Source organism: Sceloporus occidentalis, unplaced genomic scaffold (genome assembly GCF_023333645.1).
Source record: "Sceloporus occidentalis isolate IW3139 unplaced genomic scaffold, rSceOcc1.0.p SCAF_16, whole genome shotgun sequence".
NCBI lineage: Eukaryota > Metazoa > Chordata > Lepidosauria > Squamata > Phrynosomatidae > Sceloporus > Sceloporus occidentalis.
Window position 1 is genome coordinate 14,276,547 of NW_028316996.1, and position 72,089 is coordinate 14,348,635.

The 72,089-nt window shown below is 38.6% G+C and overlaps 1 protein-coding gene across 1 annotated transcript; it reads left to right on the forward strand.

The window, feature by feature from the left end:
* The first annotated feature begins 8,685 nt into the window (after positions 1 to 8,685).
* Positions 8,686 to 31,607, forward strand: LOC149303056 (hyaluronan and proteoglycan link protein 1-like). Its single transcript, XM_089481792.1, has 5 exons — positions 8,686 to 8,785; positions 10,921 to 10,923; positions 16,301 to 16,669; positions 27,453 to 27,755; positions 31,324 to 31,607. The coding sequence occupies exons 1-5, from the start codon at positions 8,686 to 8,688 to the stop codon at positions 31,605 to 31,607; spliced, it is 1,059 nt and encodes a 352-aa protein (XP_089337918.1).
* The last annotated feature ends 40,482 nt before the right edge of the window (positions 31,608 to 72,089 follow it).

Consider the following 72,089-nt stretch of genomic DNA (forward strand, 5'->3'; position numbering starts at 1 on the left):
ATTAAAGTGGACTTGTTATTTACAAATGCATGCAAATACCAGGGTACACATAAAATACCAACCATTTCTACTATATTCTCTAGCCTTTAATTTTCACAAATAGCACAGCGCTCAGTATTTATAATTTCTGAAAATACGGTTTTTATCTTTTCATGTTCTCTCTTAGCTGAAGCTTCCACTGCTATTTTCCCTTGGAGCTTACCTCCAGAAGTTCATGCCCTTTGACATAAGCCTTAAATTAAGAGTTCTAGGGTAATTTACAGTAACATCTAAAACAGTCCTTTTGCAGCTCTGAGACATCCTGGTTCACTTTCCTCTACTAGAAATCCACTCTGGAGCCCTTCCAGACAATTAAAGCTAACTCTCACCACGGCATTGTTCCCAAAACCTATACCCTGACTTTATGCATCTTCTCTCTACTTTAAGCTGCTAGTGTTTCATAGAATGATGAATTTCCCCTGCAGCATGATTCATGTCTTTCACAGTAACCTAGCAATTGATTCTTCGCTCATCAGAGCCTACCGTTGTAGAAAAAAAATTATATCCATACTTATGTTTTAGAATATATATAAATATATATATATATATATACGGTATATATTTATATGCAATTGTCATTTTACCTTGCCGCAGTAATGTAAAATCCAGTAATAAAGACTCAATAAATCACAATGATCCTTGTTTTACTTTAAACATTGCAGGTGGTATTTTTTTTTAACACACTCTTGAATTTCTGATGGCTGTAGTTACCGTTTGCAATTAGCAACGGTAATTCTTAAAACGCCTAAAAGTTTAGGGTGTATTTTTTTACTTGTACAAACACATATGCAGGTGCAACATGCTTTCTGTCTTCTTTTTATTTATTTAATGTAAGAATCTGTTTTTTTTTTAATTCATTAAATAAACAGTTTAAGAAAATAAATAAATAAATAAATAAATATTATGCTACATTATTTTATTATCATATTTAAATGAGCATCTGCTTTATCCTATACATTGTCAGATCAGACAGATGTGAATATCTATATCCCCCACCTCAAACAGTACACCTATATTGCACATTACTCCAGTGGATTAGGCAAGGTTTTTTCGTGTCAAAACAATGTAAGTCATAGATATTGTCTTTTGAGGGGAACTTAGATGAAGGCAAGGTGTGGGAGGTTTGGAGCAAGGACTGATCTTAAAAAGCGATTTTTTAGAGGTTTCACAAGAGTCAAAGGGAATGGCATTAATTGTGGCCCTACCCACTCCTACCTATTTTTGGCACAATACCACCGTTTAAAATTTACCCATTTTTTGTGATGATGATTGATGAATTTTATTTGTGGAGGAAGTTCTTTAGGCCAATAACATATTGAGTTATTGAGATGTCACCCTGTGTGTATTCTGGCACTATCCTTGAATGGAATAGAGTTATTTTTGAAGAAACAAAAAAGTAGAGTAAAGTGATACCTTTTGTGATCTACAGGCTAACATGGTGCCATTCTTTCTCTCTAAACCCTAAAGTTGTGTCCCATGATTTTGTAAGTATTTATCAATATAGTCAACCAAGGCAACCTTGTTTGGATTTACAATGTTTCGCAGATTGATCTGTACTGCATGAATCCACATATATTTAGAGCTTTATAGCTCATCAGTGACCTTTCCTTAAATTTAAAATGTGTTATTTCAATATTGGTCCAAGAGAAGATGGTCCAAAGAAGTTTGTGATACTGTTTAAAGGACCAAAGTTCATAGAGTACAATGTAGGGTTATAGTAGTACACTAATATACAGATTCTCTCAAATAATCCCATTTCATTGACAACACTTGGGCATTTCCTTTATTACAAACAGGGCCAGCCCGACAATGGAGCCGAGTGGGGCAACTGCTCCAGGCGGCACTTTTGAAGGGGCGGCACTTTGCCGCGCCAAGCCCTTTTTTTTTTTAAAGCCGAGAAGAGAGAGAGAGAGGGCGCCGAGTGGTTTTATCTTAACAAGTTGTCAGTACCCGCTCAACGCCCCTCACTCTCTCCTCTGCGAGCCCTCTACCTCGGTCTCGGTGCCGGCTTGTAATGTTGAGCGTCGGAAGATGACGTCATTTCCGGCGCTCAGCATTACAAGCCGGCACCGAGACCGAGCAGGGAGACTCACCGCAGGACTGCTGAAAGGTAAGTACGGGAGGGGAGAGGAAGGGTAGATAATGGCGGGGGAGCAGGGAGAGGAAGAGTAGATAATGATGGGGGGGGCGGCATTTTAAACTTCGCCCCAGGCAGCATTTTGTCTTGGGCCGGCCCTGATTACAAAGAACCAATCGAACTATTTCAATAAACCTAAATAATAATGTATAATGTAGTAATGTGAGAAGATGATAAACCTTAAATTCTCACTTTACTGTTGCTGCTGTTTTACCAAGAATACAAGAATTGGTGCACCTTGTAGTGTAAAGTACAAAAAAGTCATTGTCATATTTTACTACTGAATTTTATGGTTTAGCTTATTGAAAAGCTGAGCTGATTTGAGTGAATGAACCATGAAAATATTTTCATCAAATAGTTCAGTATAAAAAAAATTCTCATCAGCGCAGAGAAATATGTGAATTGTTTGGTTATGCGAGGGCACGATAAAATTCTGGAGTTGTTTGTTCCATCAAAATTGTGGTCACCTTTGCTCTTATGTGTCATAAAGGAGAAATGTTCAACAGAACTGAAACTCTCCTTGGGAAAGCACGTAGTGCTGCAAAAATGAAATGCTCACAAACTGGAGCACTACATGTGTCACTCGGAAAACAAATGGAAATTGAAAAGCAGTTCGAGCATACAAAGCAAGACTACTATTGCCACAAACTAAGGCATTTATCTTAAGAGGAAATTGTAATGTAATCAGAATGAGGTCTATAATCATACAAAAAGGTCAATTCAATGAAATTTTACAACCACAAAAGAGGAAATGAGAAAATCTTGAGCCAGATTCAGGTTTAAGGTTATAAAATTGTAGGTCCTCTGTGAAGATGTTATTTAGATATTAAATATTTCTTGTGAGCAATTTTAAGAAATAACTATTTTGATTTTAAAGAAAGTAGGTTTTTAGACCACTGTTTTCTTTTACCCCTTAAAAGAATTGTGGATACAGCCATTCAAATTGAAAGGATATTCCAATGTAACAAAAATGAGTGTTACTAACCAGATTGTGAATTAAAACCTAATTTCTTCTTAGCTAATGTTCTTGAATTAACTAAATTAGTTTCAACAACATTACCAATATAAGTCAGCCAATCTAACACAACAGCACTCAATAAACCAAACTCGAACAGCAACTTTTCGCTAAATTTGCTTAAAGTCAAGATGCTTTCCAGTGCAATTTGGTGCTGATGTGGTTGACTACTAAGTATAGGCTCCCTTAAATAAAGCACATGCAGAACTGATACTAAAATCAAGTACACGCAAACCAGCCTGGCAGGATCCTTGAAAAATAACTTACATTTTTTCCTGATGTAAAGACTCGGATATTAATTTGTCCTTGGTCTTGTCTGAGAACCAGGATAGGTTTATGCCTGTCTCATGCATATTTAAATTCCCTCACTGTATTAGCCCCTACCACTTCTGCTTGGAGACTGTTCCACTTATCTTCCATCATTTGCTTACAAAGGGAAATATTCTGGATTGTTCCATATGACAAAAATATAATTGACAAAATATTTAGAAAAAATAATAATTCAATATCCCATGTCCTACTTTCGGCAATATTTATGATCATGGTGCATTACTAGGTAAAGCGCAAACTTGGTAAAGAGAGTTTCTGTTCTACGTCCTATCTGTAACAAAATGCAGCATTATACACATAATACCATTTTTTTTTACCAGGGACATTTTTCTTGTTATGTGACACACAAGTAGACAGTGGTTGTTGCCATATAAACTGTAACTAAACCTTACAAAATATAATTCAACCTTAATAATTAAACCTTAATAATTAAATATAACTTATTCACTTACTATGTAATGTAGCTGAGTAGCTGTTTTGTTGGAGACTGGAGAGGTGCAGCACCTTAAACAGAAGATGCTCACCAACACCTTCATACAGGTCCATTCCTTTGGTCCTGCTACTCAGTGTATTAAGTCTGAGGGCACCATGATCAGTGACACAGGGCAGCAAATTGTCTGCCCCCAGTATGTCATATCCTGGGACCCTACTTCTTAGGAATGCATAGCACTTACATACTAAGAAGGTTGAGCTGGCACATACCTCTATAGAGTAAATTGACCGGTTACAAGGAAAATTTTTGGTCTCCCATATTGGACCATTAACGCCTCTCTAGATATGTTGGTCTATTCCTATGTAGAATATCTGGATTCTCTAACATGGTTACTAAGACACTTAAGACCATAGTCTGTTCTAGAACTGGTTCTTTAGACTGTTTCAGAATGCACTGAATGTAATGCCACACAAATGTCACATTCCTAATTAAATCTCTATGCACACATAATACACCATTTGATTTATTCTTCTGTCTTTTATTTGTCCTTTGATTGCCAGACTGTCTTTGAAATTAATGCATTGCATATAATTCTTTGGTAGAACTCAAAGGGCTTCTCCAAACCTTGACTAGCCGCATTTTACTACCTGGCTGTGATTAACCTTTTTTTTCTACTGCAATTAAATCCCTAATGGAAGTCATACATTTCATATGCTAACTGGTTACAATGCCTCTCAGTTTATCATCAAATATATTTCCAGAATGTTACTGTTCTAGCTTTATTGTCACTTAGGGCAGAGTGCGACAATTTCTTATTTTTATGTTGCAAAATTATCCTCACCTACTCGCTCATTTCTTTTAAATTGCTTTTAATCTTTTATCTTTCTGTTTCCAGTTTATTGTGAAACCTTAGGATATTTTTATTCCACGATCAATTGCTCATTGCAGTCATTTAAAAAAAAAATTAGCCCATAGCTATTCAAAGCAATATACCTCCATGGTGAATGAAATATTATGCATTCAGGTACTCTTACTATACACAACCTGAAAATAGTACCAGTATTGTGGTGCTTACAGGGATTATTTGGAGGGGAATCAAATGAATTGACTCTCCCTTTAAACATCATCGTTGTGTAATAGGCAGTGATGGAGAATATTTTGCAGTTTAGCTCACATCATATCTAGATATCCATAGATAGATAGATAGATAGATAGATATAGCAGTAGGCATGAACTTTTACCCATACTTTAAGTGAAACTATCCACAAGGCAACCAAGGCTTGGGACACCTTGCTGAGATAAGAACGTTTTAACACATCTAGTCAGCCTACTTGAGTTTGAGAGTCATGGTTGCTCCCTGCAGCAACTTTGGTGCTAAAGTTAACATTCAGGTGTCACATTACATTACCCTACTGAGTTCCTGCACCCCAGAGCCATACCTGTGAACTTTCTAAATAAGCTAACCCTTTATTACTGGCATTTAATGGAGTCGCCTGCATTTAAGTAGGGATATCAACCATAGCATACTGGTAGCAAAAGCTACCAACAATAGATAAATAATCACAACAGTGAAGAAAATGGAGGAGTCAGTTCCATACTGTATGACCCCAAGAACCTGCCCCTTCCCCCTGAGATTGGGCTCAGGGTCCAGTCTTTAGAGTTCCTAGGCATGTCCAGAGGACCCAATTTGAACCAGCCTTTCTGGACCCACATGGGGGAAATATTGTGAGCGTTATAAGAATCATATCTGCATCCACCAAAGACATAACCATGGAATTTCTTTAATTTTCCATGATGCATATACAGCATACAGCATGATGTCTACACTGAAATATTGCGCCAACCATCATCAAAAAATGTGTTTCTTTGCCATCTGAAATTGAGAATTCTGAATCAATTGCTTACAAATAATGGACTGTTTGAATTAACATCAAACTCCACATGTTGATGTGTTGATGTGGATGGACGCAAAAATGAGCTGAGTCCGGACATTACATGAATCCACATTGAACTTTGTGAACAAAGCATTGACAGGGGCACAGATGTGTTCCAGATGTCTATAGTGCTTACTTACTATACTTACTTCATATATTACATTATCAAATGATCTGGAGACCAATATCCTGTTAATTGTGAAACACCTTAGAAATTGAAGCTTTTAAAATAATTAATTTGATAATGTATTCTGTATGTAGTCCTAGTGATGATGGAGGGGTGACATCATGTGCCCTGTCTATACTGTTACCTGTTTACAAATGTAATTTATTTGCAATAAGAGTAGCAACTTAATATCAACGTCCTAATAAAATATCAGATTTCAAAAATATGATATCTTGTCTGTACCTTAAAGTTGTACATTTACATATAAATATTGTTTCCAGTTTTCACACTACTGGCATCCCACCAATAGGTGCCTCTGTGTGTTAAAAGTGTTTTTAAACTTCCACTAAATCACTTCATCAGATGATCCATTAGGGACATGCACATAGTATTGGATTTCTTTTATAATGGGCAGTTACACTCCTTATCACAGTTAAGGGAAGTGTTTTAATACTGTTTCAGGTGTTACCGGCCCTCGTAATTCCTAAACTGCCTTGTTTCATCCTTATATTTAGGAACTCTGCTCTTTAAAAAAAGAAAAAAAAGGTTTTCTTGTGCATCAGATTTTAAAAATGGTATATTGGTTGCTTCCTGGCTGCAATAGGTGTCCCAGACTCTGTTAGACATATGGTTATGAGGGAAGAAGAGTTGGGGTGTCGAAAGACCAGTGGTCAGAATTGTTAGCTATTACATGAGTGGTTTCAAAGAGTGTTTCCTACCTGGAACTTAATAAGAAGATACTATTTCAATACAGTCCCAAACATGGGTGGGCAAAGTGTCTGTACTGGCCATTAGTGTCCATAACAAGGCTTGTGGAAATCATTGTTACTTATGGCACATTTAGTCAAATCTCCTTCACAAAGAAGGTTGCTGTCTAACTGTGGTCCCAACCACACCTCAAAAACTATTTTTGCAAGTTTCTAGTACATTTTTAAGTAAATGTGTCTTCATTCACTACGACACATACCTGATGGGCTTGTCCACAGCATAAACAATTTTTGTAGGAAGTAATTGAATAGCATGTTTGAAGAAACAGCTGCTACATTTTAGTAACAATATATTAAAATATGGGACCTGTGGATTTCACACATAGCTGAGATTACCAATCGGTTTTTACTTTAGTCCTCTACAGGTTGGCCAGTTTTATTTATTTTCTTTTTTCTTCTGGAAAAGAGTTGTGTGAAGCTGATTAATCGGGTTTTGTACAGAATTTGGAGGACATTTGACTGAATTACCCTTAGGACTTCCACAAGACTTGTTATGGACAGTGATGTCTGGGTACCGGCATTTTCCCAACCCTGTTTAGGACTGTATACCTTTTTGTATGTAACTTGAGTTCTCCAAAGCATGGTGGACCTGTCCTCATCTCAAATGGTTTGTTTTGTGGTTAACACTTTGTACCTATGAGACAAAGCAGTGACATTCCATATGTTTCTTAATGGCATTCCCATAAACAAATACAGTAATCATTTTAAGATTTTTTTCTAATACGTTAAATATAAAACCGTTCTTCTGATAGGACAAGAAGTATTTAGTTTTTAGACACTGCCCAGTTTTTTTTTTAACTTCTTTATCAATTTTCTCTCTGATTTGCTGAATTAATACTTAGAGACAGAAGTGCTCCGTGACTGCAGTCTGTATTTCTTCTAACTGCAGAGACTCGGCCATGCAATTGAAATAAGTGTGTCAGCATTCTAGGTAAAAATGAATGACGAATCAATCCAGACAACTGCAGAATATAGAACTGCCAAAACTGGGTCTTAATCAGCAGGGCCGGCCCGACAATGGAGCCGAGTGGGGCAACCGCTCCAGGTGGCACTTTTGAAGGGGCGGCAAAGTGCCCCTTTTTTTTTTTTTAAAGCGAAAGAGAGAGAAAGGGGCGCCGAGTGGTTTTCGCTTACCAAGCTGTCAGTACCCGCTCGGCGCCCCTCTCTCTCTCCTCTGCGGCGAGTCTCCCTGTTCGGTCTCGGTGCCGGCTTGTAATGCTGAGTGCCGGAAGATTTCTGGCGCTCAGCATTACAAGCCGGCACCGAGACCGAACAGGGAGACTCGCCGCAGGGCTCCTGAAAGGTAAGTACAAGGGAGGGGGGGGGCAGGGACGGAGGGAGAGGGGTAGATAAGGGGGGGGGCAGGGACGGAGGGAGAGGGGTAGATAAGGGGGTGGCGGCATTTTAACATTCGCCCCAGGCGGCATTTTGCCTTGGGCCGGCCCTGGTCTTAATGCACAATAATACACATTGTAATGTATAGGTAAAAAAAATTGAGACTTGGCTATGCACTGAAAGGTAGCTATTAATTTACTATGACAAACATTTAATCTATACCTATTTAATATAGCTGTAATGTTGCCACATAATTGACCATATAGTTTTTTAACAGTTTATATAATATATAGAAAGTTATTAAAGTTGAGTAAGCATTTTAGTATGTGCTGCGTTTACCTGGTTCCTTGAAGCGGTGACTTCTATTTTAGGCTCACAGCATGCTATGCAATTTTGCAGAGCAGTTTTCCTGGTGATTACTACACTGTAAAAAGTTAGGCAGCTGCAGGGACGTGAAGGTATGTAATTTTCACGAGTCTCCTTGTATGTGATGCTCTTTCAGAGAACAAGATTCATTTGGATCCCGAAGATGAAGAGCCTACTCATCCTGGTGCTAATTTCTCTCTGTGGGGCTGATCACCATGCCAGCAACTCCACAATACATCACGACAGGATTATTCACATCCATGGTAAGAGAACAGCCACCGTATGGAAGTATATGTGCTTAAGGGTAATATAGAGACATATAATAAATGCTCCCATATTCTCTGCACTGTCTCAGATTATACTGCATTGACTTTTCCTTTGGGCTAAGTTTTCTTGCATGCCCCTCAATTTCTTATCCTTCCAATAAATGAAAAGCCTTCTTTATATATATATATATATATATATATATATATATATATATATATATGTACATGGGTAAACCCTGCCTTGGCTGCATGCTGTACAATAACACATTATTTTCTACGTTACTGCAGTGTCCTTCAAGCTCGATAGGTAACACATTATAGCACAAGTAATCTAGAATTACATTTTTTCATAACAAGAATAGGTTTCCTTTAGTTTAGGAATGTGTTTTGAAATTAAGATGAATTTGCAATTTACATGCTGTTTCCAGTAATTACTATATCTGCAGCACAATTTTTCCCTGCAGTAGGTTGCAGCTGTTTTAGTTTTGGCTCAAATAGTTAAAAGTCACAATATAGTGTGCAAATATGCTAAAGGGACACAGATATAAAACACTGATGCAGTTGTGTCATAGCTTCAAATAATCCAAAATTAAATGTATATATTTTTTAAATTACTTTTTAATCTATTTTTATCTGGAAAACAACAGTGTTCTAGGAATACTTTATAAATTTTAATGGAATCACACAAATTGTTCAAGCGTATAAATGGTGAATAAATCATGGAGGCAGTTGTCCATTACTCTTGCATCAAATGGTTAAAGGGTCACAGTGTATTTTTACATTTTAAATACGGTATTTTATTCATGAATGTACTTTAGCATTAAAGAAAATGTGGTTTTATTCCATCTTATTCGAATAAACTTCCTTTATCTGCAGATTTAGAGGTTGCCATTTTTGTCTGTCATGTGATATTTTCGGTGTCATTTCCTGCTCATACACCACACTGAGCTGCACAAACACCACATTCCCTGGCAGGCCCGGACTGGGACAAAAAATAGGCCCGGGCATTTAAGACTGAGCAGCCCATTTTTATTTATTTATTTATTTATTTATAAATGAATCATAACGTCATGCAATTTATAAAGCGCTATATCTTCAATGAAAGATTCCAAACAGTAACTAATCTTTGACCATTTAGTTGGTACTTTAAAAAAACAACTAGTGGCAGTGTGGCACTCCTTGGGCCTTGGCTGGTCAGATCACCCTCACAGACTCACAGCACAGCAGGGAAGAAACTCAGACCTCAGACCACCCCAACTGAATTCCGGCGCTCAGCCAATCTGATAGGCGGAGCAATGTGACTAAAAAAAGTCATCATACACCAGACCCCTGAAGCCACGATTTAGTGTCACTAATCCTTTTTAATAAGATACGCAGGTTGAAATAGAGTAAATAGCACAATACCTTTACTTTTCCTCTCACTGATTTCTGGGCCTAGAATGTTTTGTCCTCTGAAGTGACTAGAAATTCAGGAGGGCGTTTTATCTCTGGATAAGTAAAAATAAATAGTTCAATTTATTCCTACAGAAAGTAAAGGGCCAGAAAACAGATGACTAAATATACACCAGGACAGGCTCTGCCACCCAGACACACACAAGGACAGACTCTGCCACACCGACACCCAAATACACACACCAGGACAGGCTCTACCACCCAGACACACACAACAGGACAGGCTCTGCCACACCGACACCCAAACACACACACCAGGACAGGCTCTGCCACCCGGACACACACATCAGGACAGGCTCTGCCACACCGACACACACACCAGGACAGGCTCTGCAACACCGACATTTCCTTGGGCCCTGCTCCACGCTCCCTAGCATGCACCACTCCCTCCACTACCACACCAAAAAAAGAAAATGCCACACTGACTGCAGATTACAGAAGACTGTGATATAGTCAGTGCAGTCTTCCCCCCTTCTCACTCTGACCATGACTTTGAGAGGTCCTCTCCCCTGAAATCATTCCCAGTCTTTTTGTCCCTCATTCACCAAGCCATACCTCTCCTTTCCTTCCTCCCTGTGAACTATAGATCAAACACATATAAACAGCACTTGCATGTATAGATCACATACAAACCCTATATTTGCAGGTATGCTTAAATGATGTATGGAAACATAGCATAGCGGGTATAAATCAACAGAATCAACACACCAAGCTTTGCAAGTATAGATCAATTGAAAATCACGTTAACTCAGCGTTGAAGGTATAGATCAAATAAACAAAATCAGACATACAAACCCTTTATTTGTAGGTATACAATAATAATGTATGGAAACAGAGCGTACCAGATACAGATCAACAGAATAACACACACCCAGCTTTGCAGGTATAAATCAATTGGAATTCACATATAAACTCAGCATTAAAGGTTGCACCGGTTGCACACCCCAAAGCCAGCCCCTATTGCCCACATAGAACCTGATCAGCACCCAGATTACACACATATTACAGCCCAGCCTGAGCCAACGTGGTCCCCTAACAGCCCAGTGTAAGACATCTTTGTCTGCAAACAGCCAACCCTTCATGTGCCATCTTTGCATTTTCCCAAATCACTTAAACATTCATGACAGACATAAACACTTACACAGTTACTCACTCATTCACACGAATCATTTACACATATTCATTAATGAAGTCTCACAAATCATTCAAGTAATTAATCCACACATTAGTTAAATTCATTCTCGTATGCATTCACACAATTCATCCACACATTTATTCATTCATTTTCGTACACATTCACACTACCCCCTCTCCCCATCTACCCCTGCTCTTCTTAACTGCCCTTCTCACTATGTACCCCCTTCCCCACAATATGTACCCCCTCTCCCCCTTTCTCACTATCTAACCCCTCTCCCCCTTCTCACTGCCTCTTCTCATTATCTACTACCTTTGCCCCATCTCACTGCCCCCCCTCTGCTCCTTCTCACTGCACCCCCCCTGCTACTTCTCACTGCACCCCCCTACTTACCTTGTTGCCGGAGTCCTGCGGTGGGGGCGCGAGGCGTCCGTCTTCCCAATCTGCCACGGTGCGCACTTCACAGCTGAAACGCCGGCACCGCGACGGAGTCACGAAGAGTGAGGGGCGCCAAGCGGTTGCTGAAAACTTCACGAGCGACCACTTGGCGCCCCTGCCCGGGACTTAAATTAAAACATTGGTTTTTTTGTGTGTGGTTTTTTTATAAACTTTATTTAACACGGAGGATGTTATATAAAGTTCTAAACAAACAAACAAAAAACCCCGATGTTTTAATTTAAGTCCTGGGCAGGTGCCCCTGCTGTAGTGGCGCCCTGTGCGGCTGCACATCTTTAAGGCCGGCCCTGGTGGGGGCTGCCCGGCCCCCTTGAATGGCGGGCCCGGTCGCAGTTGCTGCTGCCTAAGGGGCAGTTGCCCCTTTTGCCCTGACTGGGCCTATTTTAATGTAGGGGCCTCGAGCTGCAGCTCCATCAGCCCCTACGTCAATCCAGCCCTGGGCCGCCCGGCCCACTGGGCAAATGCCCGGTGTGCCCGATGGCCAGTCCAGGCCTGTTCCCTGGTATTAGCCTCTACCGCTACTGATGGGATGCTGTTCCATTTATTCATCTCAATAAAAGGTGGTCCTTAGGACATATTAGTGCATCCAGATGCATAAAGATCTTAATGCCTTTGCATAGAGGTCAGGCTGTCTAAAGATAACCTGGACTCTCCTCTGTCAACAGGAACCAGCATTACATGACTGACCCAAACCTCTTAAGCCAGAAGTGTTAACAAACCCAATATAGGGAAATGTATAAGGGATGGATGTGGCCATCTAGAAAATAAAAATAGAATGTGGGATAGTCCTGTAATCTGGGACGTAAATTGGATAGTTTCCAGCAGTGGTACCTACTCTTTAAAAGAAATCCAAAGCAAAATTGCAAAATATCTATTAGTATAGTTTGTTTTACATACTGGCACTAATATTTAGGTTTTATGAGCTTCCATATGTTTTCAAAAGTAAAAAAAAGTCTGGAAATTGGGTAATAAGTGATACATTTTTTGTTGGTAAAGGTATGAAAAATCCTATTTAATGAAGGGGTTAAGTGGAATTATTTTGGGCATTTCCATTTTAAAATATGGGGGTTATTTGATCATTGGGAAAATACAGGTACCAAGGTGGAAGCATTTACTTAAAAGTAGTGCAAACTCTATGAATGGAAAGTTAATATGGCTGGCAACCTATATTTTCTGTACAATAAGTGATGTATTCTAGCCTAGGCTGACTAAGACAGGAGGTCCATGGACAGTGGCAGTTCCTCGCAGCCATTGGGCACAGGCCTCCATAGACTCAGTTGAAAGGCACTGCACATCTTTAAAACACAGCACACCGGGATATGACAACATATTCCAGCGTCCTCTTTGCGGATGGAGAATATGGAGGGTCAGGACCAGGGGGAAAGCCCCACAAAGCCGGGGTTTGGGGCGATCAGGCTGCCTGGTGGGCCTCTGCTTTTTGAGAACAGGCCTCCATTGGTGCGTTTTGTGACGTCACATCTTGGTGCTCTTTTGGAGGATAGAGTGGGTTGCTGAGAGTACTTCCGTGGTTCAGTCCTAAGGCTGGCAGAGCTATACATTTCTGTATACAATATTGTTATAAATGCCATAATATACAGTTGCATTAACACTATTGCATTACATAATATAACATCCAGCATGGTAAAAGTATAGCTCTCCTAATGCAAGGAAAAACACTCTAAACTATTTATCATAAACTCAACCCCACTGTTGTATCCCTAGTAACAACAGTGACAAGTAATGATGGGACTAATGCTTTCTTTAAATGTAATAGTAAATAAGCCCTAAAAGCTCTGATCCAGCATAGCTGACAATCCCCTGGACAGGACAAAATGTTAATGATCTACCTTCTTGTTAGTAGATCATTTCTCCATTTTACCCTGGCCCTGCCATCATAGTCCCGGCCATAGTCCCTCTTTTCATCCCCTTTGCAGCTCTCAGGGTGTTATATTCCATGCCCTTGAAATTTACTCTTAACTTTGGATTCCAATAAATGTTTTTTTGTTATTAGATTGGATTGTTCCCAAAATAACCATATTAAGAATACTGCAAATAACATGTTACAGTTGAATTTACAGCAATTTGGGGGCCTTACATATATTATAAAAGGGCAAAATATAGTTTTGATAGATAAATTAAACTGGACATATTTTCAACCAAGTCCAAATAAAAATAGGAAGGATTTTACTAATTAAAATGGATTTTGCTTGGGTTATGGCCAGTGGTTAGGAGGGCTATCTGTTTTCATTGTTGTTTTACATGGTGTCGCCTGCGCTTATCACTTTCTCTGTGTTCCTGAGATTTGTCCTTGCTGTCCTCAGTTGAGAACTTAATTCTGCATAACATATACACTGTAACTTTTTCAAGGACTCTTAATCAGTCTAGACTCCAGCTTTAACTTATCACTATGTTTACTTAAAACGTGTAGATTCAGTTGTGTTCTGTGAATGTAAGGTGTAGCGCTAATGCTGTTTTTGGCAAGAGCAGTGCTCGGCATTGTAGGTAAGTAGGAGGTCAGATAAACTATACTACAGTTGTCTATTTGGATGCTAGTGGAAAAAGCAAAGGCAATTAGATGTTCTCCAATTTCGTCAGATCTGAGCAGGCTTTGCTACATTGATTCCATGTTTTAAGAAGAATATAAATATTAGAAATCCATAGTTCAGGGATTCACTTTGAAAAAAGTTGACCGTGTCAATGGTTTAGATTTTTAAAAATGCAATTGATTAATGTCTTACACATAGTAACATGTCAGAGACATAACTAAATAAAATGGATGTTGTGTATGGTATTGCTAATTTTCTGTGAGGTCATCATATTCTCATAGAATTACCGATGATAATACATAGAAAATAACTACATGTGGCATCCAAGTGAATTGTCACATCTGAAATCTGTCTTTTATGTTATTATTGTCTTATGTAGGCGGTTATAGCACAGAAGTTATAATTGTTATACAGTCTATATATATAAATATAGATATATATTATGGCAAAGTGGTTAAAAAGGTGATGCAACAGATGGCAGCTCTCATATGAAGCATGACAAAAAAAACAGAGTGTGTTTTTATAATACTTCTTAAGTCTCAAATGTTCTTATATTCGTATAAAATCAGTTAAGATTCCCTAAATCAACATCAATGACAGTCCTTTCCAAGAATAGTATCTTGTAACTCTACAAGCTGATTTCTCAAGTCTTAGGTTGTAAAAATAGCATTGGCTTCATCAAACAGAAACTTTGAGGTTACAACTTGGTGGTGGTATTACTGACTTTATAATATCGTTCCAATAACCACGTTAACCTGGAGGTCTCCTCATTGGCTGTACTAACCTCACCCCTTTCACGCTCCCACTTTCTCATTGCTAAGCTCTGTACTTTCTTATGTTAGCTAGTATTATGCGCTCCCATTAGTTCCTATTTTAAAATATTCTCCAAACCTCTAGTGACCAAATATATGGAATCATAGTATCTGTATGTCTTTATTTTAGAAGACTTAGCAATATTCTTCCTAAATGGTTAGTTAGATTTGAAATGCTAGATTTAGTAATGCTGCACTAATAAAATGTATTTTCATGTGTAATGTGTATTATACCTTATTCTGTAGAAAAGATAATAATAAGCCGTGGCGGTATTACATATATCATTTTAAAATGTGCAGTTCCATACTAACATAAAATATGCATACATTGTTCTGTCATCATAATCAAGAACAATCCTCCAAAGCAGGAACATTTGCTTAAATAAATTTTTAAGCTGTCTAGAAATACATTACACTCTTGGATAATACCAGACAAATCCCAGGACTTGTGACAAGGGAATAGAATGGAGTAGCTGTGTTCGAAATTATTTTGTGCATATAGGATTGGATATGGGGTTTCATAACGGCAGATGTTCAAGCTCAGTGAAAACAAATTATAGGTTGCGAAATCAAGGAAGCAATTTTTACAATTTACCCACACCGTGTGTTAATATGTTGTCACCCCTGATATTGACTTTAGTAATCTATAGAGAAAATTAGGCTAGTGACCAATACCCAGTGGCATAGCCTATCCACCATTGGCTATACTGGAATAATTGTAATTTTCAATGTTTTTTTAATTAAAGTAGTATCCAAAAAAGGTCAATGCTGCCCACTGCTGGGAGATATCCTGACTTTACCATTTAATCTCTTTATCATAATGCAATTCTGTTTGATATACTTCTCTGTTTTACTATGATGGGTACCTCTGCCATGGTTACAAATAAAAATTGTTGGTTCTAGAAAAAAAATAAAATAGACATCTGGCCATTCTAATCATCTAAATCACAAACCAGAATTCATTTATTTTTACTTCAGATGTTAATGTAAACTGCACCCAAGGGTTTGAACTGTATCAAGAGGCCCTCGGGAAAACTCTCAACAATAGTGTCTTGAGTTTCTTATTATCAGTGTTTTAAAACTGACCCATTTCCAATTACATTTTTTACAGAGAACGGACCACATCTGTACGTGGAGGTAGAACAAACAAAAATAATTTCACATCGAGGTGGTAATGCAACACTGCCTTGCAAATTTCAACATGACTCAGTATCTGCTGGCTCACCTTCTCATAAGATTCGAATCAAGTGGACTAAACTAACATCAGATTACCTCAAGGAGGTGGATGTCTTTGTTTCAATGGGGCATCACAAGAGGAGTTATGGCAGCTACCAGGGCAGGGTTTACCTGCAAGGAGCAAGTGAAAATGATGCTTCTCTAGTAATCACTGACGTAACACTGGAAGACTATGGCAGATACAAATGTGAAGTCATTGAAGGACTGGACGATGATACAGCGGTTGTATCTTTGGATTTACAAGGTAAGCAATAGTTTAAAACAATTATTAGTTGTGTGTCCTCTTGCCCCCTCCTTCCAGGAACATATGTACTAGCACACACATGATCACACATTCTAACTTAATATACACATACACACACACTTACACAAACAAACTTTAACACACACATACACTCTAACACTAAAGCATCCTCACTCTATTATTCGGCACTCTTAACATCAAACCTCCACCACATCACACCTCTACAGCTTTACCTTGCCCACAAGTGCAAGTGGCCTATTACCACAGGGTCAGCAAACATTGTGACCCCAAGGTGTTCTTGCCTCCGCCAGTCAGTCCAGTTTAAATTATTTTGAGCTGCCGTTAATAACTAACAAATGACACATGTGGACTATTTATCTCATATAAAGCTGATCATATACTCTGAACATAAAGGTATTTCCAGATACGATGGTCATAAAACAAGGGACGTTTATTTTTGGTTATCCAACTCAACTTTTTTGTACATTATCATTTTGTATTTACTATATATAGTATATATAGTACACTATCTTGTGCACCTCTAGGTATTCCAGTGGGCGTTAAGAGAATTTTAGGTAAAATACACAGGCCGTCAAATTATAGCAGGCCACAGATCAGCTGCCTCTTGCCAGCCCTCCTCTGGATATCCATATCGAGATCATGCTACTATTTATTTAACGAGACAAGTTAGAAGTAAGAATAAATCCCAGCTTTATTTGGTACAGTGTAAATTTTTTAAAATATTGAGGTGCTCATCGCAAGTTAAAAAAGTGATTGAATAGGGAACTTCATATATTTCATTTTATGTTACTAGTTAAATTGTAGGTTTTTGTGACAGCTTCAGTTGTTGGTGACAGACTGTACTATGTAGTTAAATATTTTTTAGCTCTTTTTGCAATGAATAACAGTGACTGACCTTTTGAAACTGTAAAGATTTCAAGCTTTATAAATATTTAAATTTAAATGTCTCAGGCAGTTCTGATGTAATCATTTATTTAAGTTTTACCAACCCTAATAGGAACTAAATTATGGACTATCAGTTAGTTAATGTTTTTATGTCAGTGGCACCATGCAGAGAGGCAGCTTGTAGGTAAGGAAAGATAGCCCTGAGTGATATGAGATTGGAATAAGATTTTTTCTAAATACTACTACTACCGGTACTACTACTACTACTACTAATAATAATAATAATAATATTAGCATTATTATTATTTCTTTTTACCACACCCAGTCATTCTTTTTCCTTTGTAGGGAGGAATCTTATAGATCAAATAGGAATAATAGTCCTTAATGATATCTGATTGGAATTTGAGTTATTTTAAAAAGAGTAAGTCATACAAATTATTTAAATAATGTTAATTCATTGTAAAGAACTTTAACCACTTTAGTACAAGTTTTTTTTTGTATCTCAATTACAGGAGCTATTTTGACATTTTTGCCAAATGTAGGTTGAAGCATTATTCCCCTTTTCTTTTGAATAGTGTACCCACGTAAACTACTCTGTATATTGTTTTTTAAACAAGAGATACAGCTTTCGTTGGATATTACAGTTACATGATTATGTAACTAAGTTGAGTTACTTAATAAAAACATGGGAACAATAGAAAACAAATTGTTCATGTGTTTTCTTCTCTGAAGAAAATATAAATAGTCCCTCGTATAAATAGTTTGAGCTGAACTAAATTCTGATAACAAAAGCTCCAGACATGACTGTTCTCCTTAGTAAAGCCATGAAGAAAGCTATATGTCCCAATTCACCAATGTCTCTAAAGGGTAGGGGAGATAAGCTTCAGCCAAAGTAGGCAATGGCACTTTTCCAGTTCCTTCCCTGAGGGTTTTCAAGCTGCTGCCACAAGAACGGCAGGTTTCCTGTTGATAACTGCAATGCTATTGCCAGTATTTGTGGTATTATATACCTTTACTGTGTCTGGATATTGTACAGATTTGATCACCAGGCCTAAGAGTCAGCCTTTGATCTCCATATGGAGAGGATGATGGAGGATCTACCTCAGCCAGACCTCACTTACATTCATCATATGCTTAACACATTCATGCACGGGTAGCTATAATCCTCTGTATGTGGATGGTGGCGCTACTGCAATCTGATCCATCCTATGATTCCATTTTATACACCGAAGGAGAACTCCAGACGGGCATATCTGCAACATTTATAGATGTCACCATACAAGGGTAACCACATTTCCTAACTGCCATTCACTTACTTCTTTACTTACTTTCAAGAGTGTATTACATCAAAGTTATGTTTGAGATTGCCAAAAAAGTACATTATTCAGTATTTGTGGTGCAACCAATCACTGATATGTTGGACATATCTTACGATAAAGAAAACAAGAACTTTTTATTGTTTTCTCAATGAGAAACTTTTAAAACCATGTATATATTACTAGCCATATTTAATAAGCTGCAAAAAAAATAAAAAAATTACACAAATGTATAAATAACAGATAAAATAGTGTAAATATATTCTTGAAAATAAATATAATACTAACAAGACAGTAAATTATCAATATCTCTCTGAAATATTAATATTATACATCATTATGACAGCTGTCATTACTAAAGTCTACCAAATGACATGCTGTTGAGGGTAACGTTCTGGGAGCTGGTGGCTTAAGATAGAACAAAATTTAGACTGTGCCACCAAAAAACAGGTAATTTGACAGGTATACTAAAAGTAAAATTTGAATCCAAAGTCAGGGTCTTCAATATTTGTCTACTGTTATAAGTGGTATACTGAGACACTTACAGGAATAACACTTTGGCTCACATGGGGCTGATTTAGTGTTGGTGGCTCAGTGCAGCTAATCTGTTCAAACAGTTGGTAAAAACACCTATGGCCACTGAAGCAAACAAAAAAAACACATTACAATCAAGACATTTTTTTCTTACAAAAAATATTTTAAAACGATTGTTTAAAATTATATATTTTAAAGAATCGCTTTAAGATTAGTGCCACCCTTTTAGTCTTTAACAATAGATTGTAGCACTTTCATGTAATTATCTATCAACACTTTTCTTGATTGCTCAAATGTACAGTACTAAAATGCTACAAATTAACATTACATAACCTTCAAAAACGCTAAGAGTTACCACATTTTCTTCTGTTGTTAATTTTTCAGTGTCATGCCCACACTTACAGTGTTAAAAGAAAGTACATTGTGCGTTTATTGCTGTTACAAAATACACTTAATGCTTGCGTGTGCTCATTTGAAATGAACGATCAGATTGCCAGTAAAAAGCCTCCCTTTGGCTTTAATGGATTATCCATTGTAATGTATTCTGATTGTATTGAAAAGACCTTCGTTTTCTAGTTCTGTGCAGATATTCTAACAACCACATGCTGCTTTTGATTTTCTATGAAAAGTGTTTGTAATTAGATATCAGGGTAGAGATTGTAACCACACATTCCATCTTACTATTTAAAAAAGAATACTGATTTGAAAGTCAAATGATAACATACTTTTATACAAGCAAAATAACTCCAGCCTTGGATTGAAAACTGCTTGTACTGGCTGGTGTTGGGTGAGAGGAGGCTACCAAACCAATGTGAACGTCTGTGTCCTTTACTTATGCTTTGTTTTCTGCGGTGTGTAATACATGCGATGACAGCATTGGGTATGTCTGGGATTACAGTATGTAGGGAAATGGTGAAAAGGACTATACGGTTGAGGCATGTAGGAACAATGGACAGGCAGTGAGCAGAAAGGTCAGATGAATTGGAGAGAAATATAGGCTGGACTGGTCCAGGGAAATATACAAGGGGCATCATGGGGGAATGGCAGGGGTATATGGACAAAGGGGAAAGTACAGAGTAAAATTGGGAGCAGATTAATAAACATAATAGTTAGACATAGACTTCTGCAACTGAACCAAAAATGATTTGGACACATTTTTAGTTTCATTTTTGGTCCATTTGTTTTCATTGTCACCCTCATTCACGAGGACAGCCTCTTCCCTGTTCCTCCAATCCAGAGGGTGTGCCCAGAGGCTCCATCCTTTCGCTTAAGTTCATCCATGGAGAAGCAAATTAAGAAAGAAGACACAAGGAGAAGAGGGCAAAGACGTTAGGAGAAAAATCAAGATAAGAAGCAGAGCTGAGGGAAAGGAGACAGGAACACAGAGTTTTTTCCTTTATTTTTGCCTGTTTCATTGGGGATCCCTCATTGTTTTTGAGAATTCACACAAATTGACAAAATTGAAAACTTTTGTTGATTTAAATTTGTATGAATCCAAATGCAAGCGGTTATTACCGTATTTGCTCGATTATAAGACGAGGTTTTTTTCAGAGCAAATGCTCTGAAAAATACCCCTCGTCTTCTAATCGGGGTCGTCTTCTAATCAGACCTCAAATAGAGTCTGATTAGGAGACTAAGATCCAGATCCCCCGCACCGCTGCAGGGGACCTGGATCCTCCTGTCTCACCCCCCCCCCCATCATACACACTTACCGGTGCTTCCTGCTGTATTGCCGGGGCAGCGGGTTGACGTCTACGCGATCCGCGTAGACAACGTCCGCTGCAGCCGGAAGGAGGTGTGGCTAGCAGCGGGGGTTGTCTGCGTCCGTCGCGTAGACCTTCCCCGACTGTCAGAGATCTCTGATCTCTGACAGCCGGGGAAAGTATACGCGACGGACGCATACAAACCCCCGCTGCCAACTCCACCTCCTTCCGGCTGCAGCAGAAGGCGACGTCAACCCGCTGCCCCGGCTGGAAGCACCGGTAAGAGAGGGCTGAGAGGGGAGAGAGGGGAGAGAGGAGAGAGGAGAGGGGAGGGGAGGGGGGGAGAGAGTGTGTGTGTGTGTGTGTTAGTTAAATGGGGGCATAGGGCATTTCTGGAGTGGCGTTAAGGGGGCATTTAATAGAGCACTCTGCCTCCTGAAATGCCTTATACCTCCCTATATGCCACTCTGCCCCATAATATGCCTTTTAACCCCCTAAATGCCAGAGTGGCATATAGGGGTATAAGGCATTTCTGGAGGCAGAGTGCTCTATACAATGCCTTTTAACTCCCTTAATGCCACTCTGCCTCCTGAAATGCCTTATACCTCCCTATATGCCACTCTGCCCCATAATATGCATTTTAACCCCCTAAATGCCAGAATGGGATATAGGGGTATAAGGCATTTCTGGAGGCAGAGTGGCATATAGGGGGTCAAAAGGCATACCATGGGGCACAGTGGCATATAGAGGGTTAAAAGGCATATCATGGGCCACAGTGCCATATTGGTGTGGCAAGCCTGGGGGCAGATGTGCGTAACTGGGGGACAGGCTGGAAAATACAAGAAATAAAAACAAAAAAAATATTTTTCTCAATCATAGCTTTTATTTAAAAAAATAGTTTACATGAATTAACATTTACTGGTAAAACTTTTTTCCTTTAGGGTCGTCTTATATTCAGGCTTTTTCTTTTTTCCTAAGTTAATATTCAGATTTTGGGGGGTCGTCTTATAATCAGGGTCGTCTTATAATCGAGCAAATACGGTAATAAAATATCTACTGCTTCTAGCAACACAATAAACAGCTGAAATCAGCTAGAAATATCTGATCCCAATTACCTTGAATTGTTGATTATATTTATAAATATTAGAACATCGAAACAGCACACGAGAAGATGGCTCACATTTTAAGGCTAATTACATGTTACTATCTTTCTTATTTTCCAGGTATAATTTTCTTTCAATGTTCACACTTTTATTTATGTAATTTGGTTTAGCACAATATGCTTATTTGACTGGAGAGCTATTTAGTGAAAATTGGTCCTTTAGGGTTTAAAAGATTAAAGACGTGATTGGAAATGACAGTTCCATTATTCTTGAAACAACTCAACAGTCTCCTTCCACTCATAAGATAGAAAATAGTAATATGGTTAAAGCACACAACTAGTTTGGGTTAAGCATATTCAGGAATATAGCATATCTAGGTATACCGTGAAAAGCCCATTTCTTGTTAAAATATCTACACTTTGTGTCCAGCTTTACTAAGACTATCTCAGCTTTACTTTAACTCAGATATGGAGCTGTATTTCAGATAGCCCTAGATACAAATAATAGTGTCTCACAAGTGTTTTTTTATATATATATATATATATATATATATATATATATATATATATATATATATATATATATTCAAAAAGAAAGTGGAACTTGGTCCAATGTCATATTAAAATTTCTGACCCTGACCTACAGAGCCCTTAATTCGGCACCCGCTACATTTCTACCCTAAATTTATGTCTTTGAACTGTCCCTACCTGCCCTATTTGTCCCTCTCATGAACTGCGTCTCTTTTCTACTGCAATTACTTCTTCCCACTCCCATATTCAGGATATCACACACTTAAATTACAATTACACTACACTAACCTATACTACACATAGAAAAACAATCCATTAAAGCAGTTTAATGCAAAAAATCATAATATTGTCAGTCAACAGAAAGTGTTATCAGACATGTTTATCGAAATATAACCTTGTTTACGAGGCTTTTTACAGCATTGTTAGTAATTATTAAATGATAAATCTACTAAAATGAATTGCCTAGAAGCTAGAAGTCATTTTAGATGATTGGAATGTGTAATTGTAGGGACTAATATCCTCATATGTTTATTCCTTTACTGCATCAAGGAAAGCTGTTACTTGAAGAAGTGACGTTAGCTGTTTGAAAAACCTGTCCATCAGAATGCTTAAAGTATCAAATGTAACCTTTCCGGAACATAAAAGGAACAGTGTCTCTAATGAGCACTAGAGGAATAAATGAGAACACACACCAGAGAGAACGAAATACAACAGATAATATATGCACGTTAAACCATTATTTAATATAATGTCAATTTATGTCTTTGAACTGTTTCCAAATTAATGCAACTAAATCTGCTTCAAAGTACAGATGAAGCCTCAAAGCTTTTTGATTAAGATATAATTTAGCTTTCTTTGCTCTTCTTAAAATACATTTTGTATAGTTTTTTCTTTCTGAATACCTGATCTACCGTCCTAACTCTAAAAGAAGATTAATCTTTCTTACATCTCTGCAAAATCCTATTAATCAAGTGACAGACCGAACATCAAAGTTTGAATTACGTTACATTAGACTGAGTTTTTTCCCCACAGTGTTTATTGGAAAAATACATCTTAATTTGAGGTGTTTACAAATCAGCTCATTTTTGCCTTGCTCATTTGACACTCCTTAAAATGCAATTATATCCAGAAGAGCTGGTTTGTTGTAAATGTGATGTATTGCATATTGCTTTGGTTCCAGATTACCAGTCCAGAGGTTAATATGCCGTAAATATTGTTTTATGTTTTGCATATACAGAAAAGGACAAGACATTTAGAGAATTAGGTGTGTTGGGGACATACCTCAGTTTGATTTTACTATATGACTCGACCCGCATCATGTAAGCGTCATCACAATATCAGGGTACCAAATTGGGACACTGGGTGCAACGTTCATGGGAAAATATTCCAGGTATATAATTATATAAATTTATACCGATCAGCCATAACATTACGACCGCTGACAGGCGAAGTGGATAACACTGGTAATCTTGTTATCTTGGCAGCTGTCAGTGGGTGGAATATATTAGGCAGCAAGTGAAAATTTCATCCTCAAAGTTGATGTGTTAGAAGCAGGAAAAATGGGCAAGCATAAGGATCTGAGCAACTTTGTCAAGGGCCAAATTGTGATGGCTAGACAACTGGGTCAGAGCATCTCCCAAACTGCAGCTCTTGTTGGGTGGTCTGCAGTGGTCAGTAACTGTCAAAAGTGTTCCAAGGAAGGAAAAGCGGTGAACCGGTGACAAGGTCATGGGCAGCCAAGGCTCATTCATGCACGTGGGCTGTGAAGGCTGGCCCATTTGGTCAAATCCAACAAACAAGTAACTGTTTCTCAATTTGCTGAAAAAGTTAATGCTGATTCTGATAGAAAGGTATCAGAACACACAGTGCATTGCAGTTTGTTGTGTATGGGGCTGCGTGGTCTAGTGGAGTCCATGCCTTGATAGGTCATAGCTGGTGGCAAAAAGGGGACCTACACAATATTTTATGGCTAATTGGTGCGTGGGTATATATATATATTATGGCTTCTGGTAATGGTAGAAATGGAATTAAACCAATATTGGGCTGTTTTGTACCTCCTGCAACCACTGTAAGAGTTGTCTAGTGTAGGGACACAATATGTATATAGGTTGAACTTGATGGACTTTGGTCTTTTTTCAACCTTATGAACTATGTTACTATGTTAGTGAGGGAGCAGTGACACCTGTGCTAACATCAGTGGGTATATATTTTTTTCTGTGGAATTGGCCTATAATTTTGGCTGGAATTTTTAACACTTCTGCACTAAAGAAATCACCATCTATGCTAACTAAATAGTTAGATACTATTAGATACTTGTTACTGATTTGGTCCTCACTAGTGGATCCTTAGCCTCTGCAATGAATTGAGAGATGGGGGTGTCTGTGTCGTTGGCAGTGCCTCCACCGGCTTAGAAACCTAGAATACAGGTTATGCTTTCTGACCAGGACTTTGTGATACAAAAAAACTGGAATTGATGCAAAAATGAATAGTACCCTCATGTATCAAATAATTAAAAAATAATAACATAGTAACAGTAGCTCTGCTAATGATAACATTTAGCGTATACACTATCCGGGGATTCTCAGTACCATGAGATTTCCCTCTAACCAGTCTCCACCCTTCCCCAATAACCTCTGTAGAAATCAGTGGTGCACGTTTTGGGACCTTAGGTTGCATATTTTAGCACAACCCCTTTAAGCACAAGGTACAAGTATCTATGAGTGCTTTGGTGCAGTGCCTGCAATACAGGGGAAATGTCTACTTGCTGTCTCCGGTCTACCAGTCCTGCGTCTTCTACTGTGTTGCAGAAATCATTTTACCATCCGGTAGCATACTGATGGCTTCCTCCTGAATAGATGACCGGATCTTTCTTCTTTCTCAGTAGTCGGCAGGCGGCACTGGGCACAGGACTGTGGGACACAGCATGCACTCCCCAGTTAATGGCATGATATCTAGATCACTGATAGTCTTCAGCTACAGGATGTTGTATAAGGTGCTCACAATTCTGTGAAGTGGGTTTTTCCATCAGGGATATCACTGTTCAGTCTTACAAATTCCTGGGGCATTCTTGGGGCCTTAATAACCTAATAGCCCACTCCTCCTTAATCTTACCAATAGTCTGGAAGATCATTGCTGTTCCCTACAGCACATGCCCCAGCAGCAGGGGGTGATGGGAGGAACAAACCCGTCTTAGGTATACCAAGACCAAATAGAAGTATTAAGGTATGCCATGTATGATGACAGCTCCAGAGAAAGACATATTTTATTATCAATAAAAAATGAAAAATATATTATCAATATAGTTAGCAACCTTGCTGTGAGACTTTAAGTGTTTTTTTTATTCATTGAAATGTATACATTTTTGTTGAAATGAAATGAAAACAGTCCTATCATCAGTTAATTTTGTGTATACTACAGAAATATTGTCTGGTTTTGTATTTTCACACATATGATGGATTTCAGTTGATAATACAATTCAAATATGCACAAAAATATAAGCAAAAATACTGCTTGTTTATTTATTTTTTTAATGTGTTCAGAAAATGCAGCTTGGCTTTTGTTGAATAAACTAAGAAAAGTAAAATGAACGGAGAGAGACACAGATGCCCAAGGCCTACAAAAATAATAAATACATTTATTTACAACACCAGATTTTAAAGTCAACAAATTCAATCACTGAAGATTATTTTTGCCCCCTGAAGTGGAATAGTATTTATTCCAATGCATTTTGTTAACATACTGTTGGCTAATATACAAAGGAAAGAGGAACTTTTATAATGCCAAGGCTATGAATCTGTCAACAGTGCCCCATTGCAAATGTGAATTGTAATTCATTCACAATAACTAGAATATGCTTGTTTATTTTCCAAGACATGTCATTGGTGCTTTTGTCCTGTGAACTGAATAAAAGATTGGGAGTTCATCAGCTAATGCACTACGCAGTACTATATTGCTGTAATATATTAAAATTGATAAGCTAGTGCTTTCCTCTATTAACATTGATTGCTGGGTGGACCATTTATGCATGACCAAACAAACAGCTTGATGATTAGCATTTAAGCTGTCATTTCAAAGGGCCACACAAGGAAACACTATAATTATTGATACCACTGGGCTAAACATACCCTCAAATTGTTTTGTTTTAGTCTCGTAAAACAGGGTGGCCATAAACTAAGTAGCCCACCAGCATATCTGCTTTATGATGTGCTTTGCTGAACTACAGATGTCAGGGCAATATGATCCAAGGCTTTATTGAAAAGCAATCTCTTGACTGCACTTCTTATCTCCTTCTTAGTATTGGACACATTGTCAAACTAATGTAGCTTAAATTGGGAATTTCAATGAATTTCAAACGTTAAAATGCTATATATCTGCCTATCCATCTATATATCTATCACCCTTTCTCTCTGATCTTATCTTTCTTTTCCTCTCTTTCCACGTAACATCTACTTTTAGTCATATAGTCAAAACATCGCTGCTTGACACTACCAGATATATCTTTATTTTAAGTGAACATTAATTTGATACTTTTATTTTAAGTTGGGTCTTGGCTGAATGTGAAAAGATTTTTATTTCTCGAGACCTGCAATTTCCCTTGGCATGGGCTGTGGTAATTCAAGTTGGTCCATTCTGAGACAAATTGAGAACCACTTTTTTTCTTTTCTAAAGTATATCTTTGTTTTTCATTATAGGCATTGTTTTCCCATTCTTTCCTCGAATGGGCCGTTACAACCTGAACTTTCATGAAGCCCAACAAGCCTGTCAAGATCAGGATTCTATCATCGCCTCTTTTGATCAACTCTACGATGCATGGAGGTCAGGACTGGATTGGTGTAATGCTGGCTGGCTCAGTGATGGATCAGTACAATACCCTATAACTAATCCAAGACAACCCTGTGGAGGCAAGAACACTGTTCCTGGAGTTCGGAACTATGGTTTCAGAGACAAAGATAAAGGCAGATATGATGTGTTCTGTTTTACCTCAAACTTCAAAGGTGAGAGAGTGTGCATTAAAATAATGACCTTCAAAATATGGAAAGTGACCATCCGTGTTCATATATTGTAATGTGCATTTTATTTTTTTCTTCTTTCACCTTAAGTATATATGTGAATATTCACAATCCCATAGCACGTTTGTTTACTGTACAGAACTGTAAAATGATGGGATTACAAAAAGTGGTAGATGCACCTTTGTGTATCATACCCTCATACCTAACGTAGCCAGACATGCGGTTTCCGCATGAATAATTTATGTTAACGCATTATAAAAATGTGTGTAATTTATCTCAAAATATATGATACGGAAATTAATTGATAAGATGATGTTATTTCTGGAAGCATTGTTGGAGAACAGATATTTCTGGCAGAAGATGTAAGTGTGAATTTGTGTGTTTCCATGACGACTGTTTGCTTTGCTGTTCTCTTCAGACTTTATTTTAGAGTTGGCTCATTTGAGATTAGGAAGAAACTGAAAAACAAACTTGCACTGAAAATGACATAGTGTGTTTATTGATAACACTGGTAGAGTGTAGAATGCTTTATGTATAATTCTGTAATTGGAAAAGGGACTAGTTGATGACCAACCTTAATAAGCCTCTCCAGCAAAAGAGCTTGGATGGTTTTGTACAATACATAATTTAAGTCTATGAGACGTCTTGAAAGCCAACCATTGAATTAAACTTTGTGTAATGCAAGATCAGCTCAACTCTTCTTGGAGAAAAAAACTCTTAAACTATAATTAAGTTGATACGTTGAAACTTTGGTTTTAGTGAATAATCAATGGTGTAGTTCAGGGGTTACTCATTTACAGCTTTATATTTGTTGTTGAACCAACCAAAACAATGTCCAATGGCTTATTGAACATTACAGAATTTGCAGTTAAGCAATGTACCCACATGTACAAAATTCAAAATAATTGAAAAGAAGTAAAATTATACTTAACATAAGTTAACATACTGAAGTTTTGAAGTCTAGCACTGGAGAGGTTATTTACACACATTGGGGATCTTGCATCAGAGGCTAACCTGCATTCAGGAAATAGTTCAAATGTAGCAGCCACATTGTATCCAGTCTACGGGAGGCTGCCTGTTCTGTAGGGGCACTGTTACCAAATGTCTTTACGTAAGGAGCCAGTTATGTAGCTTCTGCTGTATAAGGGGCAGGGGCGTACCTAGAGTATTTGGCACCAGGGGCGGATCCTGTATGTGGCACCCCCCCCCCACACACTTTAAAACTGCATAGCTTCTACCGTTATATACCGGCGCAGACACTGAAGGTGGTACAGCATAACACTTACTGTTATCATTATATACTGAGGCAGACATTGACGGTGGTACAGCATAACACTTATCACTATATACTGAGGCAGAAATTGACGTGGTACAGCATAACACCTATCACTATATACTGAGGCAGAAATTGACGTGGTACAGCATAACACCTATCACTATATACTGAGGCAGACATTGACGGTTGTACAGCATAACACCTACCACTATATACTGAGGCAGACAATGACGGTGGTACAACATAACACCTATCACTATATACTGAGGCACACATTGACGGTGGTACAGCGTAATCCCTATCACTATACTTTGAGCCAGACATTGACAATAGTGCAGCATAAATCCTATCACTATATACTAAGCCAAACATTGATGTGGTGTAGGCCTACCACTTCATTAGTAGTAGGGATGCACCGAAACGAATTCTGGACTGAAACCGAAAATCCAGCATTTACCTGGCCGAAACCGAATATGGGCCCCCCCACACCATAAAGAAAAATCTAACACTTTTATTTCAAGTAAGTAACACACCAAAATAGGACAAAACAATTAAATAACAATATTAATATATATATATATATATATATATATATATATATATATATATATATATATATATATATATGATTGTTAACAGCAATCACATTTCTATCATGCCCAGGCATACCCAGATTCCAGGATGTACTCGCAGACTTGGCATTATAGGAGTATGATTGCCCTATCTACCCCTTCTCACTCCCTTTTGTCCTACCTACCCCTTCTCACTCCCTTCTCCCTATCTACCCCCTCCTAACTATCTACCCTCTCCCACTTTGAAGTTCACTTACCTTTCAGGAGTCCTGCGGTGGGGGTGCAAGGCCTCTGTCTCCCAGCTCTGCCACTGTATGGAACAGTATAGAGTGATGGGAGTTATGATGTACTAGAGCATAATTATATAATGAAAAATACATTGGAAATGGTACAGCATAACACCCATCACTCTCACACACTTACCAATCCGCACATATACCAATCCACACACACACCAATCCACACATACACCAGTGCAGACATACACCAATCCACACACACACCAATCCACACATACCAATCCACACATATACCAATCCACACATATACCAATCCACATATATACCAATCCACACATATACCAACCCACACGCATACCAACCCACACGCATACCAACCCACACGCATACCAATCCACACACATACCAATCCAGACATATACCAATCCAGACATATACTAATCCACACATACCAATCCACATATATACCAATCCACACATATACCAATCCACACATATACCAATCCACACATATCAATCCACACGTATACTAATCCACACACATACACCAATCCACACACATACCAATCCACACACATACCAATCAACTATCACTCACTGAATGCTTTCCTACCTTTCCTCTTTTCTCCTTACAGCTTCTTTTCCTCCTCTTCTTCAGTTCTTCTGTCTTCTTCCGGGTCAGAGGGCACGGACGGCAGTGGGCGCGGCTTTAACAGACCTCCGGCTCCCTTGAGTGGTTTTCAAGGGTTGAACCCGGCTTAAAATCACTTAAGGGAGCTGGAGGTCTGCTAAAGACCTCCAATACCGCTCCCTTGCGAGCCTGCTCCTCCAGCGGCGGACATTGCTGTCCGTCTCTGGAGGGGTGCCGGGTGCCGGCAAGTTGGCACCCCCCTGATGAGCGGCACTCGGTGCGGACTGCCCCCCCCCGCTAGGTACGCTACTGATAAGGGGTGACCAGGCTATCACAACACGGCCTTCTCCCTGCAAAAAAGCAGCTCTTTCAGTCAGAGTCAGTCAGAGTATTCAACCTACTTGACCTTTAAAAAAAAAAAATAGCGAAGCCAGTCAAATACCGGCCATGACCCCAGCCAGGCCTATAGATAGGTTTGAATCAGTGCAATAAAATTTGAGCCAACAGCTAATTAATGCAAAACAGAGCTGTCATTTTGCCAAATTATACATTTTTTACGGTTTAGGACACCAAATAAACACATGCAATGTTGTAAAAGTTTTGACACGGCTCTCAGCTTCTCTGAAGTAAAAATAGTCCATTACTTTAAAACTGCCTTCAAAACAATTACACTAATGGGAACAAAAAAACTATAGGGATTTAGTTAACTTAGTAAAACTGTAAAAATGATGATGATGTTGCTATAAACGGGAGGTGAGATAAATGCTAGTACATATTCTCTGTTTTATTTCATGTTATTAAGTGGTTAATGTGATTTTTTTTTTTCCCCCACTAGGCCGCTTCTACTACCTAATACACCCAACCAAGTTGACATATGACGAAGCCGTGCAAGCATGTATTAATGACGGTGCCCAAATTGCTAAAGTAGGTCAGATGTATGCGGCTTGGAAACTTCTCAACTATGATCGATGTGATGGTGGATGGTTGGCTGATGGAAGCGTCCGTTACCCAATCTCAAAACCCAGAAGGCACTGCAGTCCCAATGAGGCAGCTGTTCGTTTTGTTGGCTTCCCCGACAAAAAGCACAAGCTATACGGTGTTTATTGTTACAAAGAATAGAACTGTAATATCCAAGGGCACAACAGTATTAAGAAAACAATTAAGAACATGTGAAAGATTTATTTTCAGTATGAACTCATGCAAGCTACAAAAACTGTGATGAAACTTTTTACTTACTGTACAAATTATCATAAATTGTCATTCCTTTTTAATTTTATATATATATCATTATTAGAACAGACCATCCTTATATTAATTGCTCTAATTAAATCTTAATTAGACCAAAACTGTTAAGCTAAAGAACCATACCAAATATATACAGTATTTTATTAAACAGGCATGCCATAGCTTGGTAATAAATGTTTTAATCGAGGAATGTAAGGTTACTCAAAATAGAAGCTTATGAAGCACATTTTTGAAGATAGTTTATATTATTATTATTTTTAATGCACTACGAGAAGAAATAATAAATCAGCAGGGTTGCCATTTTTAATTGTAAGGTAAACAGTAAAGTAGCTTAGAATATTAGCATATAAACTGTATTTACATAGGTCCATGGCTTGTTTTAGTGTATATTATTTGAAAAAAAAACAAAACAAAGAAAAAAATATCAAATTGCCCATTTGTGTTGTAAAAAGCACAGTGAGGATTCTCAACATTTAAACTGTATTTTTATTGTAAATGAAACATTGATGAATGTTTGAATTATTAACTAATGACCCCTACCTTAATTCACATGAATAAAGCCTGAGAAGCATAGAGTTACAGGTACCTTTGAATCGTGTTAATGGGTTATTTAACCTCTTGAGTGCCAACAGCACAGACCAAGCAAAGCCCGTGGCATTCAATAGGCTAAGCTTCCTATCATCTGGATCAGATAAGTTAAGCACTTACTCAGGGCAGTTATATAGGTGAACTGCTGGGCAGAACAAACACAAGATATAACAAATTTATTGTATGTTATTATGTCTTTTTAAAGAAATATTTAATATGTCATTCCTATTTACAAGTAAAAATGTAATTGGATAACCTTATTAAAATATTACAATTATATAACGTATGACCATAATTATTTAAAAGTGGATCTCTATCCATAAAATATCTTAAGTTATCCAACATGCCTAAATGAAATTTTTTGAAAGACCTGGTAAGTATTATAAAAAGTGACAACATAAAGATGGCGTAAATGTACTTTCACATGTTAAGCAAAATTATTTAGAAGTATACATTTCTTACTCATTATTTAGTTTAAGCACATACAAATTAACATTGTTAACAAGAAGCACAATTTGTTGTTTGGTAATATAGGCTCTGGTCTTGTGCCTCATGACTATGGGGTGAAATTAATCTGGACCTGAGAATGTTTAAAAAAGCATGATAAAATAATGATTTCTGTACATGGTTTTGATGTTCAAAGGGGCCAACCTTTCTATTGCTACATTATTTATGAAACAATTATGTTGTGCAAGATAGTAAGAACAGCACTTTTATAGAATAAATATGACAAAATTGGTTTAAAGGCAGATTTGAAGCAATCATCTATGGGTTTTATGTGATTGCTCCTTATTCACATTCTCTTGGGTTACGTGGACCAGTGTTCCACGTTGCTTTATAAAAATTACCCAGTGCATGATGTATGTTCTCAAAACATAAGTGAGAACAATTGCACTAGAATAGACCATATATACAGTAAACCAGAGAGCATTATGTGTGTCTATTTTCTCCTAAAAGTTAGCATTGTTTACATGCAGTCAAATAGGAAGGTATAAGGCTTGAACATAGGGTTGCCATATTAGCTGTGTTTTCAGTGACACATCGCATTTTTACATGCTGCCGATACACACCTATCTAGTGCTTCTCTACAGTATGTATAATGTACGAAGGAAATCAATAACTTAATAAAGATTTTACAGCCCAGTAAAACATGGCTGACATGGTAACTCTTCTTGAACATCAATGAATCTGTGAGAACAGCAACTCACAAACTAAAACAGATACTTGAAGTTATTATGGTCACTAAAAGATCACTAAAAGTCGTTACGTTGTATAACAGTGACTAAATAAAATTTGGCAAATATGAAAACTCAATTTTCTCTCATTTTAATTTTTTTGGGTGTATACAGTATTTACACAAAATTATATTTATAAAATATATCAAATGTGATGAGGCAGAGATAAATCTTGGGTGAGAACGTTTCTGTATTTAAGAGCACAAACTCATTTAGAAGATGAAGTGAATGCTAATAGTCCATTTACTTAGCCTACACCAGCTTGATTACTAGGGAATGGCTGAGATCATCATATGTATTTAGTAGTATTAAGTCATAATACAAACTGGTTAAGATATTCAAATGGCTGCGAAGGATTACAAAAATATCACATTGTATTTAATATTGTTCATAAAGAGTAGCTTGAGGTATGATTCAGCCCAAACATGGATGATAGCAGATCAATAAGCTCCGTCCTTCTGGCTCTCTGGCTGCCTGCTATGACATAGCTCCCCTGGAAGTTAATATACATAATGTAATATATATTAAGTCTATGTATAGACTTAACATATACATAGAATCCTGCAGCTAGATCCTGCGGCCACCATAGGGTGTTTTTTTACAGTACTTTACGACCTGTGCTTTTCACCACATCACTTTATTTTCCCTCTGCGCAAAAAGTGATTTATTAGCTGTGGTGCTTTAGAAAGTTAGCAAAAGGCTTGGCTCCGAGTGGTGTACCAAACACACACCAGATGCCTTGGGGTTTATTTAATAAATCATGGGTTGCAGGTGAGTCGTGCATTTTTAATCCATTGACTTACCTACACATTATAAAAGACATCTGATGGTGAGTTTCATTTCCATGAATGGCTGAACTGATCCAAAAATAAAAAAAAAGGATGACTTCACCGAAGTATCTATGCATTAGACAATGTCAACGCAGCCCTCTGTTAGGAGAAATCCCCCAATGTATGCCTTTATAATGTACAATAAAACCAGTAAGATGAAGTGGCTTTCCTCAGCCTGCCAAGATTTAGTCCCATAATATCTTTAGTTTGGATGACCTTAGCATAGTAGGAATTGATAGAAGCAGTGTAAAGAAGAGCAGTACCAACTAAAATACAGCCTTGTAAAGCATATTTTAATGCATGTCCCCATTTAAAGAATAATAGTCACTTACTAGAATTTTATTTATTATATGACATCATACAAAATGGTTAATGTCAACTTTAGAAAAAACATTGCTCAGTGTTTTTAACTGTTTTTTTTAAGAATTTCAACTTGTGTTTTTATTATAATGATGAGCAAAAGAAGAACAAACCAAAAAAAAGAACCCCTCCTTCCATCTTGAATTATGTAGCAGGTATAAAACAAGAAAGAAACTTTATTGGAGGAAGGCTTCTTAATGTTTTGTTTTCCTTTATAGGGATGGAGAAATCATTTTGTATGCTACTTTTGCCACGTTTGATAAAAAGCTGTGTAATATTAAAAATAACTAGTAAACTGGCAAAGTAATTTAGAATCAAAATTTTTCCATGCTCTATAAGTGTCATGTAAAGGCCACATTGGTGACAGCTTCTCTTTAATGTGAGAATGAGGATGCTCTGTTTTAGTTACTGAAAAATCCTTTTACAGGGCAAAACGAAGGTCATTATGAAATTTAGAACAAATCATCTTGATGCATGCTTAGAATAAAAATAAGGTTGATTAAAAAATGATGATACATTGGAACACATTTGAAATTACTAAAAAAATAACAGCTTTGTATTTTACTGAAATGATGTTTAGATTGAGAGACCTCTGAAGTCCTAAAACATTATGCAACATTATACTTTACATCTTTTTTGTGTGATGATAACTCAATAAAAAATGTCAACTAAAGACTTTTTTTATTTTGGGCTAGTAGCACAATATCCATTTTTCTTATTGAAATGTGCATACTTGAAATATAAATGTTTCAATACAGTAGAGAATATTTAACCTAGAAGATGCATGGATGAATCATTGAGAAACTGTACGCTGTAAGATGTAAAAGTAAAAATAAAATTAGGACAGCTGGGCTTACTCCACAAAGGAGAGAAAATTGGTGCTGTAGGAAAAAAATAACTGTATTGTATGAACATGATAATAAATAAGATTATTTTATGTTTGTTGGGCTGTTTTTTGATGCTGGAGTATTCTTGAAATAATTAGAACGTTTGAAGTAATACGAGCCAATGAAAAAAATTGTTCTTGGAGCCCAAAATGTTAGATTATATAATTTTTGCTTGAAAAAGTTGTGATGTTAAAATTGATTTATTTGCTCCCCATTTGAATAAACCACCCATTATAATCAGTAAATATCCTCACTGAAAAATTAAAGGCTGAAGTATCAGTGTGAAAAGTTAAACGTAATGAAAAGCATAACAAACAAAACAAGGCACATGCTGCCATTGTGATATAAATATTCTGGGGAAGCTCTAGGTTTGACTCCAAGGCTCCAGGAATCAAAGCTTAAAAAGCTTCCTTAATGGATATAAATTATAATTGATCTTTTAATTTTAGTTAAATGTATATACAACTGATCATAAATCTGTTAAACTAGCAGCTAGCCCTCCATGTAGTAAAACAAATGTTAGTTCTCTGTAAAAAAATAAATAAAAAAAAATGGAGTCTACAATCCCATATAAATTCAAATGATAAATCCAAGTGTAGCGGGGTCAGGTTCCAAACTGCGACACAAAAAACGATAGTTGCGCCAGCAGACACCAGTATCACACAAGGAAGGCCATGCATGTATAAAAAATATAAATTTATTAAGCGTCCATGGACAATAAAATCGGAAGGAACAACAGTACGTGAACACAAACAAAAAAAAATAATGACAGCAACATCTGCCAATGGTTTTTATGTTAAAGTTTTATAACATAAAATGTTTTATAAATGGGTGACGTAAATTGCCTTTTTTTTTTATAATTAAATGTAACATTGTTCATAATAGTGTTAATTATTGTTCTCAAGTATAGTAACTGATTTCACTGGTGCATATGAATGAAAAGTAATATGTCTGAAACGTTTTTTCAACAAATCAAGTAACAAATGCAGGAATATGGGTCAAGTGATTGCATCCTTGGTCACCCATTCTGGTAGTTTAAAAAGGGATATCAATGCTTTTTCACTACAATGCTCTCTTAAATTGCTCACTGCCACTGAAAATGAACCCAGTTTCAAAATGTATGAAACTGAAAAATGTATGAAAATGTATGAATGTATAAAATGTTTCAAAATTGCATGAAAAAAACCCCAACAAAACAGTGCTAGCATTCATGGTAAGTAACAGGGATTTGTGATACTATTTCATTTACTGTTTATTAATACCATATGGGCTAAATGACAAAATATTTAAGTGAAAAAAAATAGAACGATCATGCATACTTTACAATAGACATTTGTGCTGAATATTTGAAACTTTTTTTATACACTATAATGTCAAAAGCTGTTATGTGCTGTCTTTAAATAAATGTCACTAAACCAATTAATGATTTTGCTGCAAAAGCAATTGTTTCAGCAGATATTACATGCATCATCTACATGGCTTACTGATACAGCTAAAAGTTAACAATGGATGGAATTTTCAAACCTGCACAGCCAGGCAAATAAGTAGAAACAATTCCTCAGCAGAAATATGTACGGTGTATAAAACCATCAGATACACATTTTTAAGGATTTTTTTTTACGGGCTCTATTATCTTAACCTTTAACTGATTTGTGTTTAATAATAGAATGGCTCAGTTTTAATCGCTAATAAAAATCTATAGAGGAGATAATTGGGAAGTACTTCTTTATCATTGCATAGAAATCAGGTCGGTGTGATGCTTAAGCAGGGAAACAAAATTAAAGAAAAACAAATTTCCTGACGTGCTAAACTATGACTGTATACAGCATTGTATTTAATGCTAAAGCAATGTATGTGTTCCATAGGCTTTACCTTTAAAGTAACTAAGACAAGGTATATTTCTGCTGGCTCAGAAGCAAAGTAAAATAACATAAAAAAATGTTAACCAATCAAGGCCCAAGGTAGACTATAAAATGTCCTCCAAACATTGATCATACTCTTTCTGGGATGCTCCTATCATGAGATCCCAAATAGGAAGTATATTTAATAAATCAAACATGAAACTCAACTTCATCAAAAGGAGAATTTAAAGAATAAAATATAGACAAATAAAACATAGGAAGTATAAGTATCTTAACCGAAGTTACAAGCAACAGGGAAGTGTAAATTGAAAAAGCAAAGGAGGGATAATATTCGTGTCTTTAATAAAATTATGTCTTTCTGTTACAATATAATAATAATTAAAATGCTAAGTAGCAGACAGGTGCTCCTAATCAAATGCCCCTGATTAATTGATCATCAGAAAGTGTGACCACCTCTATAAAAGTCAAAAGCTTTGCAGGTTGCTGGTCTGGACCATTCAGGTGTGTGTTAACGTAATACCAAAAAGAAAAGACATCAGCTGGGAAGAGTTATAAAGCCATTTCCAAACAATATAAAAACAATCATTATACAGTTAGAAAGATTATTCAAAGGTGAAAACACTCAAGACAGTTGCCCAACTTCCCAGGAGTGGATATCCCAGCAAATTCACCCCAAGATCAGACCATGCTATTGCAGAAAAAAACCCATACGTTACATCTACAGGTCCCAGTTAGTAGTTACAGTTCACAACAGTACAGTTAGAAAGACTAGACAAGTATGGTTTGTTAGGACAGGTCACCAGGAGAAAGCCTCTTCTCTCTAAAAAGAACATGGCAGCACGGCTTAGGTTTGCAAAGTGACATTGGAACAAACCATAAGACTTCTGGAACAATGCACTTTGGACAGAGAAGACCAAAGTGGAAATGCTTGGCCATTACGCACAGCCCCATGTTTGGCGAAAACCAAATACAACACATCAGCACAAACACATCTATTATGATGGGGTCAGGTGAGGAAACCAGTACGCAGGGATAGGGGTGATGTGTATAGCCTAATATAGGCAAAGTCCAACAACATGTACCAGAACGAGAGCAGCCAGGTAGCAAGCGAGGTCTGGCAACAGGTATCAAGTCGAGAGTATCCAGGTATCAGGCAGGATACGGCAACAGGTATCAAGTAAGCGTAGTCGGGTAGCAAGCAAGGTTTGGCAACAGGTATCAGGTAAGAGTAAACAGGTAACAAGCAGGGTCCGGCAACAGGTATCAGGTAAGCGTAGTCAGGTAGCAAGCAAGGTTCGGCAACAGGTATCAGGTAAGAGTAATCAGGTAACAAGCAGGGTCCGGCAACAGGTATCAGGTAAGCGTAGTCAGGTAGCAAGCAAGGTTCGGCAACAGGTATCAGGTAAGAGTAATCAGGTAACAAGCAGGGTCTGGCAACAGGTATCAGGTAAGCGTAGTCAGGTAGCAAGCAAGGTTCGGCAGCAGGTATCAGGTAAGAGTAATCAGGTAACAAGCAGGGTCCGGCAACAGGTATCAGGTAAGCGTAGTCAGGTAGCAAGCAAGGTTCGGCAACAGGTATCAGGTAAGAGTAATCAGGTAACAAGCAGGGTCCAGCAACAGGTATCAGGTAGTAAGTAATCATCAAGGACAAGGTAACACAGGGAGCTCAACCGTTAAAACAACCGAGCACTGAATGAGTGTCAGTGCTCGGCTTTTAAATGTGCCGCTTCCCCAAACCCCGCCCCCTGCAGTGCCGGTGTCCAATGGACATTCCGGCGTCTCCATGGAGGAATGAGAGAGGAAGGGGGGCGTGATGTGCAGCACCATGCACGTCCTTCTTTCTGTGGCGGTTCGTTGTTACGAACCGCCGTGCTCGGACACTGTGAGGCATCGGTGCCGTAGCGATCCGGCTCGTCAGGGGGATCGAGGACGTAGGAGGACCGAGGAGGTAAGTGCCGGGTACCCGCTAGTCGCGGGTACTCGGGAGACATGCTGCGCACGGGGCCGTGACAACATCATACCTTTTGTCAAGCGCGATGGTGGAAGAGGTGATGATTTGGCTTGTTTTGTAGCCACAGGAACTGAGAGTCATGCAGTCATTGAGTCGACCATGAATTCCTTTGTATACCAAGGTACAAGAGTCAAACGTGAGGCCATTTGTCTGACATCTAAAGTTTGGCTGAAATTAGGTTATGCATGAGGACAACAGCGCACCAGCAAATCTACTCCAGAATGACTTAAATAAAATAATCAAGCTGTTGCAATGGCCCAGTTAAATTCCAGACTTAAATGCAATTGAAATGCTGTGGTGGTACCATAAGAGAGCAAATGTCTGTAAACCTCAATAAACTGAAGCAAAGTTGTAAAGAAGAGTGGGCCAAAATGCCTCCACAATGATGTGAGAGACTGATAAAGCCATACAGAGAACAATTAATTTAGGTTATTACTGCTGAAGGTGGTTCTACAAGCTATTGAAGCATAAGGTGTACTTAGTTTTTCACAAATGGCTTCTACATTTTGGCTCTATTTTTGTTGGTTTTGGTGTAATATGTCATGTGTTGTTTTTTATCTGATGTCATCTTACCTAATTTTTAAACTTGCTAAGCAGCAGATGATTGTTATGTTCTTATACGTAAAACAATAGAATTCAAAGAGGATGTACTTTATTCACACAACTGTATAATAATAATCAAACATGCTCACAGCCATCATGTATCTAATGTACTTAAACTTATGAGGAGGCAGCAAAGAAAGAGAACTAAAGAAAGTTTGGTGAAACATTTCAACCAATCATGGACAATGATTGGTTTAGCTTGTTGGTTCTATAATGGAAATTTCTTTTTAAATGTTTACGGTTTTAATGATATTTTACTTTGCTGAATGAAGCTGCATAATGTATTTGACATTGTACATTTTTATGTAGCCATTATGTGTATAATTCTATTTTTTTATTTTTTTTAAAAAACATCACACATGTGAGACTCAACAGAATCTACATATTACTTCAATGGACAAAATTAAGTTCTGACTCATACTTTTCCCTCTTAATCGCCAATCACTCAGACAAAGCAAACTCTGTGGTGCTGCCAAACTTCTCTCCTTGAATCTTCAGCCAAAGTACACTGGCATTAAACCGTACTTCAATAACAACAATGAAAAACTACACTTATACAAAACTTTTTCTGTGGGTTCTGTTATACCCTTAGATTAAATACACGTGTTTTAAGCTGATAGGTACCAGTGTTTCGAAGCCATTTAATGTTGTTTTGGTAATGCCATGGTTTGTTGTGTAAGTAAAAGAACTGAGTGATATATGGTATAATGAAGAGTTAATAATGTGGTCAAAGCAAGTTGGGAGAGAGTTTGTTTGAAGCAGTTGGGTCTGACAGTGCCGTAGTATGATGTCATTAAAAAGAAATTCAATATTTATAGAGAAAAAATAATCAGGCTGTATATTTTTTTTTCTGGTCAAGGGGGTGCCATTTAGCCTTGCCCCCTCCCATCCACTGGCTTCCCACTAAAGGCTTTTTAGGACTAGCTCTGCCACTCACCTAGAAGACAGAGAACCCCTAAAGTTGCCTACATTGGGAAGTTCCCAGGAACAATTATGTATTTTGCTCCAGTATTGCTTTTTCTAAATAACCTTTAAATATTTTGGTACTTTGACTTTTAATATGTCCACTATAAATGTATTTAATTAACCATTTTCCATTAGTTTTTTCTTTGGTATCTAGAAAAAGATATGAACTGATAATCCATTGGTTTTATGTTATTTTTATGCTCCATTTATAAATCTGATGCTTGTCATCGCTCATCCATGCACACTTCAATAAACTTCCTCGTCATCTCACTTATAGTTTGTTTTTTCCTTACTTGCTTTACAGAGCACTCAAAGTTAATTTAAAAAAAAAAGTAGTTTTACAAGGATATTGTGTTATAAAGTGAATAGTGAATTGATTTACCAGACTACTTAAAAATGATGTTTTATATTCATGAAAAAACAATATAATATTTCCATGTGTAGGAATTTCATATAACTACGGACTGTAGCATCACTACAATCACAATACCACGAGACATGCTTATAGCTTTCCAAAACAGGTCACTAGTAGATGTCATTCTAAATACCAGGGGCAATAGAACCCCTTGTAAAGCAGATCCCAAATTAGCATGTAAAATTAAATATGGGTAAATTAATTCATACATTCAATACAAAACTTATATGAGAAGAGCATCAGTGTGAATCACCACAAACCAAAATAAATCATAAATTCATATCATAAAGCAAATGGGGTCCATGATTTTGTTCCTAAAGACCAAATGGGATAGGAAGGGATTTCAATTCACCATAAAGCTACTTAACAGCTATTGCAGTATCCCCTGGTCTTAAACCACCTAATCAACCCATATGTCCAAAATGTTATGTTAAATGTTATTTATCATTCAAAACGACATCATATAAACTAAAAGTTCTGAAAATTCATTTTTTGCATACATGCTAACCTTCAGAGATTTGGAAATTGTATATGCAAGGACAAAAATGCGAAAATATGCGTGGTTCCTAATAAGATTTTGTGAAATGAACATCTGTTGTCTATCTATCTATTTATCTCTCTCTCTCTACATCCAAAACAACATCATCCAACAACTTGTTGACCGATTAAATATCAAATATCAGGTGGTTATCCCCAGTTGGTTTTGTGCCAAAAAGTGCTCGACTAACTGGTGAAGAGCGGTAACATACAAAATGCTCCCAGGGACCAATTGAAAAAGGACCAATGATCGTTTCACCACACAAATATCAATACATTTATGTTTTCTGAGAAATACAACATACCCATATTTAAGTTTCTGTGAGTGCTAATATGGCATCTGCTTTATAAGGGGTTCTATTGTTCCTGGTATTTTATACCTCCCAGCACCCATCTAAATTGTTTGATGTTAGAAACTATGGGGACTAATATTGTAGTGGTAATTATATGGTCTGGATGTTCCTATTATAATCACAGGTAGATGTGTAGGCATAAGTAGTTGTCCCAGTTCTGCCAATACAGTTCTCTATCTCTATCCAAACATTATGTCACAACCTATTTCATGAATGTTATATCTATGTATCGATTGTTACTATTTACTTTGTTTGCACTTGGCTTATTAGTGTCTAGGGTGCTAGTGGTTCCAAACCGCGATAAACAGAAATGGTTTTACTCTTTTTCTATGCACCAAGTGATTGGCATTTCAATAAAGTCAAATGTAGGGGTGTTTATGTGGTTCCAGGTCCAACTTTTTTAAGGTGCAATACTAAACTAAGAAATTTGAATGCTGAGCTCGCATGTTAGCTGTTGAAAAAGTGAATTCACCCGCTGCATGTGGTCCACGAGGATTGAATTTGAACAACCTTGTTATAGTTTCTTGTGTAATATAGAGAATATATATAATATATATGTAATGTAATATAGAGAAGCTAACTGCATTGTAGTCAATAACCTTTGAGAGGCAAATGCCTAAGAAATCTTTATTGTATAGTTGAGAATTAGAAAAGTGTGCCTTGTGATACATTATATGCACTGTGGGTATATAATTAGCTAATTAGTGGTAAAAAAATGTGTACAGAACACATTAGAAAGATTTGTAATTTTGTCAAAAAACCTGAAATTCAGCAAAAGTTATTTTTGTAAATTGTGCTCTTTTGTAAAATTTATGTAGGACCTTTTTTTCTTCAGGTTTGAGTACAGAATTCAATGCTTTTCTGTGAATTAAGTGCTATTTGATGAACAACAACCTCTAATAGTTACCACTTGAAATATACCGGTATAAGTTTTTTATAAATAAATGCCATACATGACTTATGATCCTATAAATTAAGACATACCATGTTTTCAATTCATACTGGGTTTGTAAACTGTAATTACTCTCCATTTCTAAGGATATATATCCCATAACCCAGCTTTTAGAAACACTAGGTGAAGGATGTACCGTTTAGACTTGTGCATTCAGATTCATACCAATTTTATTTTTAACAAATTTTGTCAATTTGGTACATTCATACGAATCTCTGATAATGAAGAAACTCCCATAGATACATATGAAAATGAATGTCAAAACCTGAAATTCCGTTCTTTCATTTGCCTAGTTATCTCTCCCTTCCCTCTCCGGAGTGGTCACAGTGGTTTTCTGTCTCGCTATCGAAGGATTTCAGCAACAAGCAAGCTCTTTTAAACCAGGAATCTCCCGGGGAGGGATCCCTGGAGCAGATTTTGGTGTTGCTGAATGCCTCGACATCAAGGCATTACAGCAACACCATTTAAGTGAAGAAAGCAACCTTTGATTGCTTCCTTAGCTTACTTAATGACTTACCCTGCACATTATCAGTCATTAACTGACTGTTTTTCTATGACGTGCCTGGCACATCATTGGTCATTAAGGGGTTTTACATTAGCAAATGCAAACTCTCCATGAAACAATCCAGGCTAAAATGCAAGGATTACATACGGCAAAAGAAAAAAAAGAGGATATAGTTAACCATTCCATTGCCAGAGATATCTATACTAAAACATTCCTGTCTCAGACCACTGTTAAACTAAACTTTCAAATAATTTCTTTCAAATCTTAACCAAAAATGAGGAAAAAAACCTCACAGGGGTTGTGTGGACCTCAAGCTACCGAAATGGAATACTCTGTGCTAATGCTGTAGGGGCAGCACAAGACTCCCCAAAACTAACAAACACTGAATTGAATAGAAAACTCATGTTGTCTCATTCAGCCGCCCTAAAATATGATATAAGCCTTCATCACATCCTTTAACCGGAGTCCTTGCATAGTCTATCCTATTGAGGAAAGTATTCCCTTTTTATTTATTATTCTTTAGTTTACATTTTAAGTGTTTTTTTGTTATTATATATCTGTTTTAAAAGTGGACAACACACTAGGAGAGACTGAAATAAGTGTTTTTAGAAAGATGTCTTTAATTTCTGATATTGCTCAGGTTTATATATATGCTTTCATTTTAGTTATGACTTTGAAACCGATAGTTAATCATATTTTAGGGTTTCAAAACTGGTATTCAGATAAATCAGCACTTCCTCTTGGTTTAAAGCAGCAGCGTACTACAGTAAGTAACAGAACCTAGTATTTAGTCTCTAAACAATCTTGCTTTTTATGAAGCAGATTGATCTCTTCAGTGTATGGCAAAGATTTGCGTCATGTTTGTTTTTGGGAATCCTTTGAACCCTTATGTACAGCGCACAGTATTCAAACCCTACAGTTTACTTGCCTATCACAGTTATACCCGCGGCTGAATGTAAAGGTAAAAGCCAAGTTCCTCTCAATAAAAAGTTCTGCTTTACATTGCTACAAACAGCAAGCTCCCTTTGCGAAATCCAAGCAAACAAGTCAGCATTTACTCCACCACATAAGTGTTCTGATTGTCAAGTACTCAATGCACGCTTTCATGGCCAGGCCTTCCCACAAGAGACAAGTAAATCCCAGCAAGGCTTTTGGCTCCTAAAGCATAGACAAGAAGAAAATGTTGCAAGAAAAGGGTTCAGTGTCTTAACTTTAAGTTTTCAATAATCTATGTTTGCATGAACTTATATTTACCTTTATAAGCAAAGCCAACTAATAACTGAAGGAAAGGGATTATTAGAGGGTAATACATGTGAAATATATACTAAAATATATACAACAAAAAAATATGCTCCCTTTCTTTAGCACTTGCACTTTCACCAGAATTGGCACTAGCACTTTATTGGACAGTTTTTTTTGTAGTGAAGAATTTTCCTTCACTCCAGTTTTTATAAGATACAGCATTTGCCCTTTTCACAGCATTCGACATAATTGGCACTTAGCACTTTATAGGACAGTTTTTCCATTTGTGGATTATATCACCGAATCATGTCAAAAACCTTAGGTTTGCAAAGTGGCATCTGAACTTACCACAAGACTTGTAAAACAATGCCCTTTGGACAGACAAGACCAAAGTGGAAATGTGTGGCCATAATGCACAGCCCTGCGTTTGGCAAAAAATACACAGCATATCACAAACATCTCATACCAACTGTAAAGTACAGTGGTGGAGTGGTGATTTGGCTTTGTTTTGCATGAACAGGACCTGGGAACCTTGCAGTCATTGAGTTGGCCATGAACTCATCTGTATATTAAAGTATTCTAGTATCAAATGTGAGGCCATCTGTCTGACAGCTAAAGCTTGGCCAAAATGGGATCATGCAATAGGACAATCATCCATAGCACACCAGCTAATCTGCAACAGAATGATTGAAGAAAGAAAAAAATCCAGACCTCTACCCAATTGAAATGCTATGGCAGGAACTTAAGAGAGCTGTTCATAAACAAATGCTCGCAACTCTCAATGAACTGAAGCAACATTGTAAGGGAAAGTGGGCCAAAATTACTCCACAGTGATGTGACAAACAGATAAAGTCATACAGAAAAATGTTATTGCTAATAAAGGTGGTTCTACAAGCTATTGAATCATAAGGTGTTCTTGGTTTTTCACACATGGCTTCTCCATTTTGGCTTTATGTTTGTTGAATAAATCATGATATGGTGTAATATGTCATGTGTTGCCAAAGCAATTATATAATTTTGATCTAAGTGTACATATTCCCTATTTTCATTACACAGACCCAATATACAACTAAATTATTCATACACTACGTTTTCCAAGGCTTCATAGGCTTAATGTAGTTTCTATTTTTTATTTTATTTTTAGAATACACAAATCGTACTTTAGTTTATCTGATTTAAAATAATGATGGAGGGGAAATTAATGAGAAATTGGCTACATAAATAGCAATTCTTGCCAATGAATGATAAACATCTTTTACACATTGTATTTATGGAAAGCACAAGACCACAAGCAGCACATATGAAGTGATCATAACAATTACATCTTTAAAAACTTACATGCAAAATGGTTTTGTACAAGAAAATGATTTCTACTTCTGAATGTGATGGAGAGCTGTGTGACCTATCAGTAGTCTTGAAGAATTACATGAATTGCCTTCCATTAATTGTTTTCTTTCTATTTACTCAATCCCCAAAAAAGAAATCTTTTTAAAACTTGTACTTCAATATATTTAGATATAGTAATAAACTTCACTGTAAGAAGGCCGATCAATTAAAAAATGTAGGGAATATCATCCATGCCAAACATTACTTTACTAGGGAAAATGCGAAGTAAGAGGGAGGAAGACAGAGGTAGATAGGGAAAATGAGGGCTGCAAGAGGGGGAGACAAAGGAAGAATGGTGGCTGTGAGAGTGAGAAAAATACAGAAAATGAGGGCAGTGAGAGAAAGAAAGAGATAAGCATAATGGGGGCTTTGAGAGGAACAGACAGAAAGGGAGAATGAGGGCTGTGAGAGAGCAAGAGAAATAGGAGAAATGTGAGAGAGGGAGAGAGATAGGCAGAATGATCACTGTGAGAGAGGGAAACCCCAAGGGAGAGGGAAAGCTGTGCTGTGGTGTTAAAGAGCGTGTGTATGTATAAGTATATGGTGTTAGTGCATGTTAGCGTATGTGAGCATATGTGTAAGCCTGTGTGCATGTTATTGCATGGTGTCAGAGTGTATGTTAGTGTATGCTTTTAACGTGTGCTTTTGCTGTTAGCATGTGTGTGTGCGTGTTACAGTACAGTATAGTGTGTTAATGTATGATGTGGGTGTGTGTTAGTGTCAGTGGCAAGGATTAGTGGGGACTTGGAGAGGGGAAGAGAGGGGGAGAAGGATGAGTGTGTGTATGTTTTTAGAGCCCGTGTGTGCATGTTAGTGTATGTTATGATGTTAGAGTGAGTTGGTCGTTCTGCAATTAAGGTCACCAATCTGTAAGGGGGCATATTTCTTTGGGCACTCCTGCAGGCTGTTCGTGGTACAAGTGCAAGTAAGTTGAAAGGCAGCTAGGTAAAGGAATATAAGGCAAACTGTTTATTAAACATATTTTAATATTATAATATATTATAAACATATTTATTAAATTCTATGTACTATTACATTCCTATATAAAGGGACAGTCACTGCAGAAAACATGCAACAGTTACATGATGTCCAATGGAGGCTTTTTAAAAGGTTTTTTTTACACTTTTGTTTTGTCTGGAATTGCTAAAAAATAACTTCTAAGTTATCTTGTAGATTACAATAAATCGTATATTTGTCTACAGCATTTGCAACTGGACCAACTAAAAAAATCTGTGTAAGAATTGTAAAAGTGTAGACTCATTTCATAAAAATAAATGAGGTCAGAATTTCAGATTTCTTGGTACTTCTACAGTTTTATTAAGTATTAATGTCCTCAGTATATTGGGAAGTTTAAATCTTTTAAGGGTAACCATTTTTACTTATTCCTGACAAAAATAAGAAAGTCATGATCTTGTTATATATAGATGTTTTCAAAATTTCTGCATTTCATTACAGTATATTATATTTCATGCCTAGTATTCTTTATTTTAATTTATTCAAGGCTGACAATACTACCTTATTTGGATGCCCAGACTGTGCTCTTGGCACACTTTTAAAATGCATACGTGATCACTAAAAGCACGCAACAATTTTATTTCTTCTGAAAGCTGCATTGATATATTATGTGTTGTTGTGTTTGTCCTCTAGTGTAAATATTTAAAAAAAAATATTTTAGGATATGGTGATAACTTTTTTAATCAGGTTAATGTTTCATTTTAAGGCTAACCTTTAAAAATATCAATCTCTCTTTAAACAGCAAATAACCTGAGAAATGATCCTTAAAGTTGATGTTAGACTAATAAAAAGATATCTTTTTAACTACAACACATTGTCTTTTTTTTACATGATATGCATTTAATGCTTTCAACATTTTAAAGCTACCAAAGCGGTCTTTAATGTGAGATGCTTACTCAGTCCTACACTATTTAACCTTTGATACTACTACTAGAGGAAGGTAGATCTCCTTCCTATAATGGGTGCATTATGTTATATATATAAAGAGGCTAGATCTTGGGCTAGACTTGGGCACCAGGGGGCTATTCGTGTTCTTCTTCGTACTCGTCTTCGGGAAAAATCATCCTATTCCGCGAGTAAGTTGCTGCATTAGGGGCTAACTTTTTAATTTTCATTAGGGGTTAACTTTAAGGGGTTAAGGGGCCGTGCGAGTGGGCCTATTGGTCGCTTGCACGGCCCTTTAACCGACGGATTTCCGCTCCCGTTATCTAACGCAGCATTGAAGGGGTTAACTGGAAATCCATAGGTTCGCTGTCAGGGGTTACAAAGGCCGTGCGAGTGAGCCTATTGGTCATCTGCAGGGTCTTCAACCAATTGGTTGATGCCAGAGGAGGTCCGTGTAGACGACCAATAGGCTCATTCTCATTGCCCTGTAACCCGTGACGGCGAACCTGCGGATTTCCACTTCCGTGAACTGCCGCAATGCCGCGAAGACAAGGTAAGTTAGAAGGGGAAGGGACCGGGGAGAGTGGTAGACGAAGACAAAGACGATCACGAAGATCTTCGTGGTGTGTGTCTTCGTTTTCGCCTACGTTTTACCGCCGCTGTCTTCTCTTCGGCGTGTCTTCGGAACGAACACGAAAACGCACTCTCCGTGTTCGTTTTCATGTTCGCCCGAAGACGAATGCACAAGTCTATCCTAAAGCCCATTAAGCAAAAGAACACCTGTATATGCTACAGGTTTTTAAAAAATTAAAGCATATAAAAAAACACACATGATTGAATGAATTTAAAAGTTTATGTTATCTAATTATACATAAAAAAATGTTTTATGCAAAGTGTGTGTGTTATATAACAATACAAAGCATTTTAGTTCCTCCAACAGAAACCAGTTAAAAAAGGTTACATAGAAATGTGAATTACATCTGATTTCTAGGAGTGTCCTTATTTAAATTATCACTTAAACATGATCAAACTCGACATTGATGGAAAAGCTGCTTGGAAAAAAAAGGGAAAAATTTAGTTTTAGTAAGAAATGAAAAGTTAACAATGAGGGGGCGTGGCTAGCACTCGATGGAACTACACGTGTAGCTGCTGAGCTCCGAGGCTTTCGTTCTCTTAAACTGCTAAAAGGGTGACGATTTCCGACATTGGCAAGCACTCGAGGACCGTGACTACTCCCAAACCCTCCGGGACTAAGGAGAAACACTCTAACACCTCGGTCCGGTCGTTCTTCCACACTTTTCCTGAGGCAGACAATCGAGGCCTACCTGACAAGATGGCGTCGCCGCCGCCGAGTCTGCGAAGCGCTCACTCCGGATCTCCTTCCGTGGCCGATTCAGATACCCTGCTGCCCTCGCAAGTACATACCTCCTGGCAGGACGCGGAGAAAGATCTGCCTACTAAGGCGGATATGTCAGATTTGTTCCGCTCGGCACTTTCTGGTGTCTGCGAAGACCTGCACGACATAAAAGAAAACCTTTCACAACTTGGTGACCGCGTGGTTGCTTTGGAGGAAGAGCGGGAGAAAGTCCACACTACACTAGACGAAATCTCAGCAACGGTCTCACATCAACACGACAGAATCTCACAGCTGCTACGACAGATGGAAGACCTTGATAACAAGGGCCGGAGGTCTGACCTTCGTATCAGGGGCATCCCTGAGTCTGTACTTCCTGCGGACATAGTGTCCACTCTCACGTGCATTTTCAACAAGCTTTTGGACAGATCGGAGGACTCTCCAATTGTTCTTGACCGTGCTCATAGGTCTCTCCGACCCAGAGGTCCTGACGCACAACTGCCACGCGATATAATTTGCTGCCTCCATGAATATCGTACTAAGGAACTGATCCTCCAAAAATGCAGATCGAAGACACCTATCCAGTATGAGGGCCACACCATCTCTATTTTCCAGGATTTGTTGCCCATCACACTCCAGACAAGAGTTGCGCCCACTTACCTCCCTGCTCCGCGAGGCTTCCATTCCTTATCAGTGGGGATTTCCCTTCGCCCTGATAGCCCGAAAGGGAACTCAGGCGGTGATCTTACGCCATCCTGCGGATTTACCTGACTTCCTGAGCTCGCTGGACCTCCCTCCTCTGGACCTGCCGGAGTGGTCGTCTTCGCTGCGCGGACCGTCCATTTCGCCTCTACCGAAATCCGGCTGGTCATCTCTGCCGCAACCCGGCCGGCGTCACAGAAGGATCTCCCAGATGGACATGGGAAAGGACTGACCGCTGCTGCCTGTGTTAGCCGGCGTTTTTGCTTCCCTGAGCCAGGCGGTTTCACCCGTTGCCGTTCCTCCAGGAGGACCGTTGAGTATTTTCTGTTGAACTTTCCGACGCCTTTTCGGTTTGCTTTGATTGTTTATTTTCTTTTCTTGTTCTCGACTTAGTGGGCTCTTTTTTGCCCACTGAGGCAGTTCCTCAATGCCTTATGGTCACTTACCTTGGCCCATGTTGGCCTACACACACTTGCACGCATTCATCTAGGGCTCGTTTGACCCTGTATCTACTCACCCTTCATATATTTTTTTTAACACTTGAAAGCCTCCCTCGGGGCACACGTATCTTTGCACCACTACATCTTTTTGTTGCTTCATAACACACTGTTTTTTTATTATTTTACTGATATATGATTCTCGCTGATGATGCATATTTTGTGGTTTGGTAGTCTCCCCCCAGAGCATACCACACTTGGCTCCTTTGGACCCTGCTTTGTGGTCTATGTCCATTCCGTTGGTCATGATGCTCATTTGTCGATGCTACGGCATCCAGCTCTTATTATCTTAATGAGAGTCTGTTTTCGTTTGTTATTTGTTGATTTGTTATTTGCTCCAACACTATTGCTCCTACTGATCTTTATTGCTGGTTATCTTACGTTGCTATTGCCCTTCCACGGTCCTGCCAGACTCAATCCATATGGCACTTGATCCTATTACATTGATTTCCCTCAATATCAGGGGCCTTAACAAACCCGAACAGAGGTCCAAACTATTCGCTGAACTCCGTCATACTAAATCCAGAATAGCTTTTATTCAAGAAACGCATTTCAAGGCCACTAAGGAACCCAAATTGACTAATAAACACTTCACCACCTCATTTACGTCTAGTAGCCCAGATTCTAAATCTAAAGGGGTGGCTATCCTCTTGCACAAACACTTGCCCTTTCGCATGTTGGATCGCTGGCAGGACTCTGAAGGCAGGTATATTTTTATTAAGGGGTTTTTGGGTACTCATAAGGTCACCTTCGCGAACATTTATGCCCCTAATTGTCGCCAATCTAAATTTCTGGTTATGGTCTTGAAGAAATTGATGGACTTCCAGGAGGGTTTGACGGTTTTAGGGGGCGACTTCAACGTGACTTTCCTCCCGTTGCTAGACAACTCCTCTGGTACTTCGTCTATCCCCCATACTCAGATTAACCGGGTCAAGAGGCTGTTACATATGGCGCAGCTTATTGACGCTTGGCGGACACAAGACCCTACTACTAGGGACTACACGTATTACTCTGCCCTACATGACCGTTATACCCGTATTGACTCCTTTTTCCTATCCCATCACCACCTCCCCACCCTTCACACCTCATCCATTGGCCCTCATGTACTCAGCGATCATGCCCGGGTCTTTATGACCATCAAGCTGGCTTGGTTCTCTGTTCGGCCCTGGTTGTGGCGTCTGAACGAAAATATTCTTTCCGACCCGGCGCTTTCTTCAGAGGTTGCTGATAATTTACGCCTTTATTTTTCCGAAAACTCTACCCCTGGAATGCCCTTGCCCACCATCTGGGAAGCCCATAAGGCCGTGGTGCGGGGGAAGTTTATACAACTTGGCTCTCGGCTTAAAAGGAGCACGTTGGCCGCCACTCTTGACCTAATTAGAAAAATAGCGGAGCTAGAAACGCTGCATAAGTCCCTCCGTGACCCCGCTCTTTTGACCCAACTTGATTCTCTACGGGCCCAATTGGCTTCTCTTACGAATCGTCGCCTTAAGCGGCAGTTTCTTTTGACTAAGCGACATTTCTATGAATACGGGGATAAACCCGGCAAACTGTTGGCTAGGGCGCTTAGAGCTCAGACAGCTAAACATTTTATAGCTCGGGTCCGCACGTCCAATGGTAATCATGTTTCTTCCACTCCTGAGATCGCGGAATGCTTCCGCAAGTATTACCAGGACCTTTACAATTTGTCTTCCGTCCGGGACTCCTGTCCTGACTTTCAGACGGTCCTTGATAATTATTTGGATAAACACTTACTGCGCCCCTTACGACCAAAGGAATCGGACCTCCTTAACTCTCCCATTACACTGGAAGAGGTCAGGGTTGCTATTAAGTCTACCAAGCAAGATAAATGTCCGGGACTGGATGGCTTGCCTATTACCTATTATAAAAAATCTCTCACTATCCTAGGCCCGCATTTAGTAAATACATTTAACTCCCTTACTTCGGGCTCCCACTTTGATCCTTGGTCTAACATGGTGCATATTTCTCTGATTCTGAAGTCAAATAAACCCTCTGATGCCTGTGGTAGCTATCGCCCCATTTCATTACTCAATTCAGATGTTAAACTGCTGGCAAAAATTTTGGCCTTACGGTTGTCGCCCTACATTCCCCGATTTATCCATAGGGATCAGGTGGGCTTCGTCCCCGGAAGGGAGGCCAGGGACAACACCACAAAGGTCATTGACCTTATTAATTTCGCTAACCATAATAATCTCCCTCTTACCTTGGCCTCGCTCGACGCGGAGAAAGCCTTCGACAGGGTGGCCTGGCCTTACCTCTTTCGTGTCCTGGAGCGACTGAGGCTTGGTCGTCACTTTCTAAGTTGGGTTAGGGACCTATATCATGACCCTACGGCGTTGATTAAGGTTAACGGGCTCGTGTCTCGCCAGGTCACTCTGTCGAATGGCACTAGGCAGGGCTGCCCACTCTCACCTCTGCTTTTCGTGCTGGGGATGGAGCCCTTGGCAAACGCTATCCGGGCGAACACTTTCATCTCTGGCGTTTCTGTGGCTGGTGTTCAACATAAACTGGCAGTTTACGCAGATGATATGCTGTGTATTAATACTGACCCTATGGATTCCCTCTCCCACTTGCTACAAGAGTTGCGAACCTTTGGTTCGCTCTCCAATTATAAAATCAATCTCGCTAAATCTGAGATGCTGTGTTGTAATGTTTCAGCGGAGTTGCTGGCGGATTTGTCGCACCATTTTCCGTTCAGGATTTGTGCTCGTGCCCTTACTTACCTGGGTTTGCAGATTCCTGGGGACCCTTCCCTTTTTTTTTCACTGAATTTTACCCCTCTACTTACCTCTGTCTCGTCCGATCTGCGGAGGTGGGATTACACACACGTCTCTTGGTTCGGTAGGGTGGCCGTTGTTAAAATGAATATTCTCCCCAGATTCCTGTACCTCTTCCAGACCTTGCCCATTTTTCTCCCTCGTTCGTTTTTTAAGAACTGTCACCGGGTTTTTCGCTCTTATGTTTGGTGCTCTAGGTCCCCTAGACTCTCCCATGCCCACTTAAGTAGACCAAAACTCAAGGGGGGTCTGGGGTTGCCGGATTTGGAAAAATATTGGCAGGCGGCCCACCTCCGTAGAATTCTGGAGTGGTCCATTATGGTCCCTAAGCAGTGGTTGGAGATTGAGGAGTCGTTGGTGGGCATCTCTTTCTTCCTTTCCTTGGTTGCCAGATCCCAAAAAGCATTTTGTCGCTGGGGCGTCGCTTGCGGTCAGCGCTACTCTGCGTGTGTTTACCAGGATCCTGAAGGAGGGCTCTTTGTCCTCCAGTCCTGGTCCCCTCTATCCGATTGTCCTTAACCCTGACTTCCCTCTCAGTATGTCTGTTCACCGGTAAACAATCCCTATCTCTGGCTGAACTCCTGTTTTACATTCAGACTCGCCACTTTGTGCTGTCTATCCCCAAGACTCCCCTCCTGTCCCGGCCGTTATCCGCTTTCGAGTCGCTTTGCTCCTCTTCTTCAGAAGCCCCGCACCTGCTCTCTGTACTTTATGCCTTGTTGTTGAACTCGGCCTCCAGGTCGAAACCCTATTTTTTGAGCTTGTGGGAGGGGGATCTTTCTGTTGCGCCGTCCCCCCAAGACTGGGATGGGGTTTTCTTTGCCACTCATCGGGGCTCCATCTCCAGCAGAATACAGGAGTGTTCATACAAGCTTTTAACGAGGTGGTACACGACACCCGTGGACCTTCACAGGTTCTTTCCCGCAGTCTCTGATGTTTGTTGGAGATGCGGATCCGACAGCGGGACGCTGTACCACATATGGTGGCTGTGTCCAGCGGTTCAACCCTTCTTGCAGGTGGTTTTACGGGTAGTGGAGCGTGTGGGTGGCATGGATCTATTGGCCAAGCCGGAAGCAGCCCTGTTACACCTTACCTCTCTCTCGCCACAGGCTTATAAACGCACACTCACCGTACATCTCCTCAATGCGGCCAAGGCTGTGATACCCATATTTTGGCGTACCTAAACCCCTCGCTTTGTGGCTCCAGAAGGTGCAGTTTCTCGAACACATGGAGGACTTGGTGTGGTCATCCAGGGGTAAGGGTTACCAGCATGCCAGGCGTTGGTTTTGGTGGCAAGAATTTGTTGGCCATTTTAGGGCCATTCTGGGTCAGTACCTTCCAGCTACTCCTCCCCCCGTTCTCCTCCCTAGTGACTGTTCCATTACGTTCCCCTGTTGACAGGTAGGGATGGTTGACATTTTGGGGTCCCGGGTTTACTTTCTGGTTTATTTATTTCTCCACGGAATATTTTTTCTCGGTCATCATATGTCCTAGGTAACGGCAGGTCACTTCCACATTGTTTCTGCCATCCCTATGTGATATTGTTTTGACGCCTCATCGCTTTGGGCGCGTATACTTACCCGGAGCAACTGGTTGCGGAACTGTTTGGTTTTGTTTGAATTTGTTTTCTCTGTGTTTTTTTTTCCCTTGGCTCCGTTTATTCGATGTACCCAACTCTTATTGCCACCTTTACATATGCCATGTCTTACGCACCTCTCTACCTCTGGTTGCTGAGCTGGAAATGCCGGGTGGCACCCCTGCTTTTCTTTATTCAGAAATTGAGAATTCATGTCACGGTCTCGAACGTATGATGTACACCACTTCGATGTTTTTACTGTGAACCTTTGTACCATTGCTTGATGCGTTACTTATTGTCATTTATTTCATATGCCTGTGTATTGTACATGTTCTCTGTATTTTACACTGTTTAAAAAAAGGAGAATGATAAAAAAATAAAAAAAGTTAACAATAAATCTAAAAAACCATAAAAACAATACTCTTTCCGTATACTTTCATTAAGCACATGTTATTTCAATACTAAACCATAAACTATGTATAAACATATTTTAAACAGTTCTTCTGAACGACGCTCTATACTATTGTTGATTATACTGGTATTGTTGTATACCAAAAACATCTACTACAATGCAATTCCCAAATGTAAGAGGTGCAAGATGTGGTTCTTCGCTGATGGGACCACAAAAGAAGGAAGAAGGTCAATGTGCCTTCCTTTTCTTGTTTATTTTCTCTGTTGTTTACTTTGACAAAAATATTTGTAAACTTTTTTTCTGATTAACTCTCAGAGGAGTGGACACTGCCGAGTGCATCAATAAATCCATGTAGAGATTTGGAACAAGTAGCTTTGGAATTGCAAGTAAACTGCCTTCTCCTGGTCTTTAAATTGGTCAATATTTGGAAATACTCATACAATAACATTCTTGCTAAGGAAGCTTTTCGCTAAACTTCACTTGTCATAGTTAAATTCCAAAAGTTAAACTTCAGATGAATCACAAATCACAGAGAGTGGTGATAGCATAGAAAATGGGGTAGAAACTAATTGGGTAGTTTGATGTAGGAAACATGTTCCTGTATGTTGTTTCTCAGCTAAATTGAGCTTCTTCTATGTCTAGTGGGCACAGAAAATGACTATACTCAGAATACTTAATGAAGCATTGTGCTTTACTACAAACTTGATGCTTTCTCTAATATTTTTACCATATGTAGTAGCAGTATCATTAAAAAGACTGCTTTCCTGATCACACTATGAGTGGCCAGCTGCCGGAAAATGCCTGAATAGTTGTTTGGGCATTTAAATCTTTCAGTGTAAAGAGAAACTTTTACTTTTAATCTACTTTTTAATCTACTTTTAATCTTCTAATGGTGCTTAGTCCATGCTGTCAGAAGACATGCTTCTCCACATGACTACAAAGCACACCTGTGCCTACTTCGATCATTGCAGCTGCCTATGGACCTCACTCTATATATTGAGTGCATGGGCATTGCATAGTGTTTGCACAGAGTGTCAACATGATGCATGCATGTTAGGAGTCTCTGATGTGTCATACTTTATATGAGACAAGCCAAATCATATTCATTACAAGTGTGAATTGATATGACATTTCCTCTAACACTTCTCCATATCCCTCGTAATAAAATTGCACGTCTTAAATCAAATTCACTATTGCATATTTCACAAAGATTTTTCAGCTATATACAGTATATATATATATATATATATATATATATATATAGATATAGATATATATATATATTAAGCAATCAAATTAAGTGTAGATATTTTTAAGTAAAATATCTTGAAACATTGTTGTCTTGTTTTCTTTTTGTTTAACTATAGAACAAACACTATAATTTGATTATGCAAACAAAATCCCATCTATTGGGAATCTGATATTGTAGTTCAGATTACTAAAGGTTTATATGAGTTAGATAAAACTAGGCAATGTTGCCAGAAGGCTATGTAACAATAGCATGTGTTCCAAGAGAAATTTGGACCTATAAGTGGCACAGTCATAGTTTCATGTTTATGTACATTAGCTGGCAAGCATGGAATATATTTATTGCAGGCATGGACTATGTTCATCCAATCCCTGTGTGCTTTGTTTTTATTGTAATTGGATCAGGTAGTTCTGCCAAAAAACATGAAGGAAATATTCTACTAACAGTCTTTTGTTTTTATTCTATGACTACAGCCCAAGTTAATGACATACTTCCAATTAGTTACACTAGTCACGCTTTAGAATGATTAAAATCTATAGTTTAGTTGCTAAATGTAGATCAGAAGTAGATCGTCTAGGCTTTTGTATTATCCTCAGATATTGTGAAATAAATACCAAAGTATTAATGTTTGTATTATTTTTTTGCTTAAATGTAAATTAATGCTTCAGTTGTGCATATGTCCTGGAGAGTAAGTATAAAGTCATTTATTTTTAAATGCCACGCAATGTTATGTCTTTGTAAATGTATTAAAGTTTCCATGTAACCTTCCTGAATATAAGTCTGCACGGCAAATCTCATTTAACAAAATAATGTAGTCTGGCATGAATTTGTTGGTGCAAAATAAATATTTATAAAATGGCATTGGGCTTGGTCTGCTTATGCAAATAGAGAAACAAAACAAAACTGTACTCTTATATTATGTTACTTGGTTGATAATATATAGTTTTTTTTTTGTTTTTTTGTTTTATTGGAAGCCCGAGGTGCGTGCTCCTTTGGTGCCGCATTCTGTGCACAAGGCAACAGAAGCCAGACTACGATTCCGAGTTCCCTCACGGAGAACTCGGGCAAATTCCAACCCCCCCCATGGGAGGGTCGGATCTTGAGTCTCACCCCGAAGAGTGAGACTCCTTGCTGGGTTTGTAGAGAGAGGAAGGGGCCAGAAGGCTCCCAATCCTCCTCCAGCAAAGTCCAGGCTTCACTGCCTCTTAAAAAAACGTGGGATCAAAATCGTGTGCCTTAGAATCGTGAGGGCCAAGCCGTGAATTTCAAACCGTGAATCAAATAAGGGGGGCAAATTAATAGGCACTCGTGAAAACGAAGTGAATTATATAAATAAAGAAAAATAATTTAAGGACAGACCATTGCTGGCCTGCCGGATTCAAAAATAAAGAACTTAACCCCAGGACCAGAAGGTACCTGGGGAAAAGGTAGTGCTGACGGGCCGCCAGTGGAAACGTGCGCTCACCGTGTGCAGTGGCGTGCAATACCACACACGGTGACTCCAGCATTTCTGCTAGGGCAATTTCACCTCGGGCTCCATCTGCTATCCCGAACCCTAAGGCCAGAGGATCAGCATAGTCCCCCCCTTCCCAAAGAGGAACTACACTTGATCTTAGCCAAAAGGCCGAGAAGCGGTTGATAATATATAGTTGGTTCAAGAAAGCAATCTGTCCATCAGTTTCGCAGCAGAAGAACTGCTGCCCCCTGGGCCTGACTAGACCAGAGTACATTGCTGCATATCTGGTGTGTGATCTTATGGTATTATTGATTTAAAGGTAAGCGATGAAATTGTTTAATATGCAAAATCATGAAGAGGCAAATACAACCTAACTTTTATTTAGTTAAAATAGAATGGCTCAAAACTCTCCATCTCATTACTATGCTCTCTCTAAATGCTTAGAATACCCAATAAAAATGCTAGATAAACTGAATAGGTACCAAAGAAACCTTAAACCATCTCTCTAGGAACAGATGGGGTTCCATAGGTACAGCTTGGTGTCCATGCCTCCTAAATGATATTTTCCATGAGCATGGGATGTGGATGAAGAGTATATAACCCTCAACTTGATTTAAATATCCCTGTCCAACCACCTATTTATTTATATAATTGTTTTTTTACTTATATGTTTGGCAAGGAGTAGTACATTTTGACAGTTTTCAGCAAAGAAATGCATGATTTAAAGTCACAGACACTTGTATGACCTCCCAAACAACTCACATGCAAGGTTATGTAATCATAATCTAATCAACTCTTCACTTAACTGAATATACAACTTCTTCTAAGTGAATAGACTTAAATGTGTATTTATGCGGCCATCAGTGGCGTATTCTGACCAAGGCAGACTAGGTCTAATGTGACAGGTCCAGGGGTTGGCAGCCCCTCTACCAGATTTAAGGGAGCCAATCGCCTTAATGCGCAATCGGGCTTCCTGTAGACTGATAGCCAATAGACTAGTTAAAGGGGAGATAACCCATTAACACTATAGAGGATTATGCTGAGTTTACACAGCCTCCATGATTTATTTCCAAATTGTCAATTAATCCAAAATTCTCAAAAGAATGAAAGTACCCCAAAATGGAAAAGAAATGATAAAAAGGCATAATGATTAATATTTCAATTAAAACTTAAGTTTTAATTAATCAGTTTAGTTAAGTAGTAATTTAATTTCCAATCGGGATTGGTCCATTAACAAACTAATACAATTAAGACTTAATAGTGCTGAAAAAACACAGTAAAAATGTACCTTTAGAACCTTTACCTTAATAGTAACAATAATAATAATATTGTGGTTCCTAAGACTACAGCTCACATTATACTTTCTTAAATTAGTATAACAATATTCATAACTAAAGCTGGACAGAAATATATAAAGTACCTTGGCAGTCATGGCGACCATTAGTATCCTGCAATGAAGACATATTATTATATGTAAGTACATTATGTTTAACTTTTATGAAAATGTTTCTTTAGGTATCCCACAGATTATCAGATGCAGAAACACTTATTTAATCCATCTGTATAAATGATTATTAGTTTTTAAGCAACCAATTTCTTTTCTCACAATCAGTTCCTTTGTCACCTGCTAAGCGTCCACAGGGATCTTGCTCAGTCAGGAGGCATGGAAGTTCTTTAAACTGTTTACAATCTGCAAAGTTCCATAAGCCTTGGCAAATGTCTTAAATCCTTAGTTGGTTGTTTGGAGCCCTCAGCATGTCCGATCAATACATTCTCACATAGGTCAGAAAAGATATTTATATCTTTATATCTTGCCAATACATCTGTTACAAAAGCTGTAAAACTACATTGCACTATTTCCTACCTACCTGAGTTGATTCCTCTTAGTTTAGTGACCCAGGGGCTGCGACCCTAAGTGTGAATACACCACTGAATTTGTGTCTTTCCTAAAGAATTTGTGTCTTTAGGAAATTAACCCCTTCCTACATGTGCCTGCCCTGCTCTATATTGTGCACAGTGATTTTTATTGGTTGCATGTGTATTGTACATGCATGCACAACTTGCTATTTTGGATACATTTGCAATGGGGGGTGGGTATTTTTAAAGAAATTATTCAGTTATTTTTACTATTTAGATATAAATAGTGCGCTTTTTCTGTGTTTTTACCAATATATCATGTGATCATTGGTGTAACTACAGGGGTGGGCCGTGCCTCTAGGGGGGCCTGGTGTGACCCCTGTGACCCCCTTGTTCCCATCTCCTAGTACGGGTTTAAAATAGTTTAGAAAGGACCTTTCTGACCTGGACCTCACTGGTTGAAGTCAGAAGTGCCCTTTCTAAACTATTTTGAACCGGCTGGGGGATACAAATATGTATTGAGGTCATGTTACATCATGTGTCTGGTTATCTTAAGGTGGTGGCTGACTGTCTCTCTCATTTTCAGTGGTCATGGTTTTGGAGAGAGGCTCCAGGGCCACGGAAAGAAAGCCAGTGCTGCCTGGAATGAGATGTGGGTGCTCGTGACTGCATGCTTGCAGGACTCATAAGGGAATCCTTGGCGCCTTGTACTTGGTCAGTGTATAACAAGGTTTGGGATGTGTGGGATCAGGCAGAGGTTATATTGTGGTTTGTTTTTTTGGTTGTTGTCACAGGGACCTTTTTGTTTACATTTTAAGAGTCACAGGATCTGACTAAGCTATGAAAGGGTTTTGGAAGCAGAAGAAGGTGCCGGATCAGAGGAGCCCATTGTCGGTCTATAGTCAGGAAGATTATTCGGTTGCTCTGGTAACTGGTGAGAATAAGGCAGGCAGGGTGGCCTGCATATGTCGGATGTACAGGTGTGCGATGAAATAGTGTCTATTAGGTTGTGGAAATATAAGGCGGACACATTGGGAAAAGGCTGTGAGGTGATTTTATATCCATTGGGGGGGCATGATATGCCCTGTGCGTTGTTGTCAGTTATATTTGCAGTGGAGATCAGAAGCTGGGGGGCAATTTTTCATACATGAGGATGGAAAACAATGGGGGAATTTATGCATTGTATTACTTTTGGTAATTCTAACTTTACTTTATTGTGTTTACAATTTGATGTGGATTTGTTTCCCATATTAAATCTGTGGCCAATTTATTATCCAAACATGTGTTTGGTTGGTGGTTATTTGGTTGGTGTTGGGGATCCGGCCCACAAATTCAACAATTCCTACCAGGAGTGGGTTTAACTATATATATATAAAACACTGTTGGACACCATTCTTATATCTTATATCCTTTTGGAACATATTACCAGTACAACCTTCCTTTAATATAATTTAACACTATGATAACCATGTTACGTAGGTATCTCAACCTTAGCCTTTTAATGGACATGTGGCCTGAGACAGCTTTTTAAACACACTAATAGCTTAGCTCCATCTAATGAAAATGTACCATGGATTTTTTTATTTGCAATACATCACTATTGTAAGTACACCTTGTTACTTATGTTAACAACTCATTTGGAATGTTCAGATTGATTTAATCAAGTATCAATTTTTACTGTTTCTGTTATTGTTACTTAATTGCTATAAACAGTTGGAATTTCTGACCTGTCAGCACTGCCCAAGTAAAAACCTGATCTCTTTATCATGTTAATTGCATATCATGCATTACCTCCTACACATCAGATTAGTTAGGAGATGAGAAAAAGGCTCCAAAACAAATATTTATTAGCTTAAGCAAGTAGCTTAAGCCAATCTGTTGCTTTACACATTAGTCTTCTCCTGCGGTACCGGAATTCACACAACACAGTTTTTTTAAGATTTATCTAATGCAGCTCTGAAAAATATGTACTTTTGTATATAGTGTTAAGTATAACACTGACTGTCCACATGGAGCAAATCATAAAGTTCCACTTCTATAATATGAAATATATAGAAGAAGCAGTAGAGCAAATTATATGCAAAAACAAAGTATTTATATCTGGTACAGAAACAAAAATGTACCAATATACATCAATAGTATACAATAGTACAATAAACAAAACGGAGACAAATGTCAGTGACAGGTGTGTGTGGTAGAGATATCCCAATGTTTTAGCGAGATACATTTCTCAAGGGTGATCTAAAGAAGGTGCACACAATGTTCTACCTTTATATAAACCTGTAAATACATGATAAATGTATAATTACCCCAGCTAAAAACGCTGCTTGCACTAATGGTGGCTGCCATGATGACTTGCAACATGACCTCATGATGTCATAACACTGCAAGAGAGCTTTAAATGAAACTACATACAAACATTGTAAAGTATAATGTTTACCAAATATTAGGCCGCTGGGAGCTAGCGTCGATTGCTTATGTTTGTATGTGGGAGTGTGGTTTGTGTGGGGTGTCTGGCATTAGCAAAAGGGTTTGTTTAGTGCCGCTTTGGTTCTGCAGCTAGCTTCAGCTTCCCTTTCGTTCGTCTAACTTATTTCCTTGTCACAGCAAGGAGTTGTCATGCCTTGCCAGGCGGGTATTATAAGTGTCTCATTCCCTCCCCTAACCTCTTGTGTGTTAAGGTTGGTTATCATTCATGCCCATTTACGCGATGTAAAAGAAAATGTGATTGATCAGAACAGGCCACCTTCTTCCACTACTCCGTGGTTCAGTTCTTATGCTCACACAGTTCATGTAGCTCAGCAGTGAAGCCGCTCGCACCATGAAGTAGCAGCAAAAAAGAAGTCTCGTGCTCCGACCACAGGACTAGTAGAGTAAGTAAATAAGAAAAGTGTGGGGTTACATAGTGAGAAAGGGGGAGGGGTACTAAGAATATTGAAATAAATAAATAAAGATAAACATATAGGGGAGAGATTATTAGGAGGAGGAGGAGGGGAAGGAAAAGTAGCAGTTCCCATGTATGCAACCTGGGTGTTGGGGCAAGTTCTCTGAATGCAACCTGGGTGTTGGGCAAGTTCTATGTGTGCAATCTGAATGCTGGGCACTCATTTGGATGTAACTTGGGTGCTGAGCAAGTCTTGTGGATACAATCTGGGTGCTGGGCAAGTCATATATGTGCAGCCTGGGTGCTGCATTAAGTCCTGTTTATGCTATATGGGTGCTGGACAAATCCTTTTGATTTAACGTGGGTGCTGAGCAAGTCCATTCGATGCAAGCTGGGTGCTGCGGTAAGTTCTTTGAATGCAATCTGGGTGCTGCGGTAAATCCTATGAGTGCAATCTGGGTGCTGAGCAAGTGTTGTGGATCCAATCTGGGTGCTGGGGCAAGTCCCATGTGTGCAATCTGGGTGTTGGGGGAAGTTCTATGTGTGCAACCTGGGTGCAAGCAAGTCTTATTTGTACAACCTGGGTGCTGGGCAAGTCCTGTGAGTGCAATCTAGATGCTAGGCAAAGTCATTTGAATGCAACCTGGTGGCTGGGCAAGTCCTTTGGATGCAACCTGGGTGCTGGGCAAGTCCTTTGGATGTAACTTGGGTGCTGAGCAAGTCCTTTGGATGTAACTTGGGTGCTGAGCATGTCCGGTGGATGCAATCTGGGTGCTGGGCAGGGCCGGCCCAAGGCAAAATGCCGCCTGGGGCGAATTTTAAAATGCCGCCCCCCCTTATCTACCCTTCCTCTCCCTCCGTCTCTGCCGCCCCCCATTATCTACCCTTTACCCCCCTCCCCCTTGTACTTACCTTTCAGCAGTCCTGCGGCGAGTCTCCCTGTTTGGTCTCAGTGCCGGCTTGTAATGCCAAGCGCCGGAAATCTTCCGGCACTCAGCATTACAAGCCGGCACCGAGACCGAACAGGGAGACTCGCCGCAGAGGAGAGAGAGAGAGAGAGGAGAGCTGAGCGAGCACTCGGGGCCCCTTTCTCTCTCTTTTGCTTAAAAAAAAAAAGGGGCTTGGGGCGGTGAAGTGCCGCCCCATCAAAAGTGCCGCCTGGAGCGGCAGTTGCCCCACTCGGCTCCATTGTCGGGCAGGCCCTGGTGCTGGGCAAATCATATTTGTGCAATCTAGGTGCTGGACAAGTCCTGTGGATGCAATCTGGTTGCAATATTTGCCCCTCTTGTTCAGTGGCTTATTTAAAGTCAAGGCGCCAGATGTTACTGACACTTTTAGTGTAATGCTGTATGGGTAGAAAAAATATCACTGATGATGAGTTTTGGCCCAAAATGGCACTGACAAGCTGTGTGAAAAATATGGCACTGCAGGAAGTGAGGGGTTATGTTTGTTAAAGGGAGGAGTTAGCAATACTGCCACACCCAACGGGGGGCACCCAAAAAAAATGCACCCAAGCCTCAGTGATCCTAGGCTCCTGGTATAACACTATGTGAGAATACTATGAATTTACATTTTTCCAAAAGTGTAGGAGTTCTGTAGATTCCCTAAGGAATATTATCGGATCATATAACCTGCCATCTTCCTATCATAACAAAAGAGATATTAAATCAGAACAGCCTGGTCCTTGAAGATGACAATTGCAAATTTCTACTATATATATACCAATTTAGTTCAACTATTATATAATAACTAAATTAAATATTTTAATAAATATCAAAAATGAATAAGATAATGAGTCATGATGGTTTTATAACTTGAATATAACTGTTCTCAATGTGTTTGATGAGTTGAAGATTCATAAAAAGATTTGAATTACATCAAGTTAACATTCAAGATGAGCCAAACTGCAAAAACATAACAACCAATTTACCTGTTGACTCTCTTGACATCTCAACTAATACACATGCATGACCAACTAATGATGAAAACAGCGCAATAGGGTATAGGTAAACTGATAGTCTTGCAATCCTCAACTGTACGCTAGCACATGACTAAAATCAACAGCAAATTATTTTGAATGAGTTGGTTTGTGATATGCTTTAGACTAGATTATAAAAAATGGTAAAAATGCATGATAATTGTTCAGTGATGAATTTGGAATGTCTTACCTGTGTGAAATATCTGTTGAATTGTTGGAATCCGGTCTCAATCATGTAGGAAAACGTCAAACTTTATTGGGACATTAGCCCTGTGTTGTGTTCAGAATAGTTTTATAAAAATGTTCTTTAAAAAAAAAACCTCAATGTATTGAGCTATTTTGTTCTTGCTGTGAGGTATGAACCTTCCACTCTAGTAGTAATAGTTTCTTATATGGCATCTAGGTCATTGATATTTTTCGTTTGGATTATAAGTTCTTTCCCAAACAATTCTCCGTCTGTAAAATATATTTTCTTTTTGTGTTCTTTTGAATCCTGTATGTACATTTACAGTAGTAAAAACTTCAAGCAACTCACATTTCAATATTACAATCACATTGACAGCTTGTGCTGCCATATGATTTATGACTTCAGTTTGTTTGCTGTCAAGAACTATTGATGCTTTAGCTACTCCTCTGTAAGAGTAGCAATATTAGCTTTCAGCGTGAAGATTTAGCAGGCACTAAGCACATCTATGTGTTATATACTTTGTCTTAAACCATATCATTCATCTAATTAATATGGTATTGCTATAAATCTCAGACCTCATATTTGATGAGTATGTCATGGCTGTCCTGTCTACGTCAAACTATATAAATTATGAAATTTTAGGTGGCTGAATATTTTATTAACAAATTCAACTACATAGAGCTTGGGATGTGTACTGCCAGTTATTTTCCATACCTTGGAATTATCTGGATTTGCCAGCTCCAAGTAGCGTTTACTGAATGTCCACTGAAACTGTTGACCTTGAGGTTGAGGAGTTAGTGTTTAGCTAAACATCCCACCAATCCACAGGTGACCATGCCCGTTGAAGTATCCCGGCCTAAGCCAACTAGGCCTCAATCCTCTTGCTTAGCACAGCTTCCATAGACTTAATCAAAAAGGCTCTGCTTATCTTTAAGATACAACAAGCCCGGATATGATGCCATACTTGGCACTCAGTTTCTTAAAGATGCACAGAAAGGGGCATCAATTCGCGGGATAAAAATATAATTTTGCCTCTGTATAAATCAATGATAAGGCCGCACCTTGAATATGCTGTGCAATTTTGGGCACCTATTCTAAAGAAGGATATCATAGCACTAGAAAGGGTGCAGAGGTGGGCTACAAAATGAATAAAAGGAATGGAGCACTATAGTTATGAAGAAAGGTTAACAAATTTAAATCTGTTTAGTTTAGAAAAACGGCGCCTCACAGGGGATATGATGGCATTATATTAATATATTCGGGGCCAATACAAACCATTGTGTGGAAATCTGTTCATAAACAGGACTATGCATAGGACACGTGGTCATGCGTTTAGTCGTTGAAACAGCAACTAGATGGATACTTGGGAAAACATAATATTCGGGATATAATCTTTTATTATAGGGAAACAGCTTATTGATCCAAGGAGGAATCTGACTGCCATTTTGGTGTCAAGAAGGATTTTTTTCCCTGGTTAGTGCAAAATTGATAAGAGCCAACTGCAACAAATTAACAGATATAGGAAAGGCTGAACTTGATGGACGCATGTCTTTTTTCAGCCTATATAACTATGTAACTATGTAACAGAATCTTTTAGTATATTGAACACCCAACCAGAGAGGTGGAGGTGACTGGGGTTGCTCCCCTCAGTTGGGCCCCAAAGTTAAATATACCACTGACCATACATCCTGCCTCCTCTGACTCAAATCCTCCCCATCTATTTGCTATTTCAAAAAAGTATATAACTACATCTTTTGGGTCTATTCAATAAGAAGTCAAAAGGTAAGTCAATTGAAAAAATTCAATTTGAACTCGCTATTTTCGCTGATAACTCTCAGGATTAACTGCCCCCTGCAATGCTACATTAAAGATAAATGTATTTTTTTTATTTTAAAGAAACGGGGGCACCCAAGACCAACACACATTTATTCCACACATCAGCCAAGAGTCTATCTCATCCCACCCTTACAAAAGCATACTTGTAATGTTTATTTTCTACTTATATCTTGCTCTACATTCTTCTTATGTGTATGCATGGGCTCTACATGTATGTACTTATATGATAGATAGGTAGATAGATAGATAGATAGATAGATAGATAGATAGATAGATAGATAGATAGATAGATAGAGGGTGCATTCTGATGTTGTGCACAGTAGGTACACTTTTCTAAAATGTGTTTAAGAACACAGTAAGCACACAGTCCTGATGGCATGAAGTAGGTACTCAGAAGCCAATGTGTGAATAAGCCACTCTTCCATCTTTCTTTTTTAATCATCATTCTGTAACTTGTAGGGCAGGACCATACACTTTCAGACAGCTGTATGTATCCTTGTAAAACAACAGGATCTATGTTCATAGATAACCATACAGCCCCATTTACTGCACATACTAAAGAGACTTTAGCGGTATTGCTTACGCTTCATTCTTGATACTGATGTTCTCCTTTAGCAGTGATAGCCTTAATCGCCCCTAGAAAGTGTCTGATTCCAAACTTCATGTAACATTACACGTAGAGAGTGAATTATTTATCGATTTGATTAAAATGTTGCTTAATACCCTATGTGAGATATAACCAGCTGCACAGTGCCCTCAGGCTAACAGAATTAATGTCTGCATCTGCCAACGAAGTAGGCATTAGGAAAAAAAATGTTAAGAGTAAGTGTGTAGATCTTTTATGAGTCACGAAATGAGAAAGTCAGCTTGCTGAGCTTTAATGGAATATGGAAAGGGAAAAACACTTATGTATATTAAGGTAACGTCTTTCATTTTCATACTACATTCCAAATGAAAGTCTTCGCAAACTGGTGTTTTCTGTGACTGGTTAAAAGAGGCACTTTAAATATGGGACCATGTCAATTTGCAAAGCAGTTTGAGCAATTTAGTACTACATTGCAATTTTGGAAATGGTAATATATAGGTAACAGTTAAAATTGTAACAATTACAACATAACCTGTGTCTTTTGTTTTTTTATCATATAGCATTATTCACCAGCTTTTCACATGTTTGGAACATATGTTTTTCGGACAGGACAAATGGGTAGACTTTATTAAAGCAGTGATGTAATGTAGAAAAGTATGGTTAAGCAATCCTCGTTGGCTCCATCAGGCATGTGGGTTTCCAAAAGTACATATCTGCTCTATGTTTAAAAAACACATTGCAGATTTAAATGTAGTGTTATCTCTGGCAGCTGTTCAATGACTGGTTCAGATAGCTGGTATACCCATGGGTATTAATGATTATGTCAAAGACTCTCTCATGCTACCTCTTGCAGTTTTACAATTTAAAAAAAAGTTTTATATCCCGGGCAAAAGACGATGAAAAAAAATACTTTAGGTAGAAGATGTAGCTCCTCACTTTCTCCATGGTCCGACAATGAGATCAATAGGAGGGCTTTCAGTACATGTTAATGAGAGGTCTCATTTGCCCCTGTGATGGTCACTGAGCTGTTGTTGTAGTTAGATGGCAGTAGGTATATTAGATGTTAGGGTGAATTCATATAGGGGATTCAGAAAACACCCCATGCATTTTCAAGATGACCACCAGGTAAATGTAAGGGGAACACTCAGTTATCATATGCATGTACAACTACTCCAGGAAAGTAACTGGATACTTTGAAATTGGATGAAATAAATGCATATAAATGCTACTTGGCAATAGTAACATTAGGTAAAATGGGATTAACCCCCTTCAATCCCCCCTCAGAATTTAAAAAGTTAAATAATCTTAAACCTTGGATTATTTTTGTGAGATGCAGAACTCGTCATCTAGTGGTCATTTCATGGTATTACACAGGATAAAAACATTTCTAGACACTCTTCATCTTATTTTTCATTAATTTGCAAGGTAGCTTTTTATGACAACATAATTTTGCTGGTCAGATGGCTTAGATATGGAATGGTAGCTATTAGACCCTAAAAGCCATTTGCAACAAGAATAGTTTCATGGACAGAAGTAATAAAAACGTGATTTTGAATCTTTCTGAAAGTCTATTTCATTTTTATGAGTTCTCATAGAATTCCTCATAAAGAAACTGCTTTGAAGCTGTTTTGTTGCAATATAAATAAATATGAAATAATAATTGTGCACATACAAAGTGATTTTTATCTTACAACATCACAACCATTCAATGCTAAGATCAAACTCCTCTTTTTATGTTAGGTCATTATTTCAGATAGATAAAAATTGACTAAGACAGTGTGAAATAATGACATACAACACTGTAAGTAATATCATTTAATACCCCCGTAACAAGAAGAAATACTGCTTCGGTAAGCAACTTATTATGTAATATGCATTAATTCCAGTTAGAATATATTGTCAAGGTTTATAAAATAAAGAAGCACAGGTTCTGTGAGGCTAAAAGCAACAGTTGCAGTTTTTACATCACTGAGAAGTGTTAGATAAGTGGAACAGCTTTCCAGCATAATTAGTAGAGGTTAATACAGTGACAGAATTTAAAGATGGATAGGATGGACATAAAGGTATCCTAAATAAGACAAGACCAGCAACCTGATGAAGGTTTTTACAACAAGAAAATTGGGCAGACTATATGGGCCGAAAGATTTTATCTTCCATCGAATTGAATGCTTCTATGAATTCACTGTTCTGTCGTTTTGTGTTATATCTGTTTGAGTGATGTTTAGTTTAACCCTTCGCATAATTTGTGAATGTCTACAATATTCGGAAACACTGGATGAGGTAACTAGGCAGTGATAATGATGAGAAGAATCTATATAAGTTATTTTCACTTATTATATTGTTCCCAATTAGCTAATAGTTATTGCGGGCAGCAGAGTGTTCTGGTTGCAGGCCCAAGGAGACAGCGATCCCTCTGCCACAAAACTGGAGGCAGATTGCCCTAATGAGTTATCAAGTCTGTCATGCATTAGAGACCCACTACCGGCAGCCAAGCTGCAGCTAGTTAGAGAGAGGTCTCTGTGTAGAGGATTCCTAACTCACGTTGGGCTTCTGATCTGGCTGCCGGAGCTGCTGTGAAGAGCTCTAGGGGACGCACCCTTGACATGCAATGAGAGAAGTCTACTAGATAAGATACTATGTTTATTATTTCTGATACCTGCAGTGCCAATCTACTGTGTTTCATTGATTAAATTTCTCTCTTTGACAGGTACATCTGTGAATTCAATTTATTGTAATTTTTTTACACATTTTGTGTGCTACCAGTTCATAGAATGGCAGATTTGGAATCTTTTTATTTCTAGCTTATATCATCAGACTATATTTTAAAAGAATAAATCACCTTAAATAAGTCTTAAATAAATAGGTGAAAGCAAAGCATGGTGTCTGTCCACAAGATAAATGAAGGTCTAACCCAAAGAGAAAAGACGTCCGTTTGACCTACGGAGCAAGACTTTAGGTCAAAGAAGACAAGGCTACTCTTGCCAAGAATCAAATCTCTCAATTGTTTTTGTTGTGTTGAGTATTCCATTTTCATTAATTTCTTTCTTCTCTTTTGTGTCAGTATATTTATTTCCATTACTTAGTATTAAGACAAATGAACAGTGACTGGATGAAAAGACCTGCAACCGAGTGTAATGTATGTATTTTGTTATCGTTATCATGCAGTAATGCAAAGCAGACAGACAGTGTAATCTATCATAAGTCAGAGAACTAAACACTGCTTTATGAATTCAGCTGATATGCTCAGAGAATGCACAAAGGAGACAGGCTTCTACAGCAGTCCCATATCAATCAGCTTTAAGCCTGTTATAATATTTGCTCATAATGCGTATACTTGAATATGTAAAATAACAATGGAATATGTGCTCCTTTGGGTACAAACTCATCAAGGTCACATACATGAAGAGAACAAATGTGTTAAAGACCATGGGCGTAGGAACCGGGGGGGACAGATCCCCCCCCCAGTAACTCATGCGGGGGGGGCGATAATGAAGAAATCCCCCCCCAGGGCCGTAGGAACCCCCCAATAGAAACGCCGCAAATGCGGCCTGCGAGACCTCGAGGTGCGTCCCGCGTAAGATCGGCAGCCAGGGCAACAGATCTTACACGGTCCACACCTCGAGCCCCGCTACTTACCTGTGGGAGGGTCTTCTGTACTGCACAGAGGAAGCGGAACCCAGCAGAGTTCACGTGACATCCCATCACATCCTGCTTCCTCTGTGCAGTATCAGAGAACGCAGAGGGAGGCCGCGCCCCCTGCTGAAGTCTGTGAGCGGCATCGAGGAGCTGCAGTGCAGGTAAGGAGGTGGGGAGGGTGTTTGAATGAGTATGTGTGATTGAGGGAATGAATCTGTGAATGAATGAGTATATGAATGAATGAATGAGTGTGTGTGATAGCATGGATGTGTAAGTGCTGGAACCTAGGCATGATTATTATTATTATTATTATTATCTTTTATTTATATAGCGCCAACAGTTTACGCAGCGCTTAATACAATACATAAATTCAAGGGATATGACAAGACAAGAATTGACAGACTAAGACAAACCGATACATTTGGTGGAGAGAGCCCTGCTCGCAAGCTTACAATCTAGAGGGAAAATGGGGTGATAAACATAAGGCATAGAGAAAGGGTGAGAGGTATTGTGGGGGTATCAATGACAAGGATGTTCTAGCAGCTAAGATGGTATGCTTCTCTGAAGAAGTGGGTTTTTAGATGTTTCTTGAATGTCGGGAGGGAGGGTGAATTCTGAAGGTTCCTTGGGAGCAGATTCCAGAGATATGGGGCAGCTCGAGTGAAATCTTGTAGCAAAGTATGCAGGTTTGCTTGGGCTTCAGTTGATTGTGGGGAA

Bases quoted from the DNA above. Each gene is read 5' to 3' on its own strand.
- LOC149303056 (XM_089481792.1), top strand. From the start codon at position 8,686: ATGAAGAGCCTACTCATCCTGGTGCTAATTTCTCTCTGTGGGGCTGAT. The intron at 16,670-27,452 runs GTAAGCAATAGT...TTTTCATTATAG, and splicing joins TGTATCTTTGGATTTACAAG to GCATTGTTTTCCCATTCTTT. The intron at 27,756-31,323 runs GTGAGAGAGTGT...TTCCCCCACTAG, and splicing joins TTTTACCTCAAACTTCAAAG to GCCGCTTCTACTACCTAATA.